Source organism: Chinchilla lanigera, unplaced genomic scaffold, assembly GCF_000276665.1.
Source record: "Chinchilla lanigera isolate Chin_1 unplaced genomic scaffold, ChiLan1.0 scaffold00022, whole genome shotgun sequence".
In the NCBI taxonomy this organism is placed as follows: domain Eukaryota; kingdom Metazoa; phylum Chordata; class Mammalia; order Rodentia; family Chinchillidae; genus Chinchilla; species Chinchilla lanigera.
Window position 1 is genome coordinate 5,143,506 of NW_004955423.1, and position 71,656 is coordinate 5,215,161.

General features: G+C 39.9%; 3 protein-coding genes, 1 long non-coding RNA gene and 1 pseudogene across 5 annotated transcripts; 3 read left to right on the top strand and 2 right to left on the bottom strand.

The window, feature by feature from the left end:
- The first annotated feature begins 5,748 nt into the window (after positions 1-5,748).
- LOC102013734 (interferon-induced guanylate-binding protein 1-like) lies at positions 5,749-21,723 on the top strand. The gene is made up of 11 exons (XM_005385104.2): positions 5,749-5,861; positions 7,584-7,792; positions 9,924-10,051; positions 13,137-13,246; positions 13,485-13,681; positions 14,401-14,643; positions 15,688-15,968; positions 16,746-16,958; positions 17,559-17,661; positions 17,871-18,064; positions 21,394-21,723. Exons 2-11 carry the CDS (start codon positions 7,603-7,605, stop codon positions 21,505-21,507), a joined length of 1,773 nt encoding a protein of 590 aa, XP_005385161.1. The 5' UTR covers positions 5,749-5,861; positions 7,584-7,602; the 3' UTR covers positions 21,508-21,723.
- On the top strand, positions 10,896-13,123 carry LOC102017352 (annotated as a pseudogene).
- On the bottom strand, positions 15,872-16,432 carry LOC106148530. The gene is made up of 2 exons (XR_001234068.1): positions 16,392-16,432; positions 15,872-16,016 (listed from the first exon to the last, which is right to left on the bottom strand). It is a non-coding gene; the product is annotated as an uncharacterized LOC106148530 (long non-coding RNA).
- A 22,352-nt stretch (positions 21,724-44,075) lies between the features above and the next one.
- On the bottom strand, positions 44,076-45,959 carry LOC102023164. Its single transcript, XM_005385354.2, has 3 exons — positions 45,869-45,959; positions 45,550-45,794; positions 44,076-45,392 (listed from the first exon to the last, which is right to left on the bottom strand). Exons 1-3 carry the CDS (start codon positions 45,957-45,959, stop codon positions 45,099-45,101), a joined length of 630 nt encoding a protein of 209 aa, XP_005385411.1. The 3' UTR covers positions 44,076-45,098.
- Positions 45,389-59,733, top strand: LOC102014065 (guanylate-binding protein 4-like). 2 transcript variants are annotated; one of them, XM_005385105.2, is made up of 11 exons: positions 45,389-45,677; positions 46,885-47,098; positions 48,227-48,354; positions 50,361-50,470; positions 50,663-50,859; positions 52,631-52,876; positions 53,767-54,047; positions 55,342-55,554; positions 58,039-58,141; positions 58,485-58,678; positions 59,462-59,733. In XM_005385105.2, the coding sequence occupies exons 2-11, from the start codon at positions 46,927-46,929 to the stop codon at positions 59,675-59,677; spliced, it is 1,860 nt and encodes a 619-aa protein (XP_005385162.1). In that variant the 5' UTR covers positions 45,389-45,677; positions 46,885-46,926; the 3' UTR covers positions 59,678-59,733. The 2 variants fall into 2 exon arrangements, with proteins under 2 accessions (XP_005385162.1, XP_005385163.1); XM_005385106.2 differs by having other exon boundaries at positions 46,904-47,098.
- Positions 59,734-71,656: the final 11,923 nt, after the last annotated feature.

Consider the following 71,656-nt stretch of genomic DNA (forward strand, 5'->3'; position numbering starts at 1 on the left):
GTCACAGGAAATGTTTGGAATTCTTGAGTGTTTCCCTAAAATGTTCATCCATATACCCTCAATAATCACTTGTCCCACTTACTCAGTGTGCTTGCCGGGACAGCAGTTTTGGAAAACACTCCACCTCCTGAGCTGAATTCAACATGACCTTTGCCTTTTTATTCCTACTGTCATTCAAATATCAACAGAGCTTTGGGAAGTGCAGCCCACTGACAGAAACTGGTCCTGAGTGAGTAATTATTGACCTAGCTTTTTATCAAAGCTTAAGTCAAATTATTTTAAGTACAATTCAGAGGGCAAAAAGCATCCTACTTCTTAGAGTTGAGCTCCTACTGGAGTCAGGTGAGGCTTTTTCTGTATTTGCTGAGTTTGCTGGAATTAACCTCTTCCGTGATTGGTTACTCTTCAGAAAGACTGAATAAAACCCTACTTTTTTCAACAATGCTCAATACCTTCCAACTTAGAAAAATGTTTTATAGATGCTTATATTTACCCTGACCAAATCCCATGTATTCAGCATTGGAAATTTCACGTCTCCTTTGGGCTTTGGGCAAGCAAACCATGTTGCTCATTGGTGGACACATCAACTTTGGCAAACACTGCTCTACTCTCAGGCGCTCAGCTCCCTTAGGGCTCTCAAAATAAAGGACACAGTTTTAGGAGTTAGCACAGAAGGAACTCACCGAAGCAGAGGGCACATGCTCGCTTGTCTGGAACTAGTGTCCTCTTCTCTTGGAGGACTGGACATCTCTTGTGTCTTGTGTTCTTCTAGTTTCACACCCATGTTGACTTCCCAGACATGAAGTCACTCCCATAATCAGTGTCTAGCACTTTTATGATATTTAAAATAGTGAGGAAACTGTCTTAACCAGGCAAATCTCTCACTCTAATTTTCCTATCATTTCAGGCTAGTTCTTCTGAAATGAAACCATGTCTTTTACACAAGGGTCATAATCTCACAGGAAATGATATCCAGACATGGACAGGACCACAGAACCATCTGTGTCCACAGAACCATATGATAGCAATCTGTAAATACTGCTTATTTCTTGCTTCCATCCAAAGTCCTAAGAGCACAACCTGCTTTCTTCAGTGTTCTGAAGTAGTGCTCGGTCACCTACTAGTTTCTCCAGCAAAGACCAGAGGCAAGAGAACTCCTGCACTGAGCCAGTACTGGAAGACCTGCTGCTGTTCCTGAGAGGAAGGCTTGGGACGTAGTGCACCCAGGTGTTCTGGTGAGGGCAATGAGAGGGTGGGACAAATTCTGCTTCCATATTCCTTCAACCAGCGCACAGAACCGGCAATAGACACATGAGCCAGTCAGTAAGGAAATGATGAAATCATTTCATTATTGTCATTTCTTTTTTTACCTGAGTGATTTTTTTTCTGATCTGATGTCTCCTATGACCTGATGGAGTTGTTTCTTTAGTTCAATTGCTATCATTTCAGAAATTTCAGATGTATGACTTCCAGGTTTTTCTGTGTTCATGTCTCCTACACTTGTTCTGGGTGGGGTAGAGGTCTGAGACTGCATTTTACTCCTTTGTTTTGTCTTTTGTGAAGACCTAGAGGTTCCTTGGAGCTCAGCTTCACTCCCACTATCATATGGGAGTGGCAGGGAGAGGGTCCGAAGATCCCCAGTGCTCAGCATGGCTCCCGTGCTGGTGTGTAGTGGCAAGGTGGGGTCTCAGATACGCATGAAATTTGTTGCATTCAGTTGGCTCTCGGGCCAGTGAGGGAGTAATGGGGGAGGCTCACTGCAGTTCTTGAAGCTCTCTGGGCTTCAGCCTGACTTCCACATGCATGGGGGAGATGCAAGTCATGGTCACTGAGGGTTCAGATGTTGCCCAGGACCCAGCCTGGTTCCCACACTGGCAGGGGAAGGGTGAAGGTAGAGTACCAAGGCTGCTGACTCTGTCTGGGTTTCAGCTGGGCTCCCACAGGGATGTGGGTTGCCACTGAGGCCCAAGAAAGTGACCAGGGCCCCACCTGCCTCACACACTAGTGGGGGAGGCACGAGGGCAGCTCACCAGGGTTCCTAAAGATGTCTGGGGTTTAGCCCACTTCTCATGGGGATCTGGGGGTGCAAGGAGGGGCCACTGAGGTCCCAGAAGGTACCCAGGGCCTAGAGCTCTGCCTGCCTTGCCCGCTGGTCAGAGAGATGTGGAGGCAGCTCACCAGGGTTCCTGAAGATAAAAGATTTTTTATTTTATACAATTCATAGATGTTTATAGCATGTTTCTGAGTTTAGTAGAATAGAAGGAAAACAAGAGATAATTTAAAATAAATGTAAATAAGAGCAACTGTTGGACCATGTTTTAAAGTCCTAAATGCATTTCACATACCTGACATCAAACTAAGATCCACAATGTTAAGTTCACAGCATCCACATACACGATCTTGGCTCCCTTTGGTACCCACTGCTCCTCCCCTTCACTGCTTCCAGGCCTTGGCTTTCATTAGGAGGGTGTGGTTTGACCTCCCTCTAGAGTAAGTGGTGTGAGGGCAGGGACTGTGTGAATCCTCACACACATTGGGAACCTGCACAGTGCTGTGCAGTCAGTGCATCTGATCACACACACACACACACGCACACGCGCGCACACACACACACACACACACACACACACACAGAGTGGGTTATCTTTCTGATGCATAGATTTTGCTTCCATTTTGCATGGATCTCATTGAACCCATCTGAGGGAATAAGTCCATGTTGCTGTGTTCTGTGGAGCGTTTGCCTGGAGCTCTCCATGTAAAAAGTAGTTTATTATAATGCTTTCCTATAATCCCAGAACCCTAGGAGGCTGAGGCAGAGCATCACAAGTTCCAGACTGGCCTGACAACTTAGCAAGACTGTGCTATAAAAACAAAAAGAAAAAAGGCACCATGCAAAAAGGTATTGGGCTTCAATCCCAGAATCATAAGAAAGATGAAAGAAAGAAATGGAAAGAAAGAAAGAAAGAAAGAAAGAAAGAAAGAAAGAAAGAAAGAAAGAAAGAAGGAAGAAAGAAAAAAAAATTAATTCACACCTGAAATTTATATTCTTGGAATACAAATATTTAGAAAAATAACTGAAACAACTAAATATATGTACTAAATTGTGAATAAATTTGACCTGCAGCCATGTTTTAAAATGATAGTTAGATTCTATGTCCGACGAACTAGGTGAACAGGAAAGGGAGGAAATATAGGTTCCTCATACCAAGCATTCAAAAGAAAACTGCAGGCAATGTTTCAACAGCCAAGCATACTGCATGCTTCCTCCATGCTCATGGTTATGGGAAAGGAGCTGTTTCTGAGAAACTAAGAGCGCACCATACTTTCACTTTCAATCTGAGCTGTGTCCAAAAGAAAAATAGCTTGCAGTTGTTCTGAATTGACAGTGGAAATCCTTTACTAATGAATAAAAGTGGAGAAGTTCTCATCTCCTGAAGAACTATTCAGATTTCAAACATAGGGAGAGTGGAGCTGATACTGTCTGCCCCAAGACTACTCTGACACTGTTCCTATGTTAAAATCAACCATTGCTATGTCTTCAAAATAGTGCCAGCCACAGTTTTATAAAGGACACATTATCCAGGAGTTTGTGGCATGTGCAGTGACTGCAAGTTATTCCAGCATAGTCCACATTCATCTTCTCCCTCCTCTGCCATCCATTCTAGGTTTCCTCCACTTGTCCTAGCCAAAATCAGGCACCTCATTGCATCCACTAAAAACCTAAATGACCCATGACAACAAATTGATCTGTATGCCTAAATCACTCCTTCAGCAAGACTACCTGCTCCCACCCAAAATACAGTGTAAAAGAAACTTAAGTATTCAACAAGTTCAAGTGCAGAAAGGTCAGCTGTTCTCTGATAAGAAAGGGACTGAGCACCCCACAGTACAATCACTCACCTGGCAATGTCCACTAGAGAGTGTACACACCCCTCATCTCCACGCTTCAGTCTCCACCTTGTTACTTGACAGGGTCACACTGCTGCCTCCAATGCTGTTCCATAGCATGTTGGATCACCCACAACTTAGTTTAGTTTGTTGAATAAAGAGACACAAATGATCTTCAGGTGGAAAACATTATCTCAGAGTTTCCTATAATAACTTTAGCTCTGCATAACCATCACTTGATAAGTAATTGTCTTATATCTTGGAAAATTTAAATGATAGAGTACTATTTGCAATCTACTTTATTTACTTAATAATTCAGTTTGCACATGTTACTGATTTGATTAACTTGTTTTAATCAACTTCCAAATCTTATTCTCAGTACAAGAGTTTGAACCCAGAATCCTCTCAGTCAGCTAGATCCCTGCCTTTTTATTACTTTTTGCTTTGAACAAGTTTTTTGCTAGATCACTAAGTTGACCAGGATGGGCTCAAACTTGTGATTTTCCTGCCTTAGCCTCACAGCATGCAGGAATTACAAGTATCCACCACCATGCCCACATCATATGAAAAAATTTTTTCATAAGTAAAATAATCACCTACAGATAGCATCTCTTAAAGGTTACAGCATGTTTGAATATCACCACATTGAGTTCAAGGCACATAGAAAATGTACTTTTGGGGGACCCACGGAGTCACATCTAAACCATTGTACCTTTGCCCTGACTTCTTTTCTTAAATTTTTTATTTTATTGGTACATTTTTAATTTACATAATGATAAAATTCATCATAGGGAGTTGTAACTATATGTGATACGTCTTGCTTCTTCCTTTTTTCCCAATCCCCTCCCCTCCCTTAAACCCTTTTTCCCTTCATTATTTACAAAACCTTTGTTTCCATTTTTCTTTTCTATTCTTATTTTTTTCTGGTCCTCTCTTTTCTTTTTCCCCCCTCTGTTGTTCCTCTTTTCATTTAAACATTTTCCTCCCATGTCCCAATGTCCATTATGCATTATGGCCCCTGTTTGAGTTTCTCATACCAGAGAAATCATGTGATATTTGAACACGTGAGTAAGATTTATTTCACTTAGGAGTATCATCTCAAGGTGCACCATTGCACTACAAATGTGTCAAGCTTATCTTCCTTCCCCTGACTTCTTGTTACCATTGAAAAATAGAGACAGTATGTTTTTTTTTAAAAATGTCAGGACTGATTTTACACAAGACATAGGAAATTTTTAAAGTCATTTTTAAAGTCAGGACTGATTTTACACAAGACATAGGAAATTTTACAAATTAATTAACAAGAAAAAGCAATTATGATTAGAATTATTTGGTCAGCACACAGAGAAGTAACACAGGAAGGCAGTTCAAGGTTTGGGATCAAGGCTGCTTGGATTCAGATTACTTATCTTGATTTGAAATTCAGCCTGTCTCTGCTTCTGATTTTAAATTCAGCCTGTCTCTGCTTCAATTTCTGTCTCTTTCTTCAATTTCGTTATGAGATTTAAGATTTAAGATGTGCAGTGAGCATGGCCCCCAGAGCACCTGTACAATGAAGGGAGCCCCTCCTGACTGTAGTGAGCATCGGAATCGAGTGCTGTGTGATCACGAGAGTACTACATGCCTGTTCGCTTACTGTGATCCTCAGTAACCAATTCCACTGAGAGAATCTTGTTATTCTTTTGAAATTATACTTTAAAATTTTATGATGTCTCTCCACTCCAGTATAAGTTTTCTTAAACCTTCCCTCTGGCACAGCTACAAAAATTCTTTTTATAGTTGTTGACCTTTTGTCTGGAACTAAGTACTTTCAGTTTCACATTCCTCTAAATCCATGACAAAGCTTTCTGTCTTTCATTATTTGTCTACTCAGGAAAATACAGAAGCCTGTCAACATCGAGGGTGACTTAAAAGCCCAAGAATACAGCCAGAGGCAGAGCAGAGAGAAGCCAAACGACCTACACAGAGATCAGGTAAGACGCTACCTTCCCTTTCTGCAGCCTCTCCAGCTCTGAAGGAGCTCTGCTCAGGGACTCACAGCTTCTAAATCGGATGCAGCAATAGGAAGGGGCTTATAAGTGTTGTTTTTCCTAAAAAGTATCAGCACTGTGAAAGGTTGGAGCTGAGCCTCAGATAGGATAGGGATCAAATGAAATCCAGATTTCATCAGGGCGCCAGGTCCCCTAGTGCCACTACCGGGCTTGTGTTAAGAGCACTGGCAGACAGAGGAACGATTTGAGCTTCTCTTTGTTGACTTCGCACGGACTGGGAACACAGACTACTGTGGTCCCGATGGGCGCGCTCAGCACTGCTCCTGCTGCAGCTACAGAGGTAACAAGGGAGCCGCCGGAATATTTGTTTGCAGAAGGAAAGCACAGAAATGAGATGCAGTTGAGCAGCCATGGTCACTGTTAAAGGCAAAGAGAGAAAAATACTCAGAGTGAAAGAGGGAGATAACAACAGCAACCTACTTCCTAACCGTTGCGTCTGAACTTCGTTTCACACTAGATGTCTTCCTTCAGCAGTGGTGCAGAGTTAGTGATTTCTTAGGGTCCACCCACTCCTTACCCCAAGCAGAATTCAGCTGCTGTACTTTACTAAAGGGCTTCCTTTAGAAGAATCTCATATAGTGCAGCACTCAGAGAGGCGTCTGCTTCCAACAGAATCCCCTGACCTCATCCTAATTTTCCTGCCTTCAGGGTGCTCTTCCCCTAACTTCCTTGGCAGACACTAGCCTCATTTCTCATCTCTTGTCTGTGGCCATCTCTCCTTGCCAGCAGCTTACGCCCTGCTTCCTCCACTCTTTTTCTTCCTCCCTCCATATTCCTCCTTCCCCTCCTCTAATAAAAGAAAACAAACAAAAAAGCAAGCAGAAGACCTAAAAGCACGTTGCTGAAAACATATCTTAGAACAACCCCTTTCTAGTCCTCTTCATCTGTTTCCTGATTTCATAATCCTTATTTCATAGAAATTTAGTATTTGTGATTGTGAGTTCACACCTTGTTATGTTCAGGCTCACTCACTGTGAAGTTCAGATAGCCCAGGTTAGGCACCGCCCTTGCCCGTGCCCCTCCACGTCCTTGAAAGGGTCCTTACTTATATGTGCCCATGGTAAGTTATTCTCATAATATTCCCAAAAGTAACATGTTGCTTTCCCTTCTGGGAAGGCAGTGTGAGAAATTCTGTGCATTCACGTTCCAGTGAAATGAGCATAGCCACTAGATGAGGAAAGAAGGAACTCATTTTAAAATCCCTGGAAATGGTCCAAAAGGCTTACATCAGGCCATCAACCATCTATTCAGTAAGGGCTTTATTCATTGTAAGAATTAATGAACTGATAAATATTTATTACATATATCCAGAGTGGAAAAGAAATTCTCTAAATCCTATTGTGTTTTCCATTTATAGTCTCTGTAAATTTTTTTATCTGAATTCAAAAAGAAAACTTTCTGCAATAAAATAAATGGAAGATTTGGGTTGTGGGAGCAGGTGAATGTTGATTTTTAAGAAATCATGACTTTTTTTAAGTGAAATGCTCTGATAATATTTTTATAACTTCGTCAGATGTTAGGAAATTTCCCTCATGTGTTTTGTTGATGCACACGGTGCTTGTTTCTTCATGCTGGGGAATTTTATGAACCTAATTTTTAGTATAAAGACTGGAGATACTGATTCTTCCACCCCTGCTCTTGCAGACCAGAACACACGCTAGACATGGCCTCCGAGACCCACATGCCAGCCCCAGTGTGCCTCATTGAGAACGTGAAAGGGCAGCTGAAGGTGAATCAGGAAGCTCTGAGGATCCTGTCTGCAATCACCCAGCCCGTCGTGGTGGTGGCTATTGTGGGCCTCTACCGCACAGGCAAATCCTACCTGATGAACAAGCTGGCTGGGAAGAAAAAGGGTGAGTGCTGCCAGCAGGGCTCTGCTGGGTCCCCTGCCCACTGCACCGCCAGCATGTTGAATGGTGGGTGTGGAGGAGAAAAAGAATCCCGGGAGGAATATTGCCAGCTATTCTGCCACTTAATGAGCTTCTCATTTTCACTTCACTCTGCTCTATGGGATGAGAGTCAGCTCACCAGCTCTCCCTACTATGCCTTAGCTTCCCCTTGGGAAGCATAAATTGATCCTTTCCTAAAAAGAAGGAGAGCAGTAATATGAATAATTAATTTACATGGTAGTAAATTCTAAGACTCTTATTAAGACAGTCATACAGTAAGAGCCAGTTTCCACTGACTTTTGAAGTTAAAATTATTTCATTTGTATCTCACTTTTTCTATTGCTTAAAATTTACATAATATACAATTTACCCTTTAAACAGTTTCAGTTGATCAGGTTCTGGCACTAAGTAAGTTCACATATTTGTGTAGTCACCACTTCCATCTCTTTCCAGAACAACCTCTTCCTCCCCAGGAGGAACTCTGTATCCATTAATCAACAACTCCCAATGTGCCATCCTCCACCACCATTCTAGGTTCTGTCTATGAATTTGACTATTCCACAAACACCATGCAAGTGGGGTCAGACAAGATTTGTCCTTTCATGGCTTTTTTTTTACACTTAGTGCGATGTCTTTAAGTTTTCACAATGTCACATTTGTAAAACTTTCCTTCCTTTTATGGCTCAAGAATTTATGAATATTGTATATCAATTTGTTCTTTCATTTGTGTAGAGATGGAAAGTGGCTTTCTTTCACTTTTTTGCTGTTAGGAATAAAGTTGACATGCACATGGTTGTAAAAATATTGGTTCAAGTCCATGTTTTAAGTGTTCCCGGGTTTATACCTGTGGGTAGTACTGCTGGATCACATAGTAATTTCATTTAATATCTTGAGTAATCACTACCCACTTTTCATATTGCTTGCACCATTTTATATTCCCACCAACAATGCACAAATGTACTAATTTCTTCATACTCTTCAGTTATTTGTTTATTCTATTTGCTTTTGTTCATTTATTTGATTTGATAGTGACCATTTGGATGGGTGTGAAATAGTATCTTGTGATTTTAATTTACATTCCCCTGAATGACCAATCATGTTACACATCTTCTCCTGTGTGTTTCTTGGCCATTTGAATATCATATTTATAAAAATGCCTACTTAAACACTTGGTTCATTTTTTAATCTGGTTGTTTGTGTATCATTGTAGGAACTGGATCTATTCTTGATATCAACCTTTATCAGATATGCATTTGTCAAATATTCTCTCCAGTTCCTTAGTTCCATGTGTTGCTTTTTTATTCTATGAAGGTGAACTTTGATGCAGAAAATTTGCTATTTTGAAGAAATCTAATAAGCTGTCTCGATTTTTATTTGTTGACTCTGCTTTTACTTTTTCCTTTCCAATGTCAGTACTTCTGTTTCCTTTTCTTGTCTGGCTAAGATTTTCAGATCAATGTTGAATACAAACAGGCTGGACAGCTTTATCTTGCTTCTGATCTTAGAGGAAAAGATTTCATTTTTTTGCCCCAACTGTGATGTTGCCTATAAATTTTCATGGATGGCCATTATTATTGTGCTGAGGTAGTTTGCTTCTATTTCAAGTTTCTTGAATATTTTTGCAGTACTGGGGATAGAACCCTGCAAGGACTAAGCCATATTATCCCTACATAATCAGCCTTTTTTGTGTGTGTGGTACTAAAGACTGAACCTAGAATCTCAAGCATGCTTGGAAAGAACTCTGTCACTGAGCTACATATCCAGTCCTTGTTTAACTTTACTTTTGAGGCAGAGTCTCACTAGGTTGACCAAGATGACCTTAAAGTAGTAATTCTCCCGCCTCAGCCTCCTCTGCAGCTGGTCTTAAAGGTTGGTACCAGTATGCTGGCATTGTGAATGTTTTTCTTATCATGAAACTGCTCAACTTTTTTGTTGTATCAGATAAACTGATCTTTACTATTTGTCTCATTGAGAGTACGATCAATGATGGCTGTGGTTTCAGTTCTCTCTCCTAACATTTATTATGCTTTTATCTCAGTTTCACAAACACTTGCTATTAAATCTCCACCCGTTTCATCCCCTCTATGCTTTGCAGGCTTCTCACTGGGCTCCACCGTGCAATCTCACACGAAAGGAATCTGGATGTGGTGTGTGCCTCATCCCAAGGACTCGAAGCGTTCTCTAGTTCTGCTTGACACCGAGGGCCTGGGAGATGTTGAGAAAGTAAGGATGAGGATTCAATTTTGGATGAGCTCCTTGTCTTTGAATATTCTCTACAATAAGCAGTTTTTACTTATTTAAGAGATTCTACTTAAATATAATATGTCTTTTTATTTTTTGCTTACATTGCAGAGACTGTTTAGCAAGCAGAAATCAGAAAAATATTCATAAGACAGAGTCAAAGCAGGAAAGCAACATGTTTAATATGATGTTCTAAGTATCAACAACAATCTATAAACAAAGCAAGTTATCCTGTATGAAAAACTAAAACACAAATATGCTCAGTGTCAAGAGTCTTATCCTACTGCATACTTTAAGGATTTAGGTGTTGAAGCCTCATGAGTTTGTGTTGAAATTAGAACCCTGGTTCTAACTTGGTGCACTGAAGCAAATAACTTGATTCTTTTAGCTTCAGCTTTCTGATGTGTCAAATACATGTAATAGCTTCACATATACCTCCTAGTATTGTTTTGAATATTTCATAAGATAACATATCTTTCTATATAATGATTGCTACAAAAGGGCTACAAGTATTATACACACACTTATTTATTTAAGCAGTCCCAGGGATTGAAAAGTTGGGCACTCTAACACGGACTTATGTCCCTATCCCCATATTTACTTATTTTTTATTTTAAGGAAAGGTCTCACTAAATTGCATAGAGTGGGATTGAACTTACAATTCTGTTTCAGCCTCCCTTGCAGGAGGGATTACAAGCATGCACCACTACATCAGGGTCTACATCTCTTATAAATAAATTTTGCCATTAAAAAAAGAAATTTTCAATTTTCTTTAAGATCTAAGAACCTAGCTTCACTTGCTGTCTGCCTAGCTCTGTCTAGGAGCATGCCAGTGAAATAAGATGGGCTCGCGTGGCTACTGCAGCGCTAGTGTGTCAATTCTTGGTCTGGCACAGAACGCTACAGTTCTGTTGTGCAAAGATATATGACTGATTGGCATGTCCATTTAATATAAGAAAGTGGAAACTTTCCCCAACACTGCAACCAATAGTGAATTTGGTAAATATCCTGCAGAAGTTATGGAAGAGAATCAAGCATTTAAAAGACCTAGAAACAATGATGATATCGTTGAGTTACAAATTCCGCTTCAGGGCAAGAATGCTGGGGCAACAATTGGAAAAGTAGACAACAATATTAAGGCATTCCATACAGACTATAATGTCAGTGTTTCAGTCCCAGACAGCAGAGGCCTTGAGCGCACATTATCAGTGCTAATATTGAGACAACTGTATAGATTCTGAAGAAAATCATCCTTACCCTGGAAGAGGGCCTGAAGTTACCTTCGCCCACTGCAACCAGCCAGCTCCTGCTTGATTCTGATGCTGTGGAATACTTACATTACCAACACTACAAAGGCAGTGACTTTGACTGCGAGTGGAGACTGTTAATTCATTATTGTATGGCAGGGGGAGTTTTGGGGGTCAAAGGTGCTAAAGTCAAAGAACTTCAAGAGAACACCAGACAAAAATCAGGTTTTTCTAAGAATGCTGTCCTCATTCCACTAGCAGTTGTCCTTATTGGAAGAAAGCCTGATAGGGTTATAGAGTGCATAAAGATTGTCCTTGACCTTATAGCTGAGTCTCCCATCAAAAAACATGTGCAACCTGATGATCCCAATTTTTACAAAAATGAGACTTACGATTATGGTGGTTTTACCATGAGGTTTAATGACTGCCATGGGCAGTCTGTAGGATTTCCCATTTGGGGAAGAGGTGATTTTGACAGAATGCCTCCTGGTCAGACTGGGCATCCCATGCCTCCCTCTAGAAAAGATTATGATGACATGAGCCCTCAACAGAGACCATCACCCTGTCCTCCTGGTCAAGGTGGCCAGGATGTTAGCAGGACTCAGAAGCTTTCTCTTTCACTACCACCACCACTAAGAGGTAGAGATTTAAGGGCCTATTATAGAAGAGGAAGACCCAGACACCACTATGATGGCATGGTTTGTTTCAGTGCTGATGAAACTTGGGACTCTGTAATAGATGTATGTAGCCCATCAGAATGGCAGATGGCACATGGACCACAGGGTGGCTCTGGATATGATTATTCCTATGCAGAGGTCGTGGCTCATATGGTGATCTTGGTAGACCTCTTATTTTCACACAAGTAACTATTCTCAAAGATTTGACTGGATTTATTATTGGCAAAGGTGGTCAGTAGATTAAGCAAATCTATCATGAATCAGGAATGTCTATGAAAATTGATAAACCTCTAGAAGAATCCAAAGATCAGATCATTACCGGAACAGGAACACAAGACCAGACACAGAACGCCCCGTATTGGCTGCAGAACAGTGTGCAGCTGTCTGCAGATGCTGACGGATTCTAATGCAAGCTGTATTTTCTTTCTTATACTGTGAATCAGTAGTCTGGAAAGTTTTGCTAAGACTGGTGGAGAACCGGAAGGAGTTCTCTATCATCTTAAAAAATTTGTTTCCATGTAAAAAGCCAGCATTCCCCTAGTTCATGGGTGTTCTGCATTTGAGATGTAGTGAAATCTTTGCTGTTCACCAGATGTAATGTTTCTGCTCCTTACAAATGGGAGGGGGTGTGCAAAGGCTATTGTTGAGATTTTAAAACAGCAGCAGAGTGGATTGTACTGTTTGTTCATTGTTAGTGGTTTAAAAAATTTCTCCCCATTTAATTATTGTGAACATATTGCTTTGTATGGTCTTTGTAAACTTTTGTGGGGTGGGACAGGCAGAAAGTAACAATAGTCCACAGGGCATCCTTTCAGAGCAGTGTGCAGAATATAGTGCTCTTTTTTAAGAGGGACATTATGATTTTTAAAATAAATTTAATGAATTTAAAAAGTGACCTAAGAATCCTGACTGATTTTCAGTTATCAGCCAATAATCATAAGAGGGCCTAAAGAAAATTGGTGTAAATCAAATATTAATCAAAAAATATTCAAAGTTCCAGTCTTATAGACTACACTTATATTTGAATGTAGGTTTCCATGTAATTACTCTAAAAACTTTAAGGTGATAATTTTGCCATTGCTGATCTGCAAATTGACACAAGAATTAAACACACTTATGGCCCAAATGTATTCTGACTTCCAGGGTGACAATCAGAACGACTCCTGGATCTTCGCCCTGGCCATACTTCTGAGCAGCACCTTTGTGTATAACAGCATGGGAACCATCAACCAGCAGGCCATGGACCAACTGCAGTATCCTTGTGTAGTCCAGGACAGACCTGTGCGAGTGAACTGCCACATGGCTCTAGACCCTGGTACAGCCAACCCAAAAAGAGAAAACATAAGCAATAATTCAAGTCAGGAAACATTCATGTACTACTAAGAAATGGCAGTTAGGCTAAGAACAGCGATAGAAATTTGTGGATTTGTCAAACTAGTATGGGATATTGGGCCCTGTTACTTTGCCAGTTTTCCTTAGCTAGCACCTCAGCTATGTGACTGAACTGACAGACCGAATCAGAGCAAAGTCCGCACCCGACACAAGTGAAGTTCAAGACTCAGCTGACTTCGTGAGCTTCTTCCCAGACTTTGTGTGGGCACTGAGAGATTTCTCCCTACAATTAGAAATAGATGGAAATTCTGTCTGTCCAGACAGCTACCTGGAGAATTCCCTGAAGCTACAACAAGGTAATATGGAGAGATAATTGGTAAATGGGAACATCTAAATACTACAGATTATCAATCTATACTTTTCTAATTCCTTTTTTTACATTTAGAGCTTTCTACTACTTCTACCTACCTACACCTGGAAATTAATGTTTAATATCTGAATTAATAGATTCAATTTTAAAATACTTTCTCCCCAGTTCAGAGACAAGTTTCTGTCTTTCACCTTTGCTATGCTTAATTTAAACTTCTCTTGGTGCTTGTCATTTGTGATTCTGCATTTATCCAAAGAATATGTAGTGTAATGAATGTATATTTGGGGCTGGGGATTTAGCTCAGTGGCAAAGCGCTTGCCTGGCAAGCGCAAGGTCCTGAGTTCGGTTCCCGGTACCGGAGAAAAACAAAAAAACAACAACAACAACAAAAAAGAATGTATATTTGAAGAAAATAGATTAAAGCAGTGTCGTAGCCCAAGTGTAATAATTGAAGTTTTGGAAAAGTATGGTCCACACACAAGTGCTAGCTAATGAGATCCTGCCTCCTGTCTTGAAATAGATATTATAGGAAAAATGTTGCGCCCATTCATGTACATATTGTCTATGGATGCTGGCATGCCACAGTCAGTGAGTTGAGTGCACAGAAAAGAGGCTCTCTGGTCTGAAAAGTTGAAAATATGTACTATTTACAAAAAATGTTTACAAATTCCTACAGTTGGCAAATCCCTTTTTTACTTCTTACAGGAACTAGTGAGAAAGTTAAAAATTATAATCTCCCCCGACTCTGCATCCGCAAGTTCTTCCCAAAGAAGAAATGCTTTATCTTCGATAGACCTGCTCAGCGAAAGAAGCTGGCCCAGCTCGAGACACTGCATGATGATGAGCTGGATTCTGAATTTGTGGGGCAAGTTGCAGAATTCTGTTCTTACATCTTCAGCTCTGCCAAGACTAAAACTCTTCCAGGAGGCATCCAAGTCAATGGGCCCCGTGAGTATCTTTCCCACTAGTTTAACACATTCATAAGACCGAGGAGCAAGAAAAAAAAATGAATCCAGTTTCAGTTTCAAGTTTGCAATTGTACCACTCTTCCATGTAATTTTAGATGGCCTCAACCTTTCTAATAAATTTTTTTAATCACATATCTTGATGGGAAAAATGAGAAAAAGCTTAAAGAAAAAAAAAGATTATTGCTTTAAAATTCCTTAAGTAAACTAGATTTGCAAACTAATATGGTAGCCATTAAAAATATGGTTATTAGGGCTGGGGATTTAGCTCAGTGGCAAAAGCGCCTGCCTGGCAAGCGCAAGGTCGTGAGTTCAGTTCCTGGTACTGGAGAAAAACAACAACAACAAAAAAAATATGGTTATTTAAATTTAAAGGTAAATTAAGTTAATAAAAAATTAAAACATCTCATGGCTATATTTCAAGGGCACATATTCTCGTAAATTTCTTGAATAATGCTATTTATTTTATTTTATTTTATTTTATTTTATTTTTTGGTTTTTCTCTGGTACCAGGAACCGAACTCACGACCTTGCACTTGCCAGGCAGGCACTTTGCCTCTGAGCTAAATCCCCAGCCCATGCTATTCATTTTAATAAACCAAATGGTAACAGCTTTTGATTGGGATGATATTTCTTGTTCTATAAGTAGTGATTAAATGCTTACTGTTATTAGCGAGGATGATACAGATATAAAGGAAAGAAATAGAATTCTGGTCCTAATGGTACGTAGAGTTAAAATGGATGAAAAATTCGAATAAACAGTCCTGTGCAGTATATATCCAGGAATCTCAAACTTTACTGTACATACACATAACCTGGAGGTCCTCCTGAAGAGAAAGGTCAAATTCAATACGTCTGGGTAGAAGCTGAGGTGCTATATTTCTAGCACATTACCAAGTGCTCAGTTAATTACACCAATGACACATTGAGCCAAATAGGAGGTAACTGACATGCTCAGAATTACATACAATGGAGAATTTTTCCACTCTACCTATAATATGCATCATCACCTGCTCTCTCTATGCAGGTCTAGAGAGCCTGGTGCTTACCTACGTCAGTGCCATTAGCAGTGGGGATCTGCCCTGCATGGAGAACGCAGTCCTGGCCTTGGCCCAGATAGAGAACTCAGCTGCAGTGCAGAAGGCCTTGGCCCACTATGACCAGCACATGGGCCAGAAGGTACAGCTGCCCACAGACACCCTCCAGGAGCTGCTGGACCTGCACAGGGCCTGTGAGAGGGAGGCCATCAAGATCTTCATCAAGCATTCTTTCAAAGATGTTGACCAAGTATTTCAAAAGGAATTGGCGGTAGGTAAATTTATCTCAAGAGTTTATTGATTTGGAGAAGACAAAGTCCTATAAGGAAATAAAATAAGTATTTATTTTGAGAAAGGAAGTAATTCCTAGATTTTTAAATGGTGTCAGCTACCTGTGGATAATCATAATATTAAGAGGTAATCATAATATTAAGAAGTAACAATTTTATTATTCTGGACTCAAAGTTTCAAAACATTTTTCTTTCATAATTGACTAATAATCTTCCTGTTATTATAACTAAATGCATAAAATTTATAATCAGAACTTCTAATCAAGTTATGTGTATGCTGTTATATTAATATTGAAGAAAAAAGCAAAAAAAAAATATTCTAAGTTATCTAATGAAGGCTTATTTTGAGGTACATTTAGTCCATGGGCAATCATTGGTCTAACGCCAGGCATGGTGTTGCATACCTGTAATTCAAGCACTCAGGAGGCTGAGGCAGGAGAATCTTCTTGAGTTCAAGACAAGCTGGGGCAACAAAGTGAGCTCAAGTCTAGCCTGAAGTGTATATCAAGACCCTGTCTCAAAAAGACAAAAAGAAAAAAATCACTGATCTAATCTGAAAAATTAGAGTTTATTTCTAAAGTATGGTATAATGCTAACAATCTCTGCTCAGAAATTGAACTTTAGTAAAGTTCAAGTTTACAAAGAAATTTAGTAAAAAGTTAGGATTGTAATCTTTTTGACAATGTTCGCAGAAACTCTGACCACAAGATATAATCTCTCTCTGGCTATTCTTTTTATTTCTTATTTTTGCACTAAAGGCCCAGCTAGAAAAAAAGCGAGATCACTTTTGTGAACAGAACGTGAAAGCATCTTCAGATCGCTGTTCAGCATTACTTCAGGATATTTTCAGTCCCCTAGAAGAAGAGGTGAAACAAGGAATGTATTCTAAACCAGGGGGCTACCATCTCCTTATTCAGAAGGTGCAAAACCTGAAGAAAAAGTACCAAGAAGAACCCAGGAAGGGGATACAGGTAAACAACCTTTATCTGTGTTGTTGTGCTGGTTTCCATCATCAGAGTGACCAACCTTAACTACTCAGTGATGTGCCTTACTGTCTGCACTGCACTCACACTTTCATTAGTAACACCCATGAGACGCCTTTTGTACTAGATCTGGCCTAGGTACTCTTCAGAGAGTGCATACCCAAGTAACAGCTGAGTTGTCATCTTTTTCACTGCCTGTTACACTCCTGACCCACATTTCCTTAGCTTTCTTCCTCCTTCCACTTCTTCCTCCAATCTGTGGTCTCCATGAAGGCTTCATTCTTTAGCAAACTCAGCCTGTACAGAGCACAGCACCATTAACTCTAAATGTAGCTCCTTCAGTCTAAAACAACACAAGCCTCTTTTCCCACAATCTTGCTATAAAGGACATTGCTTCCTGGAGCATGTGCAGGCGGTCTTACTGGAAAGCCTGGAGTATGTGCCCATTCTTGTTAAGAAAGAATCTTGGCACCAGGATCCCCCAGGACTAGGAGGAATAGTTCCTTGAGCAAAAGTTGGTGGGCAAAAGACAGAAATGAATGCTTACAGTCACTGCTACTGTTAACCCTGTGTTCTTTGGTTTGGAAGGCTGCTGAGGTTCTGCAGAAATACATGCAGTCCAAGGAGGATATGACTAATGCCATTCTGCAGACAGACCAGACTCTGACAGAGAAAGAAAAGGAAATCGAAGGTGAGGAGTAAGTCAAGAGGATGCATGACCTCAAAAGCTCTTAAAAGTTTAAATAATTTAAGGACATGTGGTATTCTTAGACTGGAACAAGAAAAGCAAAGATGTATCTTATTTTCCAATGCACTCAGCAACAAGAACAGGTAAACATGCAAAGAGAAAGGACGCAAGGCCTCATAGTAACCCACCAGCCTTTCTCTCATTCCTTTCAGTGGAACGTGTGAAAGCTGAATCTGCAGAAGAGGCTGCGAAAAGGTTGGAGGAAATGCAGAAGAAGACTCAGGAGATGCTGGAGCAGAAAGAGAAGAGTTATCAAGAGCATATCAAACAGCTGACTGCAAAGATGGAGGAGGAGAGGGCCCAGCTAATAAAAGAGCAAGAGCAGACTCTAGCTCTTAAACTCCAGGTATCTGCTGAACCATCTTGAACTTTCTGCTTTTCCTTTCCTGTCTATTCTCCGTGATAACTATCTCAAAACAAAATTTTTTAAAAATAGCCAGAGATACAATACAATGAGAAGGCCCAGTGTTCCACTCCTAGTAATGGGGAAACAACTAGTTAGGCAAGTTTCATTAACAAAATAGCTTAGAAATTTTATTCTTACTTAGATTAAAGTTTACTTAGAGTTCATAGTTCAGGTTATGAGCCTGTAAGTGACAAGCTCATAAAATACAGAATTATGACATACAATAGTCACAATTTACAAGGAAAATGTAAGAGGAAAGCAAATACTGCTTGTATGTTAGATGTGAATTAAGAAATGTAACCATTTTTAGTTTCACAAATTTTTCCCCAGAATATAAAATGGAATCATATTGTCTATGAAATAAGTTTAATTCTAAAAGAAATTAGAATTTCTTAAATTAAATGTATGTAGGCAAATTCTTAGTCTTTTATTGTACAAGCCAATGTGAATTACCATTTGGACAAAATGCACATCCCTTTGCATGTTCTCTTTTTTTGCTTTTTTGGTTGGGTTGAGTTGGGTGTTTTGGGGTTTTTTGTTTTTGAACTTGTTTTTGTTTCCTAACATGTTGTGAAAAAGCAAGAAGGACCTCATGTGTCTTAGTTACTTGCTTATTCCTGGGACAAAATGTCCTACACCCACAAGTTAAATGAAGAAAGGTTTATTTCAGTTTCCCAGTTTGTAGAAGTTTCAGTCCATAGTCACTTGGCTCCAAGGCAAGGTGGTGGGTCTACGGGGCATCACAGAGGAGAAACAGCCCATGGCAGTGCAGGTGGGAAGGAGCAAGCATCAGCCTACTTTTCCCTTTTTTGTCCATTCAGGCTACAAGCCTATTGGTTGGTGCCCTTCACATCCAGGTTGGGCCTTCCCATTACCCACATCCAGAACTATCCTAATCAGTGGACTAATCCAATTATCACAACCTTATTTCAGAGTCATATACCCATGATCCAACCACCTCCTAAATACCACACCTATGAACACATGAGGCTTTTGGGGACATCTAGATATAAGCCATAACAGCAAGTTAAGAATTATCTGAAGAGTTCTATATTCTTTTCTAAAATTCAATCCTCCTGGACTGTAATCATGCATAATACCAAGTATCAGAGTTTAGTAATTAAACTGCATTTTTCTTTAATCTTTGGATAGTGATAACACCTTTAGAATTTCTTAGATATACACACTAGACCTCCAAAACTTTTGAATACAGACTGTGAGAGTTAGTGTCTATTTACCAAGAAAGGAAATACATGTCATTCATCATGTTGACTTAGACTTTAAGAAGTTGGCACTGCTTGCTACTGAACTGCAAGCCAGTGGCAACTGCCATAGAGGCTAAAAAAGTCTCTCAGGCATAATTTCAAAGACACTTACCTGTAGCCCAGTTTGAGATGTTACTGCAATATGGAACAGAGTAAAGGGCAAAACTTTACTAATTGATTTCTCAACAAAGTTTGGTCATTGCTTTTAAAAGTATTTTTGACTCATAAAGAAAAATTTAATAAATTAGATTTCATCACAAGTAACAAATTGTGCTCTGCAAAAGATACCAGTAAGAATAAAAAAGATATACCACAGACTGAAATAAAATATTTTCAGATCACATGTCTAACAAAGGACTTACATGAAGGAAATGCAGAGACTCTGAGGATTCCCCAGTAAGAAAACAAATAAAATCCCAACTGAGAAATGGATTGAAGGACTGAGAAGACATTTCACCAAAGGAAATAGATGGGTGTCAGATAAGTGCATGGAAATATGATCAGCATCATCAGCCATTAGTAAAACGCAAAATAAAATCCTGCTGAGAAAGAGAGACCTGACTACTAGAGTGGGGATGGAGTTGTTAACATTGTCCCCCTCCAGCTACAGGACCTCCACCCTCAGTCTGCGATTCTTTGTTCCCATGCCGACTGTTTAGGGACACCTCCAGGGACCTCTCTGATAGTGTTGCTGTGCCTTTCCAACCAACATCACAATCCTTGGTCCTTTATCTGCCCCTGCCACCTTAGCGTATGCCTCTTTAGATCAGTATAGTCAGTCTCCACTTGCTGGGAACTGAACTACAGGATGAGGTCCCACATGTCAGCTATTTCTTGGTGACTACAATGCAGTGAGCACCCCGTGAATCTTTGTCTCATATTCCATCCCTCCACAGTGAACCTTTCGACCCATGGATCAGCCTGAGTGTCCCATCACTGTTTGGCAACCACTTACCCTGCTTACCTCATTTCTTCTCGTACCTGGCTAGCATGGCCATCTTTACGCAGGCAATTTTTATTCTTTACTTACCTTCCACTTCTAGGTTTTAAACACTCCCTGAAGATAATCTTTCTTGTTTTCTCTTCTTTACACCACCCCCTGAGTCTGGTTACCCTGGGATTCCTTTCTGGTCTTCCCATGGTCTTACCCTCTGAATCAGGGCTTTGTCAACTACTAGCAGAAAATATGCACACCCAGGGAACCCCTGGCTTCCTATGTGGGTATTACTGCATTTGGGTGGTCTCCTTGAATGCTTCCAGTAGATGCCAAGCACAATATGTCTTGAGATAGCCTCCCGTTATTTATTGGAGAACTCTCTGTTTTTCTTATGTAGGCACTCATAGCTAACAACTTCTTTCTTAGATCTGCTCTCTTTGTATCCCACAGATTCTGTTATGTGAAATTTATATTATCATTCGACAAGGACTTTTTAAATTTGTTTTCCTGATTTTTTCTATAGCCCAATGATTATTCAAATGTGTATTATTTGATCGGCATGTGATTTCTTTTGATGTTTTCTAGTTTCATTCCATTGTCATCTGATAAGATACAGAAGATTATTGCAGTTCTCTTGTATTAACTGAGACATGCTTTCAGGCTTAAAATGTAGTTAATATTGGAAAAAATTCTGTGGACTGCTGAGATTAATGCGTACTCTGCTATCGTTGGATGAGACTCTCTGTAGCTATCTGTAAATCTGCTTGTTCTATGATGTAGATAGACACTGATAGTTCTTTATTAAATTTTTGTCTTATTTACTTCTCTATTTATGAGGGACTGGTATTGAAATCCCCCACAGTATTTGTTGTGGTATCTGTCTGCCCCTTCTTGTCAAGGAGTTTTTGTTCTACTGAATTAGATGCACCAATATTCGGTGTATTCCTATTTACAATTATTATATCTTCCTGGTGAATTGTTCCATTTACCAATATGCAGTGACCTTTGTCTTTTCTGACCAGTTGTGATTTGTCAGAAGTTATTCATACTCAATTTGTCTTTTTTAGGAACAAGCCAATCTACTAAGAGAAGGATTCCAAAATGAGAGCAGACAACTTCAGTCAGAAATAAAGCAACTGAAGGAGAACATGAAGAAAAATGGTAAATGTGTCATTCTCTAAAGACCTAAGGAAACAGGCATTCCTGACACCGTTATCTGTTCAAGGCATAGATAAAGCAACTTTAGATTTTGGAACAAAGGCCATTTCAGTGAATGCTACTTAAGTCTTATAACCACAAAAACCTGCAAAGACATGAAGTAAAATACTTGAAGTCAACTTCATCTTTCTTAAATGATTGTAAATTTTGTACCAAGTATAGATTTTACTGCTGCACAATTTTGCAAAATATTAGGTTTGAGTGTGGTAATCTTATACATGTATTTATCTTATCTTGATTATACCAAGACCTGCATAACCCTCCTTTACAACTCCCTCTTCTTCCCACTGGTTCCATTCATTTTCTTAGAACAGTCCCTATAAGTGCCACGTTGTTTTTCACAAATGTGCAGCTCTTTCCTGCTGCACAGTTGCTTGTCCCTGTTCTATGACTGAGCCTTTAACGTGCTTTGGTACATCATGAGTAGAAGAGATGTATGTATATCCAAAAAGATTTTTAAGGGCTTTTTCTCTTATACTGCACAGGATTCCAAGTAGAAACTGATGTGGATAGTTCTTCAAACTCCTGATTTTTAATTGTTTGTGGTAAATATAAAGAAGTAGGGTAGGTGAATCATATGGTACTTCTCTTTAAAACTTTTAAAAGAACCTTCATACTTTTTTTTCCAGAGAAGCAACATAATTTTATATTCTCAACAATGGTGCACAAATGTTCCAGCTTTCCCACATCCTCACAAACACTTGCATTTTTAGATTTTTTTAGTAATTGTTACCCAAACAAATGAGGTGATATATCATTGTTATAATTTGCATTTCCTTGATGGTAATGAATAAAGTTAAGTATCTTTTGATACACTTCTTTGACTCTTCTGCCTTCTTTAAAGAAATATCTATTCATGTCTAAGTTTTTAATCATACTGTTTGTGCTTTTTGGTATTGAGTTGTAAGAGTTCATTATGTGTTTGAATATTAACCCCCTGTTAAGAGTGTGTGTGATTATTGTCTCTTGTTTAGTTGACTGTCTATTCACTCTGGTGACTGCTTACTTTGATGTGTTGACATTTTCAGATTCCACGTAGTCCTTTTTGCTTCTTTGTGCTTTCATTTACATCATGTCTGAGATACCACAGCAAACATTAATGTCATTGCACTAGTGTATTTCTGTGGCTGATAAAACTATAGCACAGAGTTATAAAGAAAAGTTTACCTAGCTTATGGCTGTGAAGGTTCAAGTATTCACACCTGGTGGTGAGTTTATTGTTGGAAGATTCCAAGGTGGCACAGGGCACCACATGACCACAGACAGGGAGTGTGCATGTATGTGTGTTTCTCTCTCCTTTTTCTTTTGAGCCACTGGGGTTTAATCACTGAGGCTCCACTCTTGTGATCTGCATTAAAAATAATGAAAAGCCCCCATCTCTAAACACTGTAGTCCTTCTGAAAAGACATTCTAAACTCTGTAGTCAGATGATCTCCAAACTCTGTAGTCAGATGATGTTTCCATGCTCTCAATAGCTTACAATAGGGGTGAAATCTCAACATATGAATCACTGAAAGCCACTTAAACTATATCCAATCGGGGCTGGCGATTTAGCTCAGCAGCGCAGCACTTGCCTGGTAAGCGCAAGGTTGTGAGTTTGATTCCCAGTACCAGAAAAAAAAAAAAAAAAAAACTATATCCAATCAAAATAGCAGTCACAAAGCTATTCTTTAGTTTATCTAGCAATTTTACAGGCTTAGGTCTAAGGTTTAAATCTTATATCCATTTTTAATTCATTTTCTGTATGCTATACTATGTGTCTAATTTCATTCAGTTGAGTGAAAATATCCACATTACTAATAACCGTAGTGAAGAAATTGTCCTTTTCTCACTATACAGTCTTGGAATGTTTGTCAGATCACCCTAATTCTATGTGTGACAGTTTGATTCTGAGCTTTCTCTTCTGAGCCATTGGTCTTTATGTCTATCTGTAGGTCAATAGCATATTGTTTAGATTACTGTAGTTTTAAAATATGTTTCTAAATCAACAAGTGTGATATTAAGTTTTTTGTTTCCTGAAGATGACTTAGCTAATCAGGTTGTTTGACTATAATCAAAGGATTATATATAGACTATATAGTTGAAGCATTTTAGGATCTTTTTTCTACTTCATAAGGTAATACTCTCCCTAACTCACTTTCCAAGACTGAAATTGAACACACAAACTGATTAAAATTTTATATTGTCATTCACGATGGAATAACTGAACCTACTTTTTAGAAAGGTAAATAGCAACAATTTTTTTCTGGTACTGGGAATTAAACTGGGGCCCTAGCAGTCTAGGCAAGGGCTTTATCACTGAGCCACATCCCCAGCACTTTTCTAAATATTGGCTCTCCAGAGAAGGCTTTGTCTTAGTTCAAGACAGTTCTAACTTTCCTGGACCCACAAACTCCATATTATTTGTATCACTTATTTAAGCCTTTGCCATCCACTTGGCAGGAAATCTGAAGTCTGGCCGAGTTCCTGATTAGCAGTCGCAGATTTCATCTTCATATAGTTGGTATACAAAAAGCAGTCAGTGCTGATGAGGATGTGCAGAAAAAAACACACTGTTGCAAGGAATGAAGATTAGAGTGCCTACTTTAAAAACCAGAATCTAGGCACCTCAAAGCCTAAATACACTACTATCGTAGCACCCAACTGTAACACTTTCTGGTATGTATATGAAGGAATTAAAATTAGCATACCATACATATGCCTACATACCCAATTTTATTGCATCATAACTCAAAATAGCCAAGTTTCCATCAACAATGAATAAAGAAAATGTGATGTGTGTACTGAATGGAGTATTATTCACACATAAATAAGAATGTAATCATGTTATTTGCAGAAAATGGAGGGCACTGGAGATCACCATGTTAAGTCTCAGAAATAAGACAGTCTCAGAAAGTCTCACCTGGTTTCCCTAATATGTTGAATCTTTAAAATGATGTGACAGTTGAAGTAACACCATTAGACAAGATTAGGTTAATCAGAGAGAAGGGATGGGGAATTTAATCAACAAGAACAGGGGTTGGATATGATCAAAATGTGGCATTCCTCTATGAAAATGTCACAAAGAAGAGAAATATTTTCTAATACAAATATAGACTAGTAATACAATGGAAAAAGAATACTTATAACAACCTACTTCATAATAACCAAGAAAGTAAACAATACTCAAGTGTACACCAAAAGGTAAGTGGATAAACTATAGCATAATCATATAATGTAATAATATATGGAAAAAAGACTAAATGATTAACAGCTGCACAGAAAAATATGAAGGACTTAGAGTGTTTGACTCTTCTGTCAGAAGGTTATAAAACTCATGACCCCCTAGTTCCAGGCATCCTTGGTCTCCCACTCACTCCCTTTACTATAGTAGATTAGCACCTGGCTGTCCCTCTCCTTACCACTGTAGTATTCTTGCTGTCTACCTTTGAAGCATCTAACATGCAGCAGAGATAGATCTAGTACTCCTTCCTCCATTTCCATTACCTACTTCTGCTCTGAAGTCTATCATCTTACCTCAGCCTGAAACCTTTCCTTACTAGTGATTACACCAGCTTCATAACCTCAACATCCAGATCCTACACAGTCAGTCCCTTCCTGACATGTTTCACGTTGCCATAGCAAATGGTCAGTTTGCCATCCTCACATTAGTACGTTTTGGCAATATTTTCTAGTGATGGCCATCACTTTTACCTCCAATCATTTCTATTTCTAGCTACTTATATATTGTACACTTTTGATTTTTCCATCTCACTTCAGTCTCGTTTTCTGAAATCTCTCTACATCTTCATTTCTAATACTATAGCTTCTGAATTTTTGACATTTTCTTACTTGAAAGCATTGCTTTGGCTGTAGTAAATCTATATAATGTTCATATTTACAACTTGTGACATTTAAGATTGTCAAATTCATTGGCTTGGGAGTTGTCTAGGGAATTGGTGGAACACACGCCTTATGTATTATGGTCGTGGAGTTGTGACTTTAAGAACTATATCCAGACCCTTCCCTCTTACTCCCAGATTATGTTCCTGCACTTTATTTCTTCACTCTCATGAATTAAGTAATTTGGTTTTATGGTTCATACATTGTGTCAATTTGGAGAGTGCAGAGGTTTGGCTAAGTGACTCAGCACTTCTGCATCTTGGGATGAAAAGGACATGCCCTCCCCCTTCCGAGATGTTGTTCATTGTGCCAATTTGAGAAGTTTTGAGGGTTAACTATGTGATTTAGCAGGGAGCCAGGGTGCTTACTTTGTATTCATCGTGAGCCTGTGCAAGAGCAGGGCATGAAGATTATGTGAGTGCTACACACCCCCTCGGTGGGGGTAGCCTGCTTACAATGGAAAGGAGAGGAAGAGGCTGCTCTCCGCCACTCCTCCCTTTTGCTCTTATTGCCTTTGCTATCTTCAGCTGTCATGAACGCTTGCCCTCTGCCATGCCACTCTGCCTTGGAGCCAACTGAGTATGAACTGAAACTTCCACAAACTGTGAGCTAAATCAACCTTTCCTTCCTTAATTTTGAGCTTTGGGTATTTTGTCTCAGCAACAAGAGAAAAGTAACCAAGACATTTGGCTTCACCACACCCTTCTGCCAAGATATTTTGATTTGGAGCCCACTGATCATGGTTAGATCCTCTGAAATTATGAGCCAAATAAATCATTTCCTCCTTAGAGTTGTGTTTGTCAGACATTTTGGCCACAGGAAAAAAAACTGACCAATACACAGCTCTAACTTCACTGCCTGTTTGACCTCCCCACCTTAGGATGGAATAAATATCTCAAGCTTCACATATATAAACTGAAACTCTGATTTATTCTTTCCCCCTATAGCTGAGACCCCTGCAGTTTCACCTACATCCCTATGTAAAGTTTCTGTACCATGTGTGTGATTCATAGCTCCCCCATTACCCTCAAATATCTTCAAGCAGCAAGTGCTCTCCACTCCAAGTCTGACATACATGTACAGTCCCATTAAACTCACCATACTAGTTTCCTCACATGTTTTTACCCTTCTGGAATTCCCACTAAGATCCCATTTTGCCAGCTTTGCTCACTTTTACCCTTCTAAACTATCCCAGCCCTAGTGACTCATTTTTTAAATTAAATCTTTAGAAGGAAAAAGTAACTAAATTATAACCTTGCACTAAATGATTTTCAAGATGTAAAAATGTCCTTGCACCATCATGTAAGTTGGGAAATAGAATCTCTGAGAGCATCCTCAGAACTTTCCTCCTGCATCTTCCGAATTACTGCCCCTCCTTCTACAAGGCATGTTGTGCTAGGCATCTTTAATGGGACCCCATGACCCCTATCTCTTGGTGTTCATATGCATCTGCAATTCCACCAGCTACTTCCAAGCCAAACACCATGAGTTTCTGAAAATCATTAAGATATGATAAATATGCAGTGTTCCTTTGAGTACAAATTTACAAAAGCGGATTTTTCATTCTCATTCTTTCTTATTATGTCTCTCTCATTCTCTCTCACTCCCCACCCCCTTTCTCCCTCTCTCATTCTCTTTTCCTAACTTGCTCACGCTGATGAATCATGTTTCCGTAACAGTGAAGCTCCCTTGACAGGCAACTACAGATGACCCTGAGTCAATTGCGAGGAAAAAATTACTGGATCAAAGAAAAAGTCATAAAATAATCATACAACAGCTTGAGACAACACAAAACAAAAATGTAACATGTCAAACCTGATAAGGTTATAGCAAAAGTAGGACAAGCAGTGAATTTGATAGAAGCAAACACCTAATTTAAAAAGAAGGAAGATCTGAAACAACCTAATGTTAAAGCTCAAATAATTAGAAAGAAAGCACACTAAGCCCAAAAAGGCAACTGGTAACAGAAAAAAACCAATATTGGTTTTTTTCTGTTACCAGTTGCCTTTTGTTCTTATATTCTCTATATAATAAACAGGAGAAAAATGTATATATTAAACAGGAGAAAAATCAACACAATTTACAGTAGCTTTTTTTAAAAAAAAAAGATGATCAAAATTGACAAAACTTTCAGCAGGTTACCTAAGAAAGAAGATTCAAATAATAAAACTCATAAATTAAGAGGAAGAAAGATAACTGTTACTACAGACCTGAAAACTTTTGTAAGAGTATACTAAGTGAAATTACACACCAACAAAGTACAATGAACTAGACCAAATAGATATATTTTGTGAACATATATTCCACCAAGACTGAATCATGAAGAAACAAAAAATCCAACAGACCTATTATTAAAAAGGAAAAACATTACTAAGTGAAAATCCTGCTCAATTCCTCCAAAATGGAAATTTCAGATGCAAAAATTTCACTGGGGAATTCAACTGTTTAAGGAATCAATGTCAATCTTTACTAAATTCAATCAAAAACTTGACCAGAGAGAACCATTTCCAAATTCCTTATATGCAAACATTACCTGATGCCCAAACCCAGAGATTCTACAAGAAAATAAAATAATATACCAATATCCTCAGTGAATATTGATACAAGTTTTGTGAAACAAATGACTCGGGAGCCTAATTCAACAGCACAGAAAAAGGATTGGGTGCTACAGGCAGAGGTGGGTTTTGTTCCTGAAATGCATGGCCATACTCAATATATGAAAATTAATTGCTGTAATAGACCGCACTAACAAAATAAGAGACAAAACCACGTGATCATTTCCACTGATGAAAAAAAATGCAGAATTCTTTACCTCTTCATGACAAAAGTATTCCACAAAATAGAAATGGAATGAAACTGCCTAGATATAATATAATCCACTTATGAAAAACTCACAGTTATTGTTATGCTCAATGGTGAAAGATTAACAGGCTTTTCTGCTAAGACAGGAACAAGACAAGATGTTTCTTTTCACTTTTTGTCAATGTAGTCCCAATTGTGCTAACCTGGGCAAACAGACCAGACAAAGAAACAAAAGGCACCCAAATTGGAGGGCAGAAGTAAAAATATCAAAACTATGAAGCCTCCACATACAAAACAGAATGTTAGAATTAATTGAAAAATTTAGCAGAGTAGCAGGATAAAAATCTAATAGGCAAATATTAGTTGCTATTTTAGGCACTAACAATAAAAACTAAAAATGGTATTTAAAAAATTAAATGTAGGACATCATCACAAACAATATAATATTTAGCAATAAACTACAAAATATTGCTGAAAGAAAGTTGAAGACCTGGAGAAATGGAAAGACAGCAGGGACTGAAAGGCAATGTTTGTTACAAATGTACTAAGATGTTAACATGCAGAGAATTAGGGTAAAAATGATACATAAAATCCTTGTATATTTTTAAAAACTTCTATAGGTCTGAAATTAAGTCAAAATAATATATTAGAGACATTACCCACTTTAGAAACTTTATAGTCCATTAAAGGTATTTAAAATTAAGGTTTGTTGAATTTTGTCCACTTTTCTGTTTATTGAAATGACTACATGATTTTTCCCTTTTATAAGCTGCTAATGTGATGTTTCTGAGGTTAAACCAAAGTTGTATCTTGGAATAACTCCCATTTATTCATGGGTTTGTGGTTCTTTTGCTAGTTTTTTTTTTGAGAATTTTGTCTTCTCTTCTAAAATATAGTGGTCAGCACTTTCATTATGATGTTTCAGTTTGGTAGCTTTGCCTTCCTGCTCACTGGGAAAATGGTATCTTTTCTGTTTTTTTCAATTTTCTAAGGAATTTGTGTTAATTCTTCAGATGTTTGGTAGAATTTTCCAATGAAGTCATTGGGCCTGAGCCTTTCTCATTGGTAGTTTTTTTTTTTTATTAGTAAGACCATCTCTTTTATTAGTAAGAGTATAAAGCTTATTGAAATGTTCTAAGTTTTTGAGCCATTTTAAATTGCTTAGTTCCTCTACAGATGTATCCACCTCATGAAATTTAGTTTCTGAGCATACCATTTTGCCCCTATAATCCTTTCAGTTTGGTCATGTCTGTTGCACTGTTTCTTGTTTCATTTCTGGTTTTAGTAATTAGAGTTGAGGTTGTTTTATTTCTTGTTGTTTTATTTTTGTGACTGTCCTTAGTAGTGGTGCTTGGTTGGCTGTTTGGGGACAGTCTAGCCAAAAGCTTGTCAATTTTGTTGATCTTTTTAAAGAACTAACTTTTGTTTTCATTAATCTCTCTATTATTTTCTTTCATTCTCTATTTCATTACTTTCTACCCCACGAATATCCAAATTCTATATTTTTTCTTTCCCCCTTGTTTGGATAAACAGTTGCTTGTTCTTCTTTTCTACTGTCTAAATTAGAAAGCTTAAGGTTGTGCTTTTATTTTCTTTTTTTATGAAGTCTTTTATTTTACTTAGTTCAGGTAGGTCTTGCCCTACATAACATCAGAATATGCCTCATATTTATGCTAAATTGATTCTACTGAAATATTAAATTATATACTTTATTTGTGAATATTATTATATTTAATCATTGTGAGTCACTTTTACAGCTATAATTCTCTATACTGTGTTTCCCATTTCTGTGCTATTACTGTCATACATGTTAAATGTATATATGTTAAAATTCTATAACATTAGGATAATTAAGAGTTCGTATAAGTTTATGCCTTTAAAGTATACCAAAGGAGAAAGTATAACTGTATGGGTCTTTTTAAATTTCAATTTCTAGATCTCTATATTTATTCCTGTAAGTAGACATTAATGTCTAGCATCATGTCCTTATTCCAACACAGCTTTCCTCCCACCTACCTTCTTTGTCCTGGCATTGTTCAATACATTGTGCAGGTCATAGACCTGCAATTTTCTATACATATTGCATGTAGATTATATACATAGTGTTTTGTAATATTTTAATCAATTAAGAGGAGAGAAGAGAAGAAATGCACCCTTGTGCTATGTTTTATAATTGCATAGTTTCATTAATGGTTTTCTTTTATTTCCATGTTGATTTGCCTTACTGGCCAGCTGTGGGGCGTTGGCTAGAATTATGTATAAGATGGATATGCAGAGATAAGGGACTTTTAGAGCCACATGCCCACAACATCCCAGAATGCACAGTTAGAGATTAAAAAATAGCCTACAGGACCACAACTCCAAGTAGGTAGGATGAAAACACATTGCCTGAAGGAATGAATGTCCTGGCCCTCTCCATACTATAGTTTATTACCTGAATGAGCCCTAAGGTCAGTCATGTAACAGACCACCTTACCTTCCCTTGTCCTTCCCCTGTCCCCTCACTGAAGTCATGCATAGACATCCTTCTTTTCTCTTTTATCCTCGCTTTCTGGTTCTATCAATAAAAAGCCACAGAAATTTCAGTTTGGGGCTATCTCTGTAGGACTCTCTCACACGGAGGGGTCTCTGTTGAAGGCAGTCCCTTTGGGCCTTCTCAGAGTTTGAATTGGACACTGGCTCCAATAATCTCTTATTTTTTGCACCATGACACAGTAGTGAACTGCAACATCCAGCATCACTCTTTCCTTGCTTGGAAAAATTTATTTAACATTTCGTGTACAGTGCATCTCCTAGTAAGAAATTTTCTTCCAGTATCTAAGTTGGAATTAACCCACAAATCATTTCAGATAAAATCAGTTCTTCTAGGGAGAGCTTCAGAGAACTGTGTTTCTATCCACTCCAACTTCCCTGGGAAATGCTCCTTCCACTGGGCAAGGGCAGCAGCTGCTGGTCTTCTCCATGGGTCTCTGTCAGCACAGAAACTGTATAAAACCAGAGTGAGAGTGATCAGATCCGGTGGTTTCAGCCTACCATTCTTTGGCTAGAGCCTTTGCTCTCTGACTAGGGCTGGGCCCAGGGCAGGAACACTCAATCTCTGGTCCACTCATCAGGAATTCACTTTCCACTGCTCCAGTCTCTGTAACTTGGAGCTGTAGAGACTTGCTAGTGTCCTCCCACTCCTATGAGATATCTTATCCTGCTTGGAAGATAAAGGAAGGGGGTCCCTGCCTTGTTGGCCATACTGAACCAGTAGGGGTACTTTAGTCAAACTGCCCTGGCAGGCAGAAAAAACAAGTCCTGACCTGAGCACTAGACTTGTTATTCATTCCAGAGTTGTAGCAGATCTTCTGGAAGAAATAGTTCATTTGTAGAGACTTTAAATACTTGAAATAATTGTGATACAAGTAATAAAAAATAAACAACAAAGTAGCTTCAAGAATAATAAGCTAATATACTTGAGAAAATGGAGTTTCATTAAAATTATTTTATAAAAGTAAGGAAAAGATGTCAGAAAGTATAGTGCTTCATGCCTTTAAAACCAGTTTGGGAGGTTGAGGCAGGAGGATTGTGAGTCTGAGGGCAGCATAGGTTACAGAGCAAGACTCTTAGAAAGAGACAGAGAAGAGAGTGGAGGGCAGAGAAGGGAAGTGGTGAGAAGAGGAAGGCAAGGGAGAGGAGAGGAGAAGAGAGGAGGGGAGGGGAGGGGAGTGGAGGGAAGAGAAGAGAAGAGGGGAGAGAAATAGGAAAGGAAGGAAGGAAAAAATAATGTGCATTAATGTGTGTGTATAATGTAATCTTAAGTGTGGATATAACTGAAAATAAGTAAATGCTTTACATAGGCATTTCACAATTTCCTCTAAACTTCAAAGTATATATTTAAATAGTAAAATGTGCAGTTTCTTACATATCCAGGGTCACTTCATACATACTCACTAATATACACTGAGCTTCCATTTTATGCCACTTCCTGTTCTCATGGCTGTGGATACATCTCTGGTAGCATGACATCCTGAATACAATAAGACTGAATTTCAGGCTGTCAAAAGGAAAATACATTTTTAAGAATGTGCTGTGGCTTGAACAAAGAATTAAGGCAGTCTTTTCTCAGAACATGAAAATGTGCAGTCACCTCAAGTACGTGAAAGAATTAACCTTGACAAGATCAGTGGTAAGAAAGATACAGATGCAAGTAGTTGTCAAAATAGAGGCTTCAGAGGCAAGAAGAGTATGAGCATGAGAATGACCCAGCTGAAACTTGATTTCTAGGGTACATATTACATCCCCAGGAATACTGTAAAAATTTATGACAAAGAAAGAAAAAAACAGAGACTCTATTCTTCAAATTTCATGCACTAGTTTCTGGGCGTGAAGGAATAGAGTATGGTAGGATGAGCAGAGAATATCTCAAACCTCTCACTTCATACTCCCTTCTTATTTCCTTCTGTGTAGAACCTACACAGAGGACATGAAAGGTCATGGAGTTTAAATGGTTTAAAATTTGCCTCACACCATTGTGACTTCCTTAGGGAATTTGAATGGAAGTATACCTATCTTCAGTCAGTTTTGTATTGCCTTAAAAATTGAAAAAAAATCAGAGGCTGGGTCTTTTATATAGAAAAGAGTTTTATTCTGCTCAGTTGTGGAAGCCGAAAATCCAAGCTTGAGTGGCCCCATCTAGTAAGCCTTTAGCAAGAGCACGGCAAGTGTTTAGATACATCGCACCATGGCCAATGGAGCCCTGTCAAGAAGGCCTGCAGTGAGGGAGCGAGAATGCACATGGTGATTCAGAAAGAAAGAGGGGTCAAAGGTCACTCTAAAAAGTTAACCTGAGGTTTTCTAGGAGAATCACAACATCCCACCTCAAGGAAAGTGTTATATCCTCCTAAAATCCTAATCACTTCCTCTAGGCTCCACCTTTGAAAGATTCCAGAACACTTCAGTGTCACCACTCTGAGTTCAACACTCACATTAAATGAAACTATGGAGGGCACAGTCAAAGCAAATGAATTACAGTCACCTTCAGAGACTTACTTTTTCCATTACAAAATAGAGACAATGCTGCTTATTTTGCATGATTGTACTCAGGACTGATTGTACATTATGACACAGGAAACTGTAACAAAGTAGTATACCAGAAAAAGCCATTACTTGTACAATTGTTTAGTCAGCAAAAAGGCAATATAATAACGTGGCTCAAAAGGGTTTGCGATCAAGGATACGTGGATTTAGATTGCTTAGAATTCTACAATTTGAGGTAAATGACAAAGCAGGTCTTTGCCTCTTATACTATAAAATCAAGGGTAAATGTTTGGTATGAGGTTTAGGATGAGCAACCCATGTTAAGCAGAACCCCCCTTCTGTACACTACCAGAACCTGGTGCAGCCTGGTGCATTCACAGGAGTGCAGAGTGTGCCCTTTCTCTCACAAACTGCACCTTGCAGGGAATTATCAGCTACACAGTGTGTGGTCCTGTTACGTCAGGAGACTATACTTGAAAAATAGTCTGATGCTTCCTAATTCCAGATGCTCAAACTGAGCCCCAGCCTTGAGAAATATTCCAGAACATTCTATATCTGAGAATATTTTTTAAAACAACAAAGGGTTTCTAAGACCTCTTCTAACAAAATAGTTGATAATTTTGATTGTCAAATCTTCTCCACATCTCCCACTAACACAGCTCCAGAAATCCTTATGCTTGCTGATCCACAGGCCTGGACAAAGTACATTCACTTTCACATTACTCTAAATCCATCACAGAATTTGTTGTACTTTCACTCTTTGGTCAACCGGGGAAACCCAGAAACCCAGTAATGTTGGAAGCTGACATAAAAGCCCCAGCAATGCAGTGAGGCACAAAGAGAGAAGCCAAACACTCTATACAAGGGGAAGAGCAGATAATATGCTGACTTCCATTCTGCAATTTCTCCAGCTCTGAAGGAGCTCTTCTTAGGGACAAGCAGCCTCTAAGCCTGGGGCACAGGTGGAAAGGGGTGAGGAAAGGTGGTTACTTTTCACCAGAAGTATGAAAGGCTGGAGCTGAGCCCGAGATGGGACATGAGGTCAGATGAAATCCAGACTTTATCAAGGCAGCAGGTCCCCTGAGGCCACTCCTGGACTTATGTTGAGTTAGGCTCCAGGAGACAAAGGGGTAAACTGTGCTTGTCTTCCTCTTCCTTGACTTTGTCTGAGGACACAGATTACCCAGGTCACCGATGGGTTTGCTCAGAACTGTTCCTGCTGCAGCCAAGGAAGTAACAGGTGTCTGTGGGCAGTTTTCAGGAGAGGAAAGCACAGAAATGAGATGTGGTGAGCAGTCACCAATGCAGGGAAAAAGAAAAGACTGGAACCCAGAGTAAGAGATGAAGATCAAAAAGACAAGCTACTTTCTAATCATGGACTTAGTTTCAAGCTGGATGTCTTCCTTCAGAAGTGGTGCAGACTCAGTGATTTCTTAGAGTCCACTCACTCCTTACCTCTCATGAGCAGACTCTAGATCCTGCACTTTATGACAGAGCTTCCTTCAGTAGAATCTCCTGTAGTGCAGCACTAAGGATGGCCTCCTTGCCTGCCTAGGCATGTCCGTGACCTCAGGTACATTTTCCTGCCCCAGGGAAATCTGTCCCCTGAACTCCTGGGAAGGTGCTAGCCTCACCCATCACCTCTTTTCAGTACATTCTCTGTATCGGCTCCTTACCCTCCACCTCCTGTGCTCCTCCTGTTCCTATTGCTCCTTCTTCTCTACCAAAGGGAAAACAGAATGAAGCAAAGGACCTAGATGTTTATCATTCAGAAGAGACACAGATGTTTCCCTTGAATGGCTCCCTTTCTAGCTCTCTTGATCTGCTTTCTGATTTCCTAACCCTGATTTCATAATCATTTTTAATGTCATCCAATATTTGTGATTGTGCGCTCAGACCTCCCTGCGCTCATGCACATTCACGAAGCCCACAGAGCTGCAGTGCGGGGCATGGCTCTTGCACACTGCGCTCCACACCCTGGGCAGGGCGCCACCTTACGTGTTCCCACAGTCTGGCATTTTCATAAAATTTCCAGAAATAAGTAATATTAGTTACCTTCTATAACGGAAATGAGTTTTGTGGATGTTCATTCCAATGAAATGAGCATAACTACTGTGGGTGGGAGGAAGAAACACATCTCATATCCCTGGAAATTGTCCTAAGAATAAAGATCAAAGGAAGAACCATGTATTTGTGAAAGTCTTTGGGCGTTATTAGAATTAATAAATGCATAAATCAAGATTTAATCTCTACAGATACCTAGGATATAAAATAAATTCCTTAAATCTTACTGTTTCCCATGTTATAGATGGCGTAAATTATTTAGTAAGAATCTTAATAGGGTTGAGTTAGCGATCCGTGACTGTTATGTGAGCTGCTTTGTAGGTTGAGTCAGAATAACTGGATGAGCAGCTGCAAGGTAGATAGAACTTGGGTTCAACTTCCGATTTTAAGAAAATCCTGAGGAAATGCTCTAGATGCAAAATTAAATGTAAGGTTAGTGTCGGGAGAGCAGCTGGATATTCATAAGTCACTGTTACAATAACTTTTGTATTAAATTAAAAACTTTGATAATATTTTCATAAATTTCCAAAATCAGGAGTTTTCCCGCATCTATCTAATGTACAAAATTTTGTTCATGCTGGGTAACTTTATAAATCCTCCTTGAGTGCAAGAGACTGAGATTCTGACTCTTTCCACCTCTGCGCTTGTAGACAGAGCACATGTTGGACGTGGCTCATAGACACACATGCCAACCCCAGTGTGCCTCACTGAGCACGTAAAAGGGCAACTGATAGTGAATCAGGAAGCTCTGAGGAGCCTGTCTGCCATCACCCAGCCCGCAGTGGTGGTGGCTACCGTGGGCCTCTACCACACAGGGAAATCCCACCTGATGAACAAGCTTACTGATAAGAAAAAGGGTGAGGCTTGGCGTGGTGGTGCAAGCCTGTAATCCCAACACTAGGGAGCCTGAGTCAGGAAGATCACTGTGAGTTCGAGACCAGCTTGGGCTACAGAGTGAGCTCAAGGCCAGCCTGAACTGCACAGAGAGACCCTGTCTCAAAAAGACAAAGACAAAAACAAAAAACAAAAGGAAAAGGGTGAGTGCAGCCAGCAAGGCTCTGCTCAGCCCTCTGCCCACACACATGGCCAGCATCGTGCATGAGAGATAGAGAGGAGAAAATAGCCAGGAGTAATGTGGCAAGCTAATCTGCCCCTCAGCGAGCTTCGCAACTTCAGTCTGTTGTAGGCGATGAGAGTCAGCTCACCAGCTCTCCCCACTGTGCCTTAGATTTCCTTTGGAAAGCATGCATTTGTCCTCTCCTAAAAGGAGAAACGCAGTAATGTGAAAAATTAATTTATAGAGTAATAAACTATTAGACTTTGATTAAAATGTTCATGTAGTGAGAAATTTCTACGGACTTTTAAGTTTTTAAAAAGTTACTACTATATTATACATTCCTTCTTTATTTTGAAAACCTACATAACAACGAAATTACCCTGTTAAATACATTTAGGTATACAGTTCCATGGCACTAAGTAAATTCTGGCTTCTATGCAGTCCTCACCACCATCTGTATCTAGGACTATCTCAACTTGCCCAAGAAAAACTGTGTCTTTTATAGGAGAAAGGACATTTTCTTACTCATCCTTCTTCCACCACCACTCTACATTCTGTCTCTAAACATTTGACCATTGCAAGAACATCATATGAGTAAGATTTAACAAAATGTGTCCTTCTGTGACTGGTTTCTTTCATTTGTCATCATGTCTTCAGGTTCCTCAGGGTTTTGACACATATGGGAATTGCTATCCTTCCTGCACCCTTTGATACTGGTGATTGAACCCAGGACATTCTCACTGAGCTATATCCTCAGGCTCCTACTCTAAATGTTTTATTTGGATGTGCTAAGTCACTAAGTTTTCCAGGCTGGCCTTAAATATAATTTTTCAGCCACAGACTCCTAGAGTACTGGTATTATAGAAATGTGGCACTACACCAAGATAATTTTTGTTATTAGTATATGTGTATCTTAAAGCTCAATAATTTTATGAGTATATAGTTTGTTTTTTATGCATTTGCACAAGCTAACAGCTTGCATCTGTCTTTTGGCTATTAGGAATCATGGGGATTTGAGCATGGGTATAGAATTAATTTCTGTTCAAATCTATGCTTTCCATTGTTGTGGATATATATGCAAAGGTGGCTTTGCAGGCTTCTGTAGTACTCCCCTGTAAATTCATAAGGAATCACTATAGTTAAAGTTAAAAGGGGAAAAGTTTTATTTCTGAAAATTCACTCATTAAATTGGACCTCTTTCTGCAATATACCAGCCTCTAGGCAATTATGGCTAAATGTAAGGTAAATTAATCTAAATGATGGAAAACTAAAAATTGAGATCACATGGCTATATTTCACTAGCACGTATGTCCATGTGGCTAATCACTATTGCATCAGAATATGAATAAAGATTTCTTGCATAATGTTGTTTAGTCTAATGAACCAGATGATGGTACCTTTTTACTGGAATTGTATATTTTCTTCCATAAATAGAGACCAAAGGATTACTGTGGAACAGGATGATAAGATATGGTTTTGGTTCTAATGGTATTTGTCATTAAAACACATGGAAATATTAACAAACAAAAGTATATGTATTCAATGTAATCCCAATTTAAAAATACCATTAGTATACCTCACAGATCTAGATAAAACATTCCTGAGATTCATCTGGAGCCAGTAGAGGCCTAGAATAGCAAAAGCAATCCTGGGAAAGGCAGGAGGCATCACAATCCCTGACTTCAAATTATATTACAGAACTACTGTGATAATATCAGTGTGGTACTGGCAAAAAAAAAACAGATCTGAAGATCAATGGAACAGATTAGAAGATGCAGACACAACTACAAACACACTCAGCCACCTTATTATTGACAAAAGGGCCAAACATGTTCACTGAAAGAATGATAGTCTCTTTAATAAATAGAGTTGGAAGAACTGGTTTTCCACATGCCAAAGACTAAAACTAGATCCACGTCTATCACCATGTACTAAACTAAAGTCAAAATGGTTTAAAGATCTAAATATTAAAACAGAAACACTAAATCTAATGGGAAAGAAAGTAGGTAAAAACCTTGAAGACAGAGGGTTAGGCAGAGAGCTCATGAACAAAAGCAAAACTACATGGGAAATACTTCAAAGAACCAACAACTGGGATCTCTTCTCACTGAAAAGTTTTTGTACATAGAAAGAAATCACAAACAGAATAAAAGAAAACCCATGATTTGGGAAAAAATTTTAGCTAACTGCCTCTCAGACAAAGAACTTCTTTTTGTTGTTGTTTTTTTTCCTGGTACCAGGAATCAAACTCACGACCTTGCACTTGCCAGGCAGGTGCTGTGCGGCTGAGCTAAATTCCCAGCCCGGATAGCTACAATATCTGTAAATGAGTTAAAGTGTCGAATGCAAGCACTGAAAACCCTAATCTTGCCCCACACAAACACCCTCCTCTCATACCCAGGATGTCCCTACATAATGGTAAATATTTCCTTTTAAGTGAATTTGTTAAAACTACCTTGCTCAATGTATGTAATCAATCATATATTAACCTGCTATCAGCCTTATACTTTCTGCTTGCAAACTATATTTAAACTCCTTACAAAGCTGACTGGAGGTTGTTAATTTGAAATTCAGTTTTCCATTGGCCCTCCTGCATTAATAAAAGTTCTCTTTTGATCTCCTGAGTACAAAGAGTCTTTCATTCCATTTGATATTGGTTTTCTGCAATACCCTGATGCACTGGGCCAAGAACACACCTTGCTGACCACTTAGATCACTGATGTAGACTCCCCTGGCTGCTGCCAGGGTCCACTCTGGATCTGTGGATGAGAAGGAGCACCCTTGGAATTTTTCTCAGTTTCCTCAACAGTCAAGGGAAAGGATCCCCTGTATAAAAGCAGGGACCTCATTGGACCCTAAGGAGAGCCTTTTAGTTCTATTGATCTCCTCAACTGGAAACTTCATATGCCTTCATACTCAGTAATCTCCAGGTCATGACTGAGCTCCTGACCTAGTCCTTCAGATGCATCAGCTGACTTGGGCAGACTGCTGACAAATCCTCCTGACTCTTTTTAGTACTGAGGAGTGAGCTTGCATTGTGGAGGTTGGATGAGCTTGGCTAAGGACTAAAGTTCCAGATGACGATGCTGACCTTGAAGCCTGGGTAGATACTGCCTTCCTTGCTAACCTACCAGACTGAAACTGTCTGTACAGCTTTGACTGGATTTTGGAATACTCTCCTGGCAAGAAAAAAAAAAAAAAAAAAAGCAGGGGAGAAGAAAGCCATTAACATGCCACAGATAACTGATGTTATCCAAGAACCAAATGCAAGTCCTATAAAATTCTATGAAAGACCATAGAAACCTTATCAGATTTACACTGCCTTTGATCCTGAAGCTCCTGAATACCAACAGATGATTAATTCAGTTTTTGTGTTGCAGTGTGCCTCTGATATCTACAAGAAAATTCAAAAGATTGAGGGTTTTCCTGGCACAAATGACACTCAATTACACCAAATAGCTCAAAGATTTTTATAAACCAAGAAGGAGAAGAAAAGAAAGAGCATAAATGTAATCAGACTGCCTTCTTGCCGATAGTCACAGGAAAGCCACTCCCAGAAGGGTTCCAAGCCAGCCACTAGCAGCACTGAAACCAAGGCAACAAGGCCTCACAAGGGCCTCAAAACAAGGTGAGCAGTTAACCATATGCTCTAACCCCAAATTAATGTGCCCTACGCAAACGATTTAGACACTGGAAAGACAAATGTCCTCACCACCTGAAAGACCAGCAAACTTCTCAAGTATCAAACCTATAGCCACCACCAGAAACCCTGCTCTCACTCTTTGATGGCACTGCATAGGATAGACCAGGCTCTATAAGACTAGGCTCCCAGGAGCCTACAGTCACAATGAAAGTTGGGGGAAAACTAATGATTTTTATGGTCGAAGCAAAGCCAAATATTCTGTTGTCACCCAGCATGTTGCTCTTTTGACTTCTCAGCAAATTCCAATAGTAGGGGCTACTGGCATTCCCACTGAAAAGAGATTTTGCCAAAGCAGATCCTGGGAGACTGGAGGACGTCTTATCAAACATAAATTTTTACACATGTCTGAATGTCCCATCCCCCTGATAGGCCAAGTCTACTGTCAAAGTTGGGAGCAACATTTCTTTTCCCTCTTACAAGCCTCCCACCCTCACAAGCTTGATATTGACTTTAACTGTGCCCCCAGAAGAAGAATGATGTCTCTATTAAATGGAGATGCCCACAGGCTATAACTGAAGTTCTTAAAATTATGTTTCCAGATGTTTAGGTGGAAGACTCCTCCCTTGGGTCTAGCCGTTAACCATGTCCCATTGATGATTGAACTTAATCTGGGAGCTGCTCCTGTTACCTTTAAGCAATATCTCATGTTGGGAGGGCTCACCTCGGCATTTAGCCCCACATTTCCAGCCTGAAACAAGCTGGGATTCTAGTAGACTGCCAGTCACCCTGGAACACTCAACTGTTACCAGTTAAAAATCCTAATTGGAACTATTGTCTGGTGCAAGACCTCTGTGAAATAAATGCTGCTACCATAACTCTGCATCCATCGATTCCCTCCTGGGCCTGCTCCCTCCTGATGTTACCTGGTTTACCTGTCTGGACTTGAAGGATACTTTATTCTGTCTGCATATAGCCTCTGCTGGTCAGCTTCTTTTCACCTGTGAATTGGAGGACCCTGACAAGGGTGAAAAGGACAACTCACACGGACACATCTCCCTCATGGGTTCAAGAATTCTCCCACGCTGTGCAGAGAAGCACTGGCAGCTGATCTAGCCACATTCCCCCATGACAGATTCCACTGTAGTCTGCTGCAATAGGTTGATGATATTCTGATAGAAAGTCCCACTAGAGAGGACTTCTGGAGGGGAACACAGCCCCTCCTTCATCACATCCAAAGTCTCCAGGAAAAAGACTCAAATTTGCAACGACAACAAAAGAAAGTCAGATATTTAGGGTTTGATTTGGAAAAGGAGCTCCAACATTTAGGCCCAGAAAGAACAGGAGTCATTCCATGGTCTAACTGTAAGAAAAAAGAACTCAGAACTCAGGGAATTTTTAGGGGCAGCTGGTTTCTGCTGAATTTGGATAATAGGTTATGCTGAAAATGCCACTCAATGACGTGTTGAAAAAGGCCGCAACTGAAAGACATGTAATAAATTGGACTGTAGAAGAGACTGCGGCATTTAAACAGATCAGAAGATCTCTGCCCTCAGCTCCTGCTTTAGGGATTCCATATGTAACTCATTCCTTTAAGCTGTTTGTAGATGATAAGCAACATGTTGCCTCAGGTGTCTTGACCCAAACAGTGGGTTTCTGGGAAATAGCAGTCACATTCCTGTCTAAGACTTTGGACTCAGTTTCCAGAGGGTGGCCTTCTGGTTTGCAGGCACTTGCAGCAAAAGCCCTCCTGATTAAGCAGGCAGATAAAATGACATTGGGACAAAACCTGACTGGCTAGGTGCCTCAGGCTATTCTTGAGCTTCTTGATAGTCAGGGACACCAGTGGTTGTCAAACAGCCACATCACCCAGTACCAAGGACTGCTTACTGGAAATCCCTGACTCATCTTCCAGCCAGTAAAGACTTTAAATCCAGCCACCTATTTGCCTACAGAGATGGGACAGCCAGATCATGATTGCCTTGCATTAACAGATGAACACTTTGCTAGCCACACTGACCTCCAGATGGAGCCCATGGCAGATGTGAGTACACCTTGTTCACACATGGAAGTAGCTCTGTTGAAGATGGGCAGCACGGGGCCAGTTATGCTGTTGCTACCACCAAAGACATGCTCCTGGCCAGACCTCTTTCCCAGAATTGGTCGGCTCAATAGGCTGAACTCTGGACCCTTACACAGCCCCTTAACTGAGCAAAAGACAGAAAGGTAAATATTTGCACCGATTCCTGGTATGCCTTCACCACAGTCCACATCCATCGGACATTATACAAAGAGCATGGGCTTTTGACGGCTGAGGGAAAACAAACCAAGAACAAGGATGAAATTTCTCACTTTTAACTGCAATTTGAAGCCCAAAAATTTGCTGTCATCCATTGTAAAGACCACTAGAAAATGAAAGACACTGTTACTCCTGGAAATCATAAAGCAGATGAAGCTCCTGAATTAGTTGCTGAAGCCTCAACATGGAAAGATAATGATCTAGTTCAGAACATAGAGACTCAACAAGAGAACCCACCGAAAACTGTTCTTAACTTGTACCAAAGTCCTCTCCATTATACTAAAGAAGAAATAAAATGGGCAAAACAGGAAGGAGCTACTGCGAACCCAAATGGTGTCTGGGCTCCTCAGGACAAGACGATGATTATTTCAAAAGAGCTAGACTACACCTGGGTTAAACATCACCATGACATTACCTTTGGAGGGAAGACTGCAATCACTCAGAAGCTAGTTTCAGGGCAAATGGACTGAATTCCACAGAAAACCAAAGAGCTCTATTTAGGGCAAACAGAGTTTATTAAATTTTAGACTGGTCACTGCACATCCCCAACTTGCAGGTCAGGAACGTGGGCTACTGGTCTTTCTTTGTTTCCACCTTAAATACACCTTTGGTTTCTATGGTAACAGATTGGAATGTTGCAGCCATTGACATAGGTGGCCACACATTGTTTTCCTTGTCCCACATGACTGGGTTAAGCCCTGGTTATGAACCCAATCACAATGATATATATTTTCTGTACTCTGTTCTGTATGTCCCCCTATAGATAACCATACATTTCTCTTATAGTTACAATGTTTATCTAGGACCAGGGAAGGGATGAAACAACCCAGGCAGGGTCATAGGTGGTTATCTGGGCCCTAGTGTTCTTTGTCTTTGGAGAAGCATTCCAGGGCAAAGTCAGGACTGCAAAATTAACTTTTTATAACTCCTGCAGGATGTTTCTCAAGACACAGTTTGAGGATTGTACTAAGACTAGAATTATTCTTATTCTATCTTTAAAATGATATGCTAAGAATCGCCATCCCCTATGCTAGGTCCATATTATTATATTCCAAAACTGACAGCATAATATATATAATTTCAGGCACAACAACCCACATTTGCTGATTTTTTACTTACATCCACTATTTAAATTTTTTGGTCACTGGTAGAGTTTGGGTCCTTGTTAATTACATTATAGCTGAATAAATCATACAGTTGAAGTCTTCTGACTTCATCATTTTATAGACACTGAGCCTGACTCGGGATACTTTGCAAAAGTCACAGGGAATTGACAAGAATTAGGAGTAAAACAAGTTTTCTGGCTCTTTTCTATGTACCAGCGCACTCTGAGTCACTCAAGTTGGTATTTTTGTATATCTTTTTGGTTTGGTAGCATTTTGTTGTTATTGTTTTTTAAAGAGGATCCCAATGGCCCCTTTATTTTAAGAGCTGTTTTTGTAGTGTATCTCCCTACATTTTATTGGCAGAGCACCATGGATAGCCAGAAAGAAGATTTGTTGTTGCAGAATGAAGCAGCATCTATCAAATATTGCCAGGATAAGCTAGAGCAGCTCTCAGTGTCCCTGATGGAAAACATTTCAGAAGGAGTTCATTTCGTCATATTAAAAATTAAAATTATTTCCAAGAAGTATTTTTTAACCATATCTAAGTAAAGGAGTCAATGCTGAATCTTCTAGTCCTGGCTCTCTTTACCTTTTGGCAACTATTGCTATTTTTATTGTTCAATCTCCTAGTTTGGTGGAAATAGCAGAGCCTAAGGAAAACAAGCGCTTCTCCAAGTCTAAACTGCAGAATTAGTGTACACAAACCTCAACTCCAGGGACTGAGACAGAGCACCCAGGTGCCCCTCCTGGTGAGCACTTGTACAAAACACGTATGGAACTGAAGCTTCATGACACAGAACCTCTATAATTTAAATGAAGTTGGCTCTTGAGCCCCCTTTGCCTCTTGTTCTAGCACAGTTGTTCCAAAATAAGTTAAACTTGATTGTTTTGGTTTAATCTCATTCTGCGCAGCTTGAGTGTCCCTTATTTGAAATATCTTCCTTGAGCTTTCTCTACAATCCTCACCCTTGGGAGCATAAGGACTTTGGCTGAAGGAACAGAACAGAGAGCTGATAGCAGAAGAAATGGGAGACGGAAAAACAAAAATAACACTAGTTGCACAAAGGCCGAGATACCCAGGACTGGAGGTTCCAGCATTCACTCCTTACTCAGAATAGATTAATAGCAGTCCACGGCTGCAGGTCTCATGCCAGGAGATGCAGGAAACACAGGAAGTGGCAGGGCTGGTATGCAGACTTGGACTCACTTGCTCCTGCAGGGACAGGAAGCCTGGGGTCGGGCTGTGCGCGTGCTGCTCTGGGCTGCTCCGTGTGTGAGGTGCCGATGGCGCCCCAGTGTTCCTTCTGACTGGGGAGTGTGGCCAGCTGTCTCTCCAGGAGTCATAAAGGAAGCAGCAGCACTGAATGGGATGCGAAGCCGGTTCTGTGACAGTGGCCACCCTGGAAAGCACCAGGGACAGACAGGTGCACGCTCCTGTCTTGTGCGAAATCCTGCTTTCTCCCTGATGTGGTATTTATGGTCAAGGCTCTCTGCCTGCCTCGGATACCAAGTCTGTCAGGTTAGATTCTGAGAGGACTTTGGCTCTCAAGGCATGAAAAGAAAGAATTGTCTTTCCAAAAGGACTTACTCCCCTTTGAAATGCGCCTGCAGAGGGGGCGTGTGGGCAGTTCCCACAGCGAAGCCTGTGTCAGGTACAAGGTTCAGGTTCTTGGGTTTGAATCTCACAGGCCTAACAAAAGCGGGAAAGGGGCGCTGTCTGAGCGCGCTCTGAAGACCCTGGGCTCCTCCTGCCTTCGCAGGCGCTCAAGCCGGCCTCCAGGGGCCCAGCCCGCGCCGACTCCTGCCGCGTCCTTCCCGATGGGCAGGAGACAAAGGGGCCTTGCGTGCCGCCCCTGGGGAAGCCCAAGGGCCTGGCTCCCGGGAACTGGGCAGGGCGTGAGGACGCGGCGGCAGCGATGTGGCACAAGCATGAAGACCTGATCCTCGGGGGAGGGGTGTACGGAGAAGCAGCAGCTCTGTCGGAAAGGAGAGGAATCACAGCCACTTCAGAAAAGGGTTGGCAAGCTCAGGGCGTCCTCCCGCCTCATCTCACCATCTGTTTTTTTGCTTACTTGGAAACAGTGCAAAACACCAAATAGTCAAAAAGTAATGCAGTTTCGATTTCGGTTTTACCTCAACCCGTATTTGGCTGGCTGTCATATCCGGGCTGTTTTCAGAACCGTGGTTTCCCGCGGAGGTCGCCGGACCGAGCGGTGCGAGCGCGCCTGAGAACTCGTCCCTCGCTGCGGAGCCAGTGTCAGGTGAGCTCGCGCGCCCTCGGCCACCAGGAACGGGGTCTGCAGGCTCGCGCCGGCGGGGGCGGAACACCTGGGGAGGTCTGCGTGGGGCCCGAGGTGTGTGACCCGAGGAGCGACGGGCTTTACCCAGAGGCTACTGCACTGCGACAGAGGCGCCCGCGTCCGCACCGTGCGCTGTTCCTCCTAGCGCGCACCAGGCTGCAGCGAAGAGCCCTGCCTGGGACACCGAGGGTCGCAGCCACCCTCTTCTGGGGAGACTGGAGGAGGAAGCCCTATCGGGACCATACCTCACCCCCCTTGTGGAGGCGCTGTTCTGGGGTCACTTCTCACAGCAGCCCTCCTCCTGGGCTCAGTGATTTCCTGACCTCTCCCTAAGTCAATCCTCATCAATATCAATGAGATCGTTCATTTTGTTTCATTTTCAAGAAGGCGTTTCCTGATTATCCTAAATATTAATTCGGAGCCGGGGATATAGTTCAGCAGCAGATTGCCTGCCTGGAAAGCACAAGGTCCTGAGTCTGATTCCCAGTGCCAAAAATCCCCAAACTATTGTGCCTCTGGGAATCCCTGATTACAGTGACTCTGTAGTAAATATTAATTCAACTTCTAATGTCCCTATCCCCAGCCCCTGTATATTCTCTTCTGCGAATTCACCATCACTGTGGCGTGTGTGTGTGTGTATGAGACAGGCATAGATGAGGGTGTGCATACAGTATACGGTCTGTTTGTTTGTTTGCTTTCATTGTCTGTTTCCTTCACCAGAATCAACCCATTGTGTTCACTCCTTGAGGATGCACACCTAGAACGTGGGACAGCACATGCCAGCTACTCAGTACACACTCACTGAAAGAATGAGGGACCAAATTCTAGGATGCCTGGAGCCTTTCCCAGCCATTCTTCCTCTCTAGCATGCCCCATTCTGCCTCTACCCACAAATGCCAGCATTTTTAGGGCTCTGTCATCAGGGCTTTACTTTCCTCATTCTACTGTTACAAAGCCTGGGTGGGGCTTTGTAGAGTTCTTATAGGAATCATAAGATAATCAACAGCAGGCATTCTGTCGCAGGCCTGGACATGTCAGACTATATGTTTAAATTTAGGAACATAGAAAATGTAGAAAATTGATATACACATTCCACAAGCAGAAAGTTGACATGCGTGTGCCTTGAGTAACTATCAGCAGTGACTTCAAGATCTTGTCCTCCAAACAGGGGCTTTTCTGAGTTGCAGGTCACCGTGGCATCGGAATCACCATGGAGGGCCCCATTTGTCTAGTGGAAAACGAGAAAGAGCAGCTGACCGTGAACCCCAAAGCCATAAGGATTCTTGACAGCATATCCCAGCCGGTGGTGGTGGTGGCCATTGTAGGCATATATCGCACTGGGAAATCCTACCTCATGAATCGTCTTGCTGGTCAGAACCATGGTAAGTGTGAGCCCCAGACAGAGGCCATTTGCTTGGAGCCAAAGATAGGACAAACTGACCACAACTTCTCTAGGGTCATCTTAAGAAAGAGTTTAATTCTTCTCACTGAAGAAGATTTCTAATTCTTACCATCACATTTATAGCCTGAAGCTTACCCACAAATCTCACTCTTTTGTTCACTAATAGTTTCTGACCTTATCAAAAGTTCTACCATACTATTTGCCTGAGCCCCTCCACTCTCACTGCTCACCCCAGCAATTACTCCCTCCCATTCTTTCTCCTGCATCTTTCTCATCCTTTGCCCAGATGTCATGCTACTCAAATAGCACACAAACACAGATTAACATGTTCTTGAAAAAATAGCAAGGGCAAAAGGATGTACAGCAGGAACCCAGTTATCTGATGCCCAAATTGAGCTACTATCCAGGTGTCTTTTCTTGTTCTCTGTTTCATAGCAGATTTTTCACAAGTCCTCACCTGCTCACTTCTTCTACTTAGTCTTTTATAGCATGCAAACTATGACATGTTAAGTACATATAGCATATATGTACAATAAAGTTAATAAGTGACTATCTGTATAATCACTATCCATATCAAGAAGTAAACCATTCCAACACCCCAGAAACTCAAATCATACCCTCTCACATTCGCTAAAGCACATCAATATTTTATTATTAGAACACACTTCTACTCTTGCTTTTTTACTGTAAAGAGAAACGAAAACAAAATAACAACCAAGACAAAAACAAAATAACACCAAAACAGTAAAAATAATACAGAATTTCAAACAAGGTAATAGGAAGTTAACGATGGTAATTATATTACATATTGTTATCTTCAACCAAGTTGCTCAGATTACCAGATGTAAGAGTGCAAGATTGAGCAAACAATTAAATCAGACCCACATATGTAAACATCATGTGGTCTCACCAGTACACGAACCTGAAAAAATAGAACCAGGTGAACAAGATACAAACTGTTTCTTGTGAAAGTCCTTAATGCAGCCCGAAAGACTGGATTGATTGTCCTTGCTGAAATAGCCTAGCACTCACATTCCTGTAAGTTTAGCCAGAGTCGCCCCTTGTGGCTTGGTCTCTGTGCTGTCACTGTTGTTTCTCTTCCCTTTAGGGTTTGCTCTGGGCTCCACAGTGCAATCTAAAACCAAGGGCATCTGGATGTGGTGTGTGCCTCACCCCACCAAGCCAAACTGCACGCTGGTCCTTCTGGACACCGAAGGCCTGGGTGACGTGGAAAAGGTGAGGCAGAGAATCCCCCAGTTCAACTTCTGCGATGTGTAACTCTAAACTGAGAATCCACTTATGAATAAGACACTAGATTCCATTTCTTCAAATACTTTACTATATTAAGGATAGTTCTTATTTTTCATATGGGGAGAATGATGTAATTTAACAAAGGTATATTGAATGAATGAATTTCAGGGCTCTGTATCAAGTACAACAGATACAACAGTAAACAAAGTAAAGTCTCCTAGCTTGGTTGTAAAAGCAAGAAATATGGGGTATGATCAGTACAGGATAATGCAGATGCACAAAGTGGGAAATTGGTGCAGTCACTAGAGTTAGGAAATGGTTCTTAGGAAAAACTGTAACGCATGGCATCAATGAGATCTACTACTTAAAATGTGAGGGTATAATGGAGTTGGTGATAGGGAAAATAGTCTTGAGTGGCTTAAGGTGACGCACACCCATAAATCCCAGCACTCAGAAGGGTGAAGCCGGACTGCATGTTCCAGGCCTGCACAGACTACATAAGAATACCTTGTCTGGTAAAGAAAGAAAAGGACAAAGAGGACAAAAAGCAGGAAAGAATGAAGAAGAGGAAGAAAGAGAAGAAGAAACAGGGTTTTATAGTCAAATGTTTAAATAACCTATGTAATCTTCAGAAAAGTTTTGTTTCATCATAAAGGAGTTGGGCCGTGTCTCAGAGCACAGGAGATGAAACCTTTCCTGATGAAAGCATGTGCTAGGCCCATCAAAAATACTACATATAGGACAATTTAAAGGACTTTGTCAGTATTGGTTGCAATCGACCTTTTCTCATTGTTTCCATTAGTCTGAGTCTAAGCTGAAAGTAGCAGTGGATCTTTGACTTCCGTTGCTGCAAAAGACAAGGGGAAACACAAGGAGGAAAAGACAGACTTAGAAATGCAGAAATTTAAAAATTCAGCTACAGAGTTCTCAATTTTCATCTCAGTATCAAAGCAAAATACACTGCCAGTGTGTAACTGATTGTAGTTTTCAGAAAAACTTTTCTTTCTATCTAATTTCATCTGTTGTAAAATCAAAACTTAATAAGATTTAAACAGTTGGCAGCAGAACTACTGACAGTCATTACAGCTTGTCATGTGCTTGGGATAGTCCCTGAATGCATTTCAACGCTTTCGTGTCTTGTTTGAAACTTGTTTCCAGCCTCCTTTTTTTGGTCCGACATACATACTCTCCGATTCAGTCAAGTAAAATAACTCTGGTGCCTTTCTAAGTCGGTGCTCTAACAATTCTTAATTGACTCTGTTGGTGATTTCACTTTTTGGATTCCTTCATTGCCACAAGTCCATATTTTATCAGCTCTTTAAATTTGAGATACTTTCAGTTCATTGCCCTATTTCAATACAACATAATGACTTACATTTTTTGGCATTATTAGAGATTGAATTCAAGATCTGGCACATGCTAGTCAAGTGCTCTATCACTGAGCTGCATCCCCAGTCCCCAATATGATAATTTCTTGCTGTGAATTCACAGAATAATTATTCAGTCATGTTCTCTCCCATGCCCATTGTTTTATATGTTAACATGTTTATGGAACTTTGTATCCACAAAACTGAATTCAGTGTCCAACATCTTTCCAGGTGTCCAAATAAACAGTTTTAAACTTATCTGATAGGCATTTGTGTGATAGAGATGAAATTTGTAATGGAATAATTGTCCATTTATTACTGCACAACCACTATGTTCTGGGTACTTCATTACATATTTTACACTTCTTGAGAATGCCCTTCACTTGTTCTAATAGCTAATAAGCTAACGTCCAGAGAAGGACCAGTGTAAATATAAAAAATGAGGCACGTATTTAGTTTTATCTTCAAAACTTATTATTTTTCTTGTACTTAGCAATCATATAGCTGAAAGAATGAAGAACTGAGTGAATGAATGAATGAGTGAATGAGTGAATGAATGAATAAATGAATGAAGGAATGAGTGGATAGTAGATTCCTTAGTCCCTGCTACAATGTGCTTTCTAGGGTGACTCTAAGAATGACTCCTGGATCTTCGCCCTGGCCGTGCTTCTGAGCAGCACCTTTATCTACAACAGCATGAGCACCATCAGCCACCAGGCCCTGGAGCAGCTGCAGTATCCTTCCAGGACCTAAGCCCTCATGTGTCACTGGCTTTAGAGGAATGGCAGCTGAAACTGTTCCTCCTCTTTCCTACTTAGTTTTCATGTTTGAGTAAAAGCAGACATAGGACAAATAGACATACAATAATTGTTTCTAAGGGACATCTGGAAATCATGGTGCCTCTCATTCCTTAGCTGAGATCCCAGCTATGTGACTGAATTAACACAGCTGATCAGGGCAAAAGCTGGCTCCAGACCTGATGAAATAGAGGACTCTGCAGAGTTTGTTAGTTTCTTTCCAGACTTTATTTGGGCTGTTCGGGATTTCATACTAGAGCTGAAATTAGACGAACGCCCCATCACGGAAGATGAGTATCTGGAGAATTCCCTGAAGCTGATTCCAGGTATGGGAGTGTGGCCTGGGCGGAGGATGCTTCATTTTGGCAGTAGAGTCAACTAAGCCCTGCCATTCAACATGACATATGGTGATTGGTGATTGACAGGTGGCCATGATTTTAGCAGTTATTTTTCCTTAAAAATCTTCAGAGGCTGAGATTTAACCTCACTAAGGAAATTTAAGGCTCAATGTTCTATCAAATAATTTTAAACCAATCAATATCATGAAAAAAGTGAAGATTACAATCAATAATATTATTTCCTTAGCCTGATGTAGTTATTTACCAAGTTTATCTACTCTTATTCCATTTGGAGAAAAATAGCTCATCAACTTAGAAATGATTAAATTTAGAATTACAAGGAAATCTAGTGGCCTAATTAAAAGTAGATATTTTATTCAGTACAGGATATTTTACTAAGCTGGATAGTCACATCCTTAAGAGAAAGCATATTAATACATTAAATGTTTCTGAAATAAAAAAGAAACCCTGACATGTGTTTCTAATAATACTCTCCAACTTTCATTTTACCTTTTTGATAACATCACCTTCTTCATCCTACAGCCTTATGCAATATGTTTTCCTGGTAATAATATAAATTTATTAGATGGATTATGTTCAGCAGAATCAATAAATAGTAGTACTTACATATCATAACAATTTTTTTCATTTATTTATTCATTTTTGAAACATTTATTTGAACAGCTGATTTATACCACAGAATCTTTGCAAGGCAATATGAAGTATAATATTACTTGATATCAAGAAGCGGTGATTACATTTAGGTTGATTTTACTTTGAAGTTTTCTGCTAAGCTAGTCTCTGAACATAATTATGTTCTGTGTGTGTGTCTCTGCGTCTTTGTGTGTGTGTACATTGTTTTGATTGTGAAATTGTTTTTGCAGATTTGGATATTAATTGTCCCCCTACCACTACATCACTTTAGAGCCCACATCTCCTTTCTAACATTGGTCTCAATAGCGGAAATGTCTGATAATGTTTTTGATTAATCAATCACTCTTGAAAGGGTTAAAGACTTTAATTACATTTCAGTGATATGTGCATACCCATGTTCATAGCAGCACAGAATTCATAATAGCTAAATCTTGAAAGTGGACTCCCTGTCCATCAACAGATGAATGGATGAAGAAAATCTGATATTTACATACAATGGGGTACTACTCTCCCAGAAGGAAGCATAAACTTAAGGGATTTGTATGAAAATGGATGTACCTTGAGTCTACTCTGTCATTTGAAATAAATCAAACACACAAGCTTAAATATCACATGGTTTCTCTTATATGAGAACCCAAATTATAAACAAACAACAAAATAAGAGACAGATTATAGAAAGTAGGGAGACAGATCTTTCTCAAATAGGAAGCAGGCAAGGAGGAGTAGGGATTGAAAAGAGGAATTAAGATGTGTTATGTACGTGTGCCAACTCCCAAATGTAAATATCATGTATTGCAAAGGTGCTGATAAAATGAAAATAAAAAGAAATCACTTCAAACCTTTCATAAGTAGTCAATCTATGGGTTATCATTTAAGGGCTAATGAAAGCAATTATAAGTTTCTTTGCATAAGATAAATGCCCCCTCTTTCTCTCCACGACTCTCAGTTCTGTTCAGAAGTGGATGACCCATGGACTGGGTAGAGCAACATAAGGCTGCTCTGAGCAATTGGATGAAGGGAAATTTACAGATGCAGGACTGCAGTTATGCAGAGTCTCATTTTACTTGCCTGCAGGTGGTCTTTTCAATGAATGCTTTTTTTACAGGAAAAGATCCCAAAATTCAAAATTCCAACTTGCCTAGAAAGTGTATCAGGTATTTCTTTCCAGTACGGAAGTGCTTTGTATTTGACTGGCCTACAAATGACAAAGAGCTATTATACAACATTGAAAATGTTCCAGAAAGCCAACTGGAATGGAGTTTTCAGGTGCAATCAAAAAATTTCTGTTCCTATATTTTTACCAATGGAAAGACCAAGACCCTGAGAGAAGGAATCATTGTCACTGGAAATCGTGAGTTGTGTTTTGGTTTGGCTTAATATGTTTCATTTTGGTTTGGTTTTATAATCTCAAAGCATGTCTCTGAGATGCAGAATGAGTAATTTAGTTATGAATCTTTTGTGGATTTGCCAATTTGTTTACTTCTGCAAAGGAATATGGAAAAGCAGACATTTGTGCCATACATACAAATGTATGTTTCCTAAAGTTTCCCCATATGAGTGCTTATTAAGGCATCATACATCTCAAAAAAAACAATACACTGAGAATACAACAGACTTCTGCTAAGGAGAGATCTGTAAAATGGGAAGTCCCTTAACATGAATGCCTCACATATTTTATGAACTGATAGCAGTTAGAAAATATATAGCAGGCTAAGAGTCTCATGCAAGCTCATTGAGTATTTAAGAAACAAATTTAGGCAGGACTAACTTCATGGAAGTATGAACCTATACAACAGTGCAATTCCCACAGGATAGGCCCATGTTTGGTTCAACATTTTTATGTTAGCTTCTTAAAATTTATGATGATATGTTTTATAAAGGTAATTGCATTTTTCTTTGGAATATGGAATACCAAATTATGTAATACGTATTATCCAATAAATTCATTGTGTCCTAATTAAGTGGGAAATCCTGTCCCTCTTGGTTGCAATCATTAATGTAATTTTGTATATAAAAAAGCACGTAGGTAAAGCAGTAATGCTGTCAGAAAGAGATTGACTCATATAGAGATGAAAAAAGAAAGAACTGGAGTTAAAGAAAGAAAAGGAAAAGGAAAAGAAAAAGGAGAAGAAAACTTTAAGATATATAAACTTTGTAATTTTTATAATGACACTCCTTAAAGTGTGTAAAAAAATAATGAGTGAGAACTTTCCATTCATTCCCTAAATATCCATCATTCAGGGCTGGGGGCTCTGGTAGAGACCTACGTGAAGGCCATCAACAGTGGGGCAGTGCCCTGCTTGGAGAATGCGGTGTCCACTCTCGCCCAGCGTGAGAACTCAGCAGCCGTGCAGAAGGCAGTTGACTGCTACAGTGAGCAGATGGCCCAGAGAGTGCAGCTCCCCACAGACACGCTGCAGGAGCTGCTGGATGTGCACGCAGCCTGTGAGAAGGAGGCCATCACAGTCTTCATGGAGCTGTCATTCAAGGATGAAAATCAGGAATTCCAGAAGCAGCTGGTGGTAATACACCATAGCATTTATCCTTTCTCATCCCTGCATGACCTTGCGCTTGCCAGGCAGGCTGTTTGCTGCTGAGCTAAATCCCCAGCCCCCCTGTCCTTCTGGAAGGAGGCTTATACTCCACACTCCTGAGCACATGGTTTACATCCATCTCATCATAAAAAGAACCTGAAGTTTTGTGGCTCACAGGGCTCTTCTGGCTTTAGTACAACTTAGAAAATGGCACTTAGTTTACTATTGCCTCAAAACAATTATGTGCTTAGCAGATGAACAAAACATTATGCATCTGTTAGCTCCCACTTCTCTAGTGGATCTCCGCCAAGCTGGCTGAGCGCTCTGCACCCTGCACAGGCTGAGCACCAGGCGTCACATGGGTTTAGTGCTCATCCAGAGGCTTTGTGGAAGCCCTTTCCACCTCCAAGCAACAAGGATGCTTCAGTTCCTCCTCTTGTTTCTAGACCTTCAGATTTTCTTTTCTGCTAAAGCCAGAGAAAACTGCTTTTTAAGGATGCTTAACATTCTCTAATACCCAACAAGGTGCTCTCTGTTTCTTGAAGTCCACGTGTGACCTATAACATAATGTAATCATAGGTTGAAAACCATCCTATTCTCAGATCAAGGGGTGCTTCAGGAAGACAACTCTCCTGGGACACCTTAATTGTGCCTATCAGAGGCACTGTCATTGCAATTTACCTTTCATTCTCTAGGACTAACCGAAAACTAACAAAAATTTTAGTTCTTAATGAGGAAATCTAGCTAAATCGTGATTTTCAATAGTTAACAATTAAAAAATATCTATTCCTGTATCCTCACATACTCAACTTATCACTGAGATAGTTCATGAAGAGTTCAAAACTCTGTTCACCATGCATGGAAGTCATTTCTGGGGATCAACTTTGTCGAGGGTATATTTTCATCCACAGTAACCTAGATTCTCTGATTTTTTACTCCCGTCCAGAATTTAATTGTTTGGTCATTGGTAGAGTTTGGGTCCTTGTTAATTATACTATAGCTGAGCAAATCATAAAGCTTAAAGTTATAAATTCACCATTTTACAGATACTGAGCCTGACTCAGGCTACTTTGCAGGTCACAGGGAATTGGCGAGAATTAGGTGTAAAACAAGTCTCCTGGCTCTTTTCTATGTGCCAGTCCAGTCTGAGGTGTTTTGGTTTTGGTTTAGTTTAGTTTTTTTGTGGGGGTAGCTTTTTGTTGTTGTTTTTCAAAGAGAATCCCAGTTGCCCCTTCCAACTAAAAGCTTCTTTGTACTGTGTTTCCCCACATGTTATTGGCAGAGCACCATGGAGAAAAAGAAGGAAGATTTCTTGCTGCAGAACGAAGCAGCATCTATCAAATACTGCCAGGATAAACTGGAGCAGCTGTCAGCATCACTGATGGAAAACATTTCAAGAGGAATTTTCTCTGTTCCTGGAGGCCATGGGCTGTACTTAGAAGCAAGGAGGGAGGTGGAGGAGGCCTACAGACATGTGCCCAGGAAGGGCGTTAAGGTGAAGAGTTTGGAGGCAGGGTGGGGATGGTCAGCAGGGTGGAGTTGGAAAGCCTTTGCCACTCTTTCTGAAAATATAAGACCATAGCGCCATGGTAGAACTTGGGCAGAGCATGGCCATATGTTGACATTCTTCATTTTTTATATCTACTATCAATTAAATACTTTTAAATAAACCAAAACTAGTTCTTCCAAAAGAGGACATTAAACTAAGAATGCAGGTGAAACAAACTATTTCATTTATTTATCAAAAAAATGGGTAGTTTTGGGCTAAGTATAGGAGAAGCAGTATGAAAGCAATTACTTTCTTCTCCGTAAGCTGATCTTATTTCAGAGGGACAAAATACTATTCCACAGGCAATGGTGTGATAACGGTCATTACCCACCTGCTTTACCTGGTGCGTCCCAACAGTAACGGTGCAGCTAACAGAAATTCAGCAGCCCATTTTGATACCAAGTACACTGTATTTTTAGGTGATTATGTTGGATGACCAATTTACTTCTCAGAATAACACAAACGAGGTACTCCTGTCTCCCATGCTTGCAGCAGAAAAATGTGATCCACAGAGGATCAAATTTGTTTCCTAAGATCTCACACCAAGCAAGTGGTAGAGCTGATGGGGCAGCCATTAGAGACTTGGAATTTTTTCTTTTGAGAATTCCTCATACTGTTGTCCACTGAGGCTGTACAAATTTCCATTCGACCAACAGTTCTACAAAAGCTCCCTTTTCTGCACATTCTCAGCATCATCTGTTATTTTCGTATTTATATCCAGCAGGTGTGAGATGATATCTCACTGTGATTTTGATTTGTAATTGAGTGGTGTTTAGTGATGTCGAGCACCTTTACAAATACCTGTTGTCATCTGAATGTCTTCTTTTGAAGTATGTCTGTGTAGGTCTTTTGCCCATTTAAAAAAATCAGTTTCTTTGTTAACTTACTGTTGAGCTGTATGAGGTCCGTATGTACTTTGGATATTAACCCATTGTTAGATGTGTGTTTTACAAAGAATTTTCCTATTCTATATATTCCCTTTGCATTCCATTATTTCCTTTGCTGTGTATGAACTGTTAGTTTGATGTCATCCCACTCTTACTTTTTGCTTTTGTTACCTGGGCTTTTGGTATCAAATCCAAAAGTTCACTACCAAAATCAATGTCATGTTGTTTATTTATTTATTTATTTTTTTTGTCTTTTTGAGATAGGGTTTCACTATGCTCTTCAGACTAAGACTCACTTCATAGCCCAGGTTGGCCTCAAACTTACAGTAATCCTCATGCTTCAGCCTCTTGAGTGCTGAGGTTATGGGCATGCACCACAATGCCTGGTGCCAAAGTCAGTGTCAAAGGAGTTTTTCCCTATATTTTTTCTAAGAGTTTTACAGTTTTAAGCCTCATGTTTACTTTTATTTTTATGTAAGGTTTAAGATAAGGGTCCAATTTCGTTCTTTCCTGGCTTTTCTGCTCTACTGGTCTTTATGTCTTTTTATACCAGTACTATGATGTTTGGATTACTATATAAATATAATGAAATATTACTCAGACTTAACAAACTCTATCAGTTGTGATGACATCAATGAGGAATCTTCATACTGTTTTCCATGGATGAACCTGAGAACATTACACTAAGTGAAATAAGCAAGATGTAGAAAGACACTCAATTTTTGTGACACAAACAAAATCCTTAAGTTAAATTCTCATTCACATACAGTAGAATGGTGATTACTAGGGATTGGGGGTATTGACCAATAGCTATAAACATACATTATTAAATAAAGTAGTTCTGAAGACCTAATGTAAGGCAAAGTGGCTACAGTTAAAATAATCCAGTACACACCTGACAGTTACTAAGAAAGTGTGTCTTAAGTGTTCTAACAACAACAAAAGGGAACCATATGAGGTGAGGGATGTGTAAATTAGCTTGATTATGGTAATCATTTAATAATGTATACATATGTCTATACATAATGTTATGTACCTTAAATGTGTACAATTATTTTTGTCAGTGACACCTCAACAAACCAGGAAAATCTCAGGAGGCATCTTAGAAATCTTCTGGTTCATGAGGGAGGAGATAAAAGGTGGAGTGTCTGTAGATACGATCAAGTTTAGAAAGCCTAGAGCACCACTGAGGCAGAAGAGAAAGCATAGGCAAATAACAGAAATGATCAGAGCTATGTGTTTGTAAGACTGCACATAAATCTGATCGGAGCTGTAACTCGGTGTGGCTGGCGGGCCGAATCACTGAGAGAAGGCTAGAGCGCTCGGAAGGAAGGTGTTGTAGAAGGTTTTCATATGTCACCAAAGAGCTTGGACTTTTAGCTGTGACCACAGAAGGAAAGGAATCTCTGTGAGATCTTAAGAAGGAGGAACAATTTACAGAGTCAGATTTATATGTGTATTGAGTAATAATTTTTTCATTGGAAGACTAGATCTTCGCCTAAAGTTCCTTCTAGAATGGGTTTTGTTCCTTCTTGATTCCCAGGCAAATGAGGTCCTCCAGAGCTTCCTGCAGTCTCAGGCTACTGTAGAAAAATCCATTCTGCAGTCTGACAAAGCCCTGTCTGACGGAGAGAAGGCAATAGCAGGTATGGAGAGGGCTCAGATCTCAGGTGGGGCAGATAAGTTGCCACAAACCCCTCTGCCTAAGTGGACCAGAAATCCTTCCTGAAACAAGGAGCTTCGTATCCTATGGGTAGATCTCCTACTCTGATAAATCTGAGAGCAGTAAGGGGGTTTGGGGTTTGTACCCAGCCAACCAGTGCCTTTCCATAACATTTAAAATCCTGACCCTGCTATCATGGATAAAGGATGAATTCAGAGACTTTTTTGCTCTGAACATTTTCAAAATCAGGGTGATCTTTCAGTTCAAGAGGTTAGAGCTCAGGCCTGACTGCTGTTCCCTTTCTCTCTAAAATCTTTGGGGAGCAGCTGAGAGGGCCAAGAAGGAGGCGGCTGAGAAGGAACAGGAGCTGCTAAGGCAGAAAAACAAGGAGCAACAGCAACTGATGGAGGCCCAGGAGAGAAGCTTCCGAGAAAATGTGGCTCAGCTAAAGGAGAAGATGGAGAGGGAAAGGGAGAGCATTCTGAGGGAGCAGGAAAGCATGATGGAGCACAAGCTGAAGGTGAGTCCGTGTGGGGCCTGCCAGGGCCTGAGGAAGAAAAGACCAAAATTTTAAGTACAGGCTTGATTCCAATTTTAATTCCCAGGGAAATCCAAAAGGTAAATGTTTCACTGAAACTTCAAGTATACCTGATTCCTACTGAAGCCTAAAAACCTGTAGGAATTCAGTACCTCTGTAGTGTCAGGCTTCTGGGGTGGCTGTTTGTTGAGATTGTAGGGTGGTCTTCATGTGTTCCATTTGAATAGGACCTCCGTCCACTAGTCCTTGGGATTCTCGGCACAAACATCAAAGACATCCAAAACAGATCCATTTGGTGGGAATGTATTAGATTTGTCCTGAGATAAAATGGAGGGTGGCAGAAGTTCAGAAAGTGCTCCATTTGTTTCAACATCTGCCTGGTTCACTTTGCACAACTAAAGTAAAATAAGCCCTTGTCCCACACTAGCACTTGATGACCATTGTTCCACACAAAGTCAGCATTTCCCATACATGTTAGATGAACGTGGCTATGCCACTTTTGTTAGAACTCAGCTTGCATTCTCTGCCAAAGGGCGTTACTTGTGCAGGAACCAAACTCCTCTTGACTCCAGTGGGACTGCACTGAGGAAATCTCTCATAAGCTTTGTATACACTCACTGTCAGCATCAAATTTCTGGAAATAGCAAAGAATATTCTAAGGTCAAAAAGAAATAAATGCATGTGTTTAACCCCTGAAGTTTTTAGATACAAAATTCTAACTGAATAATTGAGAATTTTCAAAAATAAATTCTTCATCTTTTACAGGTCCAAAGAGAACTACTTATGGATGGTTTTAAAAAGGATTCTGAAGCATTAAATAGAGAGATACACCAACTCAGAGAAAAAATTAAAGAGACTCAAAGCAAGAAATCCATCTTTTCTGAAATCCTTGATACAGTTGGTACTGTTTTCACAGCAGTGTTGCCTGGGGCTGGTAAATTCATTGGTTTAGGGATGAAATTTCTTGGCTCACAAATATAATGTAGTGTGAGAGTTCCTGTCATGGAAATAATAAAGTGAGACTTCTTTAATTTTAATAGTATGAGAGTGTGCCTCTTTAATGTCCACATCATAGCAGTTTTATTCAAGAAAAAAATAAGAAATTGCCCAAACAGAAGGAACAACTGGGATGAGGGAAAGGAGAAAAGAAAGAAAGAAAGAAAGAAAGAAAGAAAGAAAGAAAGAAAGAAAGAAAGAAAGAAAGAAAGAAAGAAAGGCTAAGGATTTAGCTCAGTGGCAAAGTGCCTGCCTGGCAAGCACAAGGTCGTGAGTTCGATTCCTGGTACTGGAAGAAAAGACAAAAAAAAAAGAAAATGCAGTCCTTCCAGCTGGCTAGCTTCCTGCCTGGTGGCTCCCCCAGCGCACGGGGAGCCTCGGGCAGGGAGCGCCAGTCTTTGGGGTCTTCGGACCAGCAACTCACTCCCGGCCTCGTGGTTCCCCGGAAGGAGGGCTTCCGGCACACAGGGAGCCACGGGTGGGGAGCACCAGTCTTCCAGCTGGCTAGCTTCCTGCCTGGTGGCTCCCGGAGGGTGGGCCCCCAGTGCATGGGGAGCCATGTGGCGGTGAGTGCTGTTGTGCGCCGGCCCTTAGGCAGGCCACGGCCGCTCAATTGAGATCTATCATGACACAGAGAACCAGTGACACAATTGGCCCACCATGCACCGACTGCAGTTGCCCACCCATGGATGTGTGTCAATCATTGAAACTTTGAACAGCCCCCGGGAATACATGCCATACAATGGGCCACTCTTGCTCCTGCCATTGGGAACCAGAAAGGTCCAGAGCCAGCGGAGGAGCAGCTGCTGAACAAGGACTCAGAGAACATGAGAATGCAGACTAAGCCCAAGGAGTCAGAGGTCCAGTGGACTGGGGTCACGAGAGCCGTTCGGAAGGTGTAAACCAGGAGGACCTTGCACAATACCTGCAGAGACTCATTGGAAGCCATTCTTCCCCTGACAGTACAGGCTGTGGTGGAGCTCCGGAGAAGTCTGCAGCCGGATTCCTGCTGCCTGTGCTGACAGTTGGGGAGAGGACACTAACTGGTTGTGGGGTCCCAAAGCAATGGGAAGCTGGAGAGAAAAAGCTACAAAGAATGGCTTTCACCCCAGATAGCTCACTTGAGATGTTAGTAAGAATTGCCTCCTCAGTATTCTATAGCCATGATGAGGAGGAGGCCAAGGAGAGAAAACAAAGAGACTGAGAAAAAGCAGCTGCTTTTGCTGCACCACTAAGAGAAACAGATCCCAGGTCTGATTCCCAGGGCCCCAAGAAGAACTCGACAACTGCATTCATCTGCTACCACTGTTAAAAGCCAGGCCACCTCAAGAGTAACTGCCCTAAGAGGCCCATGGGCCATTCCCTGGATGCAAAGGAGACCACTGGAGATCGGTCTGCCCTCTGAGGTGGAGGCCCCAGAGCTCAGACCCATGCTACCAGTTAGTCCAACAGGAATGAGAGGGCTTGGGGCATGGTCTGCCTTCTCCCTCTGGCCAGACCGTCATCTCCATCGAGGAGTCCTGGGTAATCATGACTATGGAGCAACAAGAAAACAGCCTGTTACTAGACACAGGTGCAAGTCTCTCAGTCCTTCTTTTCAATCCTGGCCTTCCTTCCAGCCATCATACCTCAGTGAAAGGAGTCACTGGTGAGGAGGTAATATGCTATTTTTGACAACCCTTAGGCTGTAACTACTTATTAGATCCTTCTTGCATATCTCTGTCTTCCTGAGAAACCACTTTGAAGATACCACCATGTACTACAGCAGCCACTGATATTTTCCTACTAACCTATCCATAACTGTGTAAAGTTTGTAATGTTCCTATCCTATTTCATAAATGGATGTATGTTTATTATTATGTGTTTCCTACAACAACCATTGAGAATACTTAATGATTTTTCAATAGGTCACTCATGTATAGCTCTATTTATTTTCTTTAGAAGCCACTTTGAGGATACCAAAGTATAGTACAACAACTCTTGATAATCTCCTACCTCTTTTGTCTCTAACTCACTATTATTTGTCTATTTGTTTTCCTGAGAAACTATTTTGTAGATAACAATATGTAAAACAATAACCATTGATAATTTCCTACCATTTTGTCTGTAATTTGCTAAGTCCCCCCTATTATCATGTTATCCTTCTTTTACTCTTTAAAATAAAAAAAAAAAGAAAGCAAGAAAGAAAATATATATGGATATACAAAGATAGCTAAGGTAATTGTACTGCTGATGTCTATTGGTTTATGGAAAGGAACAGCTAATGCTTAAATTTTTCTTTCTTAGACTAATTTTGCATGATTATATCTGGTAATCTGAACAACTAACTTGAAGACAACAATATGCAATATAACAACGATTGCTGAATTCCTACCATCTTGATTAGTGAAACTCTGCATCATTTCTAATGTTTTTTTATTATTTTTATTCCCTTTAATTATTTGACCAATCTTGTATTTTTACATCTGGGAGTCTGAACTTCATTAAAGATAACAATATGTAATATAACAACCATTGTTAACTTCCTATCATCTTGTTTTGAATTTCTGCATTTTTGTTGTTTTTGTGTTGCTTTTTTATCATAGTTGTTGTTATTTTGTTTTTTCTCTTAAAATGAAAAAAGAAAAATTTAAAATAGAAACCAATTATCAAAGAATACCAGAGCCATACATAAACCACACTAAATTTTGACTGAATGAATTAATTTAAAGAAGTGGGAAGCAAGTTAGAAGATAATGAAATTATTTCCACAAAAGATTTAAGTAAAGTAAAAATCAATGGCATGATGAAGAAAACATCAGCAAATTATATTTTAGTCATGGAGATAATTTATGATGAGCTGTTCTGAGAAGAGACCAACAGCAGTTTTTAAATATGTGAGAAAAATGTCTCAACCTTATCATAATAAAAGTGGTGCAAAGTAAAACTATGAAGTTCTTATTTCACCTCTATTATGGGCCAAAAAGAAAGGTTTTGACATGACCCTGAGCTGGACAGGGATTAAGTGAAATTTACAGTCTCTGATATTTGCCAGTAAGAGCATGAACCGTTGCAGTTATACATCAAAAATTAAAATGCATGTACTTATGATCTAGCAATTCCACACTAGGGATTTCTCTTACAGATTTACCTTGGTTGAAAACATCATTTTCAATGGGATATTTGTTGAGGATCATTCTAATTCAAAACAATGGAAACCACTTTGAAGTTCCTCTGTTAGTTGTTGGTAAGTAAATCTGATACATACTTTCAGGGGAATACTTCATCACTTCTGAAATGAAAGAGGAACCTTCATTCATATTAATATGAGAACATATTAGAATTTAATAGTAATATATGACTTCAATATGAAAACATCTCCAAGGTGTATCATAAGTGCAAAAATTACAGAAAGATTATAGGGTTCCTGCCACAGAATGTAGAAAATAATGAATCTATGCATATGGTATTATCTACCTGTGGAAAAACTAAAAATCAACCATTATCCATGGTCACAATAGGTAGGTACATGTACAATTGGAGTGAGAAATTAAGGAATAACTACCTTTGCAAATCTTTTAATTCTTTTATTTGTATAAACTTGTTGCTTATTTCAACATATATATAATTATTAAAATTATAAATGAAATAATAGAACCCTGGGAAAGTTCTACTAATACAGTGACAGTGTTTGATAGTACAGCAAGAGCATAAGTCACCTCATCAAGAAGAGTCTGCTATGTCAAGAGGGATGTAGCACAAGACACACATCTTAATTTTGTTCTGATTAAGGCCTATCAATAGAGACTAAGAAGTCTGCTCCATAGTGTATGTTTAGATATGTCTTCTGAGATGCTGACTGCAATGGTTTCTAAATTCTGCTTCATGCTTCTAAAGATGGCATATTAGCACGAAATTGTTCATCAGGATCAGTGCAACATTTCCAGAATTATTTTCAAATTCCGGAGTCACTAAGACTTGTAACAATTCTAGAGCTCTAGAGCTCCTTGTATTCCTCAAGTCAGGCATGTTCATTTGACACTAGGCCACACATGGACACAGATTTCGTACAGAGCCCAGCTGGCTTCCTCACCACAGACCCTTTAAGTGCCAACCTCTGCTTCTCCTTAAGGCCTCTTCTCTCTGTCTTACTGAGACCACACGAGGGGTCCCTCCTCTGTGTTGCCCTTATGCACAAGCTATGTTACAAAAGGAAAGGAATGAACAATAAATAGTAGCTGTTAGTTTATATTTTCTCACTATACTCAATCCAACTCCAGGGTTGGTGAAACCTCATGAAATGATCCTAATTTTCACTCAGAGAAATGGTTTGGTCATGGGAGTCTAATCAATGGACTGGAAAAGAAATCACTGCAGTGTGAAAAAAGATTTCTTATTTTACACAACTGATAGACATGTACAGTATGTTTCTGAGCTGAATTGAATAAAGAGAAAACAAGAGATAATTTAAAATAAATGTAAATATAAAGAAGAGCAATTGTTGGACCATGTTTTAAAGTCCTAAATGCATTTCACATATCTGACATCAAACTGCATTCCTCAGTGTTAAGTTTCCAGCATCCCCATTTGTGATCCTGGCTCCCTTTGGTACCCAGTGTGCCTCCCTTTCTCTCCTGTCCAGGCCATGGCTTTCATTAAGACGGCGCAGGTTGATCTCCCACCGGAGTAAGTTGTGTGAGGACAGAGACTGTATGAATCCTCACACACACTCAGAGCCTGCACAGTGCTGTGCAGTCAGTGCATCTGAACACACACATACACAAACACACACACACACACACACACACACACACACAGAGTGGGTTGTCTTTCTGATGCATAGGTCTTGATTCCATTTTGCATGGGACTCGGTAAGCCCATCTGAGTGAAGAAGTCCATGTTGCTATGTTTTGTGGAGCATTTGCAGGAGCTCTTCATGTAAAAAGCAGTTTATTATATTTCTTTCTTGTAATCTCAAAACCCTAGAAGGCTGAAGCAGAGCATCACAAATTCCAGCTCAGTCTGGACAACTTAGCAAGCCTGTGTTATAATAACAAAAAATAAAAAGGTACCATGCAAAGGTACTGGGTTTAAACCCCAGTATAGCAAGAAAGATGATAGAAAGGAAGAGAGGAAGAAAGAAAGAAAGAAGAAAGAAAGAAAGAAAGAAAGAAAGAAAGAAGAAAGAAAGATTAATTAACACTGGAAATTTATGCTTTATCTATCATTGGAATACAAATATGTAGGGAAATCATCAAAACTACCAAATACATGTACAAAACCATGAATAAATGTGATCTGCAACCACATTTTTAAAATGATACTTGATTCTATGTGCTACAAACTAGGTGAATAGGAAAGGGAGGAAATGTAGCTTCCTCACAGAAGAAAGTCTTCATTTGAAAGAAACATTCAAAAGAAAAACTGTAGAAAATGTTTCACATCCTGACCTACAAAATACAGGCCTGCTCCCTGCTCATGGTGCTGGAAAAGGAGCTGTTACCTTAACATCTAATCCATTTCTGAGAAATTAAGAGCTCACCACGTTTTCACTTTCAATCTGAGTTGTGTCCTGCAAAAGAAAAAATAGTTTGAAGTTGTCCTGAATTGATACCAGAAGTCCTTGACTAATGAATAAAAATGGAGAAGTTCTCATCTCCTGAACTATTCAGATTTCAAATATAGGGACAGTGGTAAGTGTGCATGATCAAAAAATTACAGGTCAGTTCAGCAAAACATACAGCCCTAAAGGAACCTAATGTGAACTTCTTTTAACTCACTGCCTCATAATTTCAGGAAACCCCAAACCACTAAGCAGTCAGAATATTAAGCCCTGAAAGACTTCTATAAAAAACATATCAATCATGTTTAAACTGCATCTACCAGTGTGAAAAATGCAGATAATAGGACCTACCTCATAAGCACATAAGGAAGAAAAACTCATTTTTTTCTTTTTCTTTTTTTGAGAGAAGGTCTTGCTGTGCAGTTCAGGCTGGCCTTATCGTCCAAGCTGGCCTCGAACTCACAAATATCCCCCTGCCTCGGCCTCCTGAGGGCTGGGATTACAGGCGTTCACCACCACGCCCAGCTAGTAAATCTCATTAATAACAATCATAAAGAGTCTATTGCACTACCTGCCATAAAGTGGACACCACAGACATTTTGCCTTTTATTACCACCCCATCTGGCATCAGAGTAGGCAGTGTACTGAGATACAAATGTGGTGAAAATAATTCAATAAGGACCAAAACTTATCCATTAAAGCATAACATTTCTGCCCTATCACTTAAACTGGGGTTTAAAGCAAGAGTCTACCTTGAGGGGAGGATGCAGAAAGCCTAACAGCCTGATAAACACATGAAGTAGAAGGGACTGACTGCAAATCTTTCCAGAAATAAAATCCAGAATATGTTTCAAAAGCTTTAAAAGAAGTGCAGTTTTTGACTAAAATAGTCATTTTCACAGTTTTGATTCATTTAGTTAACAAATACTTACTGAAACCTTGTTACATGGTAGGCACTGTTTTTGAATTATCAGGAATTTAGCATTCAAAAAGAGACAAAAATCTCTGCATGCATGCAGATAAATTCTAGCAAGCAACTAACATATAAAACAGATAGAATGTGAAATGACCACAATTCCATGAAGAAAAGTAAAACAGGGAAAAGGGAGAGCAGGAGCTGATAGCCCAGACTATTGGAATTTTACACAGCAATCCACAAATGACATCCACTGAACTTATATTTCAGCTGAGACCTAAGGGAATAAGTAGATTCATCCCCTGGAAACCTGGGAAACAGCACAAGGGGCAGAAGGAACTGCAAGTGCAAGGATCCTATGGCAAGATTATACCCAGCATGTTTCAAAGCAGCCAGGAGGGGCAGTTTCAAATGATGGAGGACCAACCCTACCACCTCTGTACCCCTCTTGTGAGGATGTGGGTTTTACAGATCCTGAGCAAGACATCATCTGCCTGATATGAGTCCTGACCTCCTTTGAACTGTTTGTCACAGCCACAGATGGGATCAGAAGTGGGTTGAGAGTGCCTCAAATGCAGCTGATAGCGTCTGCCCCACCACTACTCTGATCACTGTTCTCTATGTTAAACTCAACCATTGCTGTGTCTTCACAATAGTGCCAGCTACAGTTTTATACAGGACACATGAGCTAGGAGTTTGTGGTACATGCAGTAACCGTAAGTTATCCCAACACAGTCCATACACACCTTCTCCCTCCTCCAACATCCATTCTAGGTTTCCTCCACTTGTTCTAACCAAAAGCATCCACTAAAAACATAGATGACCTATAAATCCAAATTGAGCTGTATACCTAAATCACTGCTTCAACAAGACTACCTGCCCCCACCCAAAATAGAATGTGAAAGAAACTTAAGTATTCAGCAAGTTTAAGTGCACATAGGTCAGCTGTTCTTCTGTGAGGAAGCTACTTTCTTCTGTGAGCACCCTACAGCACAATCACTCACCTGGCAGTGTCCACTAGAGAGTGTACACACCCTTCATCTCCACGCTTCACAGTCTCCACCTTGTTACCTGACAAGGTTACACTGCTGCTTCCAATGCCGATCCACAGCATGTTGGATCATCCACAACTTAGTTTACTTTGTTCAGTAAAGAAAGAGAAATGATCTTCAGATGGGAAACATTCTGTCAGAGTTTTGTATAATGACTTTAGCTCTGAATAACTGTCATTTGATAAATAATTATCTCATGTCCTGCAAAATCTAACAGAGTACCATTTAAAGTCTAGCTTATTTACTTAACAGTTCAGTTCATGCATGTTACTGATTCTGATTCCCTTGTTTTAATCAACTTCTAAAGCTTTTTTTTCAGTACTGAAATTTGAACAGAGAATCTTCTCCATGAGCTAGATCTTTGCCCTTTTATTTCTTCTTTTTTGAACAAGTTCTTTCTAAGTTTCTAAGTTGACCAAGACAAGCTCAAAATTGTGATTCTCCTGTCTTAGCCTCACAGCATGCAGGAATTACAAGCATTCACTGCCATGCTTAGATTGCATAAATTTTTAAAAATTTTTCAAAAGTAAAATAAATAATCACCCACAGATACCACCTCTTAAATATTACAGCATATTTGAATATCACCACGCTGAGTTTAAGGCACACACAATGAAGATTTTGGGGAACATATCAAGTCACATCTAAAGAATAGTACCCATCCCCTGACCCCTTCCTTCTTAATTTTTACTTTATTATATATATACACATATATATTCACACACATTTTATATATATATATAGGAGTTGTCATCATAGGAGTTGTCATTCCCTTCCCTTCTCTTAAATCCCTCTTCCCCTCATTATTAACAAAAGCTTCATTTCTATTTTTTCTTAGTATTCTTTTTTTTCTTGTCCTCTTTTCTTTCTTCTTCCTCTCTTGTTCCCCTTTTTGTTTGAACACTTTCTTCCCGTTTCTCAGTATCAGTTATGCAATGTGGCCCCTGCTTAAACTTTCAGTTTCTCACACCAGAGAAGCCATGTGATATTTGAATATATGAGTCTGATTTATTTCACTTATGAGACTGATTTATTTCACTGAAGAGTATGGTCTCAAGGTGCACCATTTAGCTGCAAATGGCTCAAGATTATCCTTCTTGTCCTGACTGTTTCCATTGCAAAATAGACTATATAGTTTCTTTTAAATGACTGAAGTCAGGACTGATTTTACACAAAACGCAAGATATTTTACATACTAATTGACAAGAAAAAGCAATTATTTTTGCAATTATTCAGTCAGCACACAGAGAGGCAGCATAGTAAGGTGGTTCAAGGTTTGGGATCAAGGCTGCTTGGATTCAGATTACTTACAGCCCTATGTTTTGAGACAACTGTGTCAGCCTCTCTGTGCTTCAATTTCTACAAAGTCATAGGAAATGTTTATTATGAAATTTCAGATGTGCAATTCATGTACAGCAATGGGCGCTGCCCCCGGAACACGTGTACACTGAAGGGAGCCCTTCCTGACTACAGGGAGCTTCGGAACCAAGTACTGAGCGCTCATGCGAGAGTAATCCATGCCCTTTCCCTTCCCGGGTTTCTCAGTAACCAATTCCACTGTGAGAGAATCTTGTTATTTTTGGAAATTAAATTTTAAAAACAATACGATGTCTCTCCACTTCAGTATACACAAACTGACCCCCAATCTTGAGAGACATTCCATTATATTTTACACCTAAGGGACGTTTTTAAAAACAGCAACTAATCTCTAGGAATTCTTCCAACAAAACATTTGAAGAAATGGGAGGTCTTCTTAAACCATCCTTTTGGCACAGCTACAAAAATTATTTTTATGATTGTTCATCCTTTGCCTGAAACCAAGTTCTTTTAGTTCACATTCCTCTAAATTCATGACTAAGCTTGATATCTGTCATTATTTGCCCACTCATGCAAATAAAGAAGCTTGTGGACTTTAGAGGGTGACATAAAAGCCCAACAATACAGCCAGAGGCAGAGAAGAGAGAAACTAAAACACCTACACTGAGGAGATCAGGCAGTCTTTCCAGCTTGGAAGGAGCTCTGTTCAGGAGCTCACAACTTCTAACTCTAGTGCAGGGATGAGAAGGGCTGGTTATTTTTTCTTAAAAACTGTCAGCACTGTGAAAGGTTGGAGCTGAGCCTTAGATTGGACAGGGAGTCAAATGAAATCCAGATTTCACCCCAACGTCAGGTCCCCTAGGGCCACTACTGGACTTGTGTTGAGTGAACTCACAGACAGAGGAAGGAACTAAGCCTCTTTCTGTCTATTGACTGCATGGACTGAGAACACAGACACTGCGGTCCTGATGGGCTCACTCAGAATTGCTCCTGCTGCAGCTATGGAGGTAGCAAGGTGGCCATTGGACTGTTTATTTGCAGGAGAAGGAAAGCACAGAAATGATATATACATATATAGCCTAAGTTCTTTTTCCTCTCTCCTTCATTCCAGTTGTTCTTTCCTTTAAGCAATATCTTTCCCTTTCATATTATCTATTGTACATTTTGGGTTTTATTTACTATTTCAGGATATTACACTAGAAAGACAATATGTTTACACATATGGGACTCATTCATTTCACTTACGAATATGGTCTCTAGTTGTACCCATTTACCTATAAAGGCCTTAAGTTTATCCTTTTTTACAGCTGAGTATAACCACTGTTAAATCCTATCATTTGTTTTGAAAACCCATATTATTTTTTATGTTCTTTTTTAGTTTTTTGTTTGTATTTTGCTATTTTTCTTTTTCTTTTTTTTACTATATTCTTTAAAATAAAAAAAAAATGTAAAAGGGCAAAGTGAGAAAAATACTCAGAATGAAAAAGGGAGATGACAAAAGCACCTTACTTCCTAATCCTGCATCTGAACTTTGTTTCATACCGGATGTCTTCCTTCAGCAGAATCAGTGATTTCTTAGGGCCCTGTCTCTCCTTACCCCACACCAGCAGAAATCAGCAGCTATACTTTACTAAAGGGCTTCCTCTGGAAGAATCTCATGGAGTGCAGCAGTCAGGGAGGTGTCTGCTTCCAACAGAAGCCCCTGACCTCAGCCTAATTTGCCTGCCTTCGGGGAGCTCTTCCCCTGACTTCCCTGGCAGACACCAGCCTCATTTCTCCTCTCTTGTCTGTGGCCATCTCTCCTTGCCAGCTGCGTACCCCTGCTCCCTCCACTCTTTTTCCTCCTGCCTTCATACTTCTCCTTCTTCTCCTTTAATGAAAGAGAACAAGCAAAAACAAAAAATGCAAGCAGAAGGCCTCAAAACACTTTGCTGAGAAAATATCTTAGAGCAACTCCCTTTCTAGTCCTCTTCATCTGTTTCCTGATTTCATAATCCTTATTTCATAGAAATTTTTAGCAAAATCTAGTATGTGTGATTGCCTGCTCACACCTCGCTGAATTCATGCTCACTCACTGTGAAGCTCAGGTAGCCCAGGGTCAGGCAATGCCCTTGCCTATGCCCTTCCAAGTCCTTGCAAGGGTCCCTACCTATCTGCAACCGTGGTCAGCTCTTTTCATAAAATTTCCAAGAGTTAACATTTTGCTTTCCCTTCTGGGAAGGCAGTGTGAGAAATTCTGCGCATTCACATTCCAGTGAAATGAACATAGCTATTAGAGGTAGAAAAAAGGAACACATTTTAATAACCCTTAAATTGTCAAAGGGCATCTATAAACCTGTGAACCATCTATTCAAGGGCTTTATACAAATTAATGACCTGATAAATATTTAACTTATTACATATACCAAGAAAGGAAAAGAAATTCTCTAAATTCTTTGTGTATTTCATTTATTGTGTCTGTAAATTTTTTTAGCTGAAAACAAAAAGAAAACTTTCTACAATAAATTAAATGGAAGATTTGGGTTGTGCGAGCAGCGGAATGTTGATTTAAAAAACTGTTATGCCTTTTTTAAAGTGAATTGTTTGATAATATTTTCATAACTTCCTCAGATGATATGAGTTTTCTCTCATGTATCTTGTTGATGCACACAGTGCTTGTTTGTTTTTTCTGGGGAATTTTATGAATCTAATGTCTTAGTACCAAGCCTAGATATTCTGACTCTTCCCACTCCTGCCCTTGCAGACCAGAGCACACACTGGACATGGCCTCCCAGACCCACATGCCAGCCCCAGTGAGCCTCATTGAAAACATTGAAGGGCAGCTGAAGGTGAACCAGGAAGCTCTGAAGACAGATATGTGGCCAGAAAATGCATGACTTACAGTTTTTTATAGCTATTGAAAGCATGGTCCATCAGTACTTATGCCATGTCTCTCATTGCTTTAGACTTTTTCACAAAGGAATACATATTTAAGGGCAAACATAGCACTTTGGTTTCAGCTGTTAGTGTTAGGTCCCCACAACTGAACCCTGCCCAACATGAAGAGAAAAAATCCCAACAGACCAGTGTGTTCAAACAGGAAGCCCCCTCACCCAGCCCAAAAGACTGAAATAAGTCTGATTAGCAGGTTGGTTCCC

Coding starts and splice junctions, on each gene's coding strand:
- LOC102013734 (XM_005385104.2), top strand. CDS start 7,603: ATGGCCTCCGAGACCCACATGCCAGCCCCAGTGTGCCTCATTGAGAAC. Junction 16,959..17,558: donor AACCCAGGAAGGGGATACAG/GTAAACAACCTT, acceptor TTGGTTTGGAAG/GCTGCTGAGGTTCTGCAGAA. Junction 17,662..17,870: donor GAAAGAAAAGGAAATCGAAG/GTGAGGAGTAAG, acceptor CATTCCTTTCAG/TGGAACGTGTGAAAGCTGAA.
- LOC102023164 (XM_005385354.2), bottom strand. CDS start 45,959: ATGGTCCCGATAGGGCTTCCTCCTCCAGTCTCCCCAGAAGAGGGTGGC. Junction 45,795..45,868: donor GGGCTCTTCGCTGCAGCCTG/GTGCGCGCTAGG, acceptor CTCTGGGTAAAG/CCCGTCGCTCCTCGGGTCAC. Junction 45,393..45,549: donor CCAGCCAAATACGGGTTGAG/GTAAAACCGAAA, acceptor CCTTTCCGACAG/AGCTGCTGCTTCTCCGTACA.
- LOC102014065 (XM_005385105.2), top strand. CDS start 46,927: ATGGAGGGCCCCATTTGTCTAGTGGAAAACGAGAAAGAGCAGCTGACC. Junction 48,355..50,360: donor GCCTGGGTGACGTGGAAAAG/GTGAGGCAGAGA, acceptor TGTGCTTTCTAG/GGTGACTCTAAGAATGACTC. Junction 58,142..58,484: donor CGGAGAGAAGGCAATAGCAG/GTATGGAGAGGG, acceptor TTTGGGGAGCAG/CTGAGAGGGCCAAGAAGGAG.